The following is a 72,089-nucleotide window of genomic DNA, read 5'->3' on the forward strand; positions in this document are numbered from 1 at the left end:
AGGGCTGGTTTAGTGGTGACAAATTCCTTCAGTTTTTGTTTGTTTGGGAAGACCTTTATCTCTCCTTCTATTCTAAATGACAGACTTGCTGGATAAAGGATTCTCGGCTGCATATTTTTGCTGTCTAGCACCCTGAAAATCTCGTGCCAATTCTTTCTGGCCTGCCAAGTTTCAAAAGAGAGATCAGTCACGAGTCTTATAGGTCTCCCTTTATATGTGAGGGCACGTTTACCCCTTGCTGCTTTCAGAATTTTCTCTTTATCCTTGTATTTTGCCAGTTTCACTATGATATGTCGTGCAGAAGATCGATTCAAGTTACGTCTGAAGGGAGTTCTCTGTGCCTCTTGGATTTCAATGCCTTTTTCCTTCCCCAGTTCAGGGAAGTTCTCAGCTATTATTTCTTCAAGTACCCCTTCAGCACCTTTCCCTCTCTCTTCCTCCTCTGGAATACCAATTATGCGTATATTATTTCTTTTTAGTGTATCACTTAGTTCTCTAATTTTCCCCTCATACTCCTGGATTTTTTTATCTCTCTTTTTCTCAGCTTCCTCTTTTTCCATAACTTTATCTTCTAGTTCACCTATTCTCTCCTCTGCCTCTTCCATCCGAGCTGTGGTGGTTTGCATTTTGTTTTGCATTTCATTTAAAGCGTTTTTCAGCTCCTCGTGACTGTTCCTTAGTCCCTTGATCTCTGTAGCAAGAGATTCTCTGCTGTCCTGTATACTGTTTTCCAGCCCAGCGATTAATTTTATGACTATTATTCTAAATTCACTTTCTGTTATATTATTTAAATCCTTTTTGATCAGCTCATTAGCTGTTGTTATTTCCTGGAGATTCTTCTGAGGGGAATTCTTCCGCTTGGTCATTTTGGATAGTCCCTGGTGTGGTGAGGACCTGCAGGGCACTTCCCCTGTGCTGTGGTGTATAACTGGAGTTGGTGGGCGGGGCCGCAGTCAGTCCTGATGTCTGCCCCCAGCCCACCGCTGGGGCCACAGTCAGACTGGTGTGTGCCTTCTCTTCCCCTCTCCTAGGGGTGGGATTCACTGTGGGGTGGCGTGGCCCGTCTGGGCTACTTGCACACTGCCAGGCTTGTGATGCTGGGGATCTGGCGTATTAGCTGGGGTGGGAAGGCAAGGTGCACGGCGGGAGGGGGGGCAGGCTTAGCTCGCTTCTCCTTAGGTGATCCACTTCAGGAGGGGCCCTGTGGCAGCCGGAGGGAGTCAGATCCGCTGCCGGAGGTTTGGCTCCGCAGAAGCACAGAGTTGGGTGTTTGCGCGGAGCGAGCAATTTCCCTGGCAGGAACCGGTTCCCTTTGGGATTTTGGCTGGGAGATGGGCGGGGGAGATGGCGCTGGCGAGCGCCTTTGTTCCCCGCCAAACTGAGCTCTGTCGTCCGGGGGCTCCGCAGCTCACCCTCCCTTTGTCCTCCAGCCTTCCCGCTTTCCGAGCAGAGCTGTTAACTTATGACCTCCCAGACGCTAAGTCGCGCTTGCTGTTGGAACACAGTCCGTCAGGCCCCTCCGCTTTTGCAAGCCGGACTCGAGGGCTCTGCTTGGCTGGCGAGCCGCCCCTCCCCCCCGGCTCCCTCCCGCCAGTCCGTGGAGCGCGCACCGCCTCGCCGCCCTTCCTACCCTCTTCCGTGGGCCTCTCGTCTGCACTTGGGTCCGGTGACTCCGTTCTGCTAATCCTCTGGCGGTTTTCTGGGTTATTTAGGCAGGTGTAGGTGGAATCTAAGTGATCAGCAGGACGCGCGGTGAGCCCAGCGTCCTCCTACGCCACCATCTTCCTGCGCCTCCGCCTGTTCAATGTTTATTCATTTTTGAGAGAAAGAGAGAGACAGAGACAGAGTGTGAGCCAGGGAGGGGCAGAGAGAGAGGGAGACACAGAATCCAAAGCAGGCTCCAGGCTCTGAGCTGTCAGCACAGAGCCCAACGTGGGGCTTGAACTCATGAACTGCAAGATCATGACCTGAGCTGAAGTCTGACGCTTAACTGACTGAGCCACCTGAGCACCCCACTAAATCAGTAGTTTTGAGTCTTCATTGGCCGAACACACACCTCTTCTCTAGGACAGCATCTTATACCAAGGAGATGCACAACAGGTATTTATTGACCTGAGATAAATTTGTATTTAATTGAGCATATTTATAAAATAAAATGATAACAGGTTTGGGGGGTGATTTGAAATTGCTGGGATAGACAGAGTAAAGAGGCAGTGTCGAGCGGGTCATAGCAGGCATTTAATCAATAGAAGTAATAATAGTGATATTTACTATGTATTATGTTTTAGGAAATGTCGATTTTATTTCTAAGATCTAAAGCTTTCTAAAAATGTGATACTTATCTCATTCAGTTCATGGATGTTGTCCAAGTTATCGCTTTACTCCTGAGATATATTATGTATTAATACTGATGTTAGCCAGTACTGGACAAATCACAGTAGCCATTTTTAAAAAGCTATTTTGCCAAACCCTAAGGCCTGAAACATCTATTCAAAGGCAAATAAGATATTGCCTTGGCCCTCAACAACTCACCACTTGATAGGAAGTTCCCCATTGACCTGTTTCCTCTGTCCCACTGTCCCCCCTCTACCCAGACCTTGACCTTCGGTGGTCCTGCTCTGAGCCATTAGAGCTGCCAGCAACGCCATATAGCTCAATGTATTCCTGCTTCAAGTGTGATAGGGATGTCAGCTATGGAAAGGCACCTCAGAGCTCTGAAAGCTTTTCCCCAGATAAATACTGCTGATTTACTTGATGGTAAGTTTCAAGTACATCTTTTCATTCCACATGACCTTTAAATGCTGTAGTCCGTGTTTAGGCCTGAAGTTTATACCTACATGTGACACTTTTAGCTGGAGGACTAAACAAATGAATAACCAACAAATTTTTGAAACACAATTCAATATTGACTGGGAGACTACTGATATAGATGTTTAGCGCATTGTGTAATATCACCATGCCTGGAGAACATCCCCATAGCACCAACTTAAACTAGTGGTAATGAATCCCAACTTGCTTAGCAAGGCAAACTCCATCATCATTCTTTATGGGTAATAAACATGTAGTTAGTTATTATTGCTTAAATTAATAATTACAAAATGACCTGGATCAACTTGATCTCAACTAGCTCTTATTTTCAACAAGTTTAACATTTCCCTTTGTGTTCATGAGCATTTACTATGTACTCTCTTCTAGGCAAATGTTGGCATTTGGCCATTTCCACAGCTACATATTAAAGGAATGAATTAAAATATAGCATGCTCTCCAGCACCATATCAACAATCCTTATTTCTGCAACATTAACTCTAGAAATTTGTAACTAATTGAAAAAATCCACTGTACTGATTTTAACGGTTCTTTTAAATTGTACCATGTTCTTATATTAAACCATAATCTCATTTCCAGTAGATATGAAACACGCTGACCAATTACCTACTTCTTGGAGTGTATTTTATTTAACTCTTTCACATATACTAATGGCTTCTAATTGTTAAGGGGGCCAACACAGACTAGGAAAGAGGATCCTTAGATTCTGGCTGGCTGAAGAACTTGGTCAAATTTTTCTGGTTTGTACTCTGATTAATTTTTTTATACATAGCCAAAATAAGGGGGTATTTAAATTAAGTATCTTCCCAGATTCATGTTTCCATTAACACATGTTTCAGTCAATGAATTCTTCAATTAACTTATAGAAAAGTAGCATGTTTCATTAACATGGTGTCCAGTTTCCATTATAGTGTCACATGTAAGTTTGCCTTGGCAACCATAAATGTTACATGCAAATCTATTCATGTCTAGGCATGAAAATATTACTCCAAAAAGCTCTTTACAAATTAGAAACAAGCTTTTCTGAAGTGGCTAGAACTCTCATCTTTGTCTAGGCCTCTATTTTAGCACCTTTTGTAATGTAATTAATTGGTTCTTTGCTCATCTTTTCCATAAGTCATTGGCTTCTTCATAAGCTTGGGATGTATATTACTATCTCCCTCAGGCTAGCACAATAATTGAGACATAGAAAGAATTTGTTAAGTATTTGTCAAATGAATATATTCAACAATAATCTGAGAGCATAAAGTAAAATTACATACAAATGGTAGGCAAAGCTCTCTTCATATTACAGCTTCTGACATAAGCATACTACTTCTTGAACAAGGAAATGTCTTGTTTCCAGAATTATGTAGCTGCCCCTCCCCAAATGTTTACATAAATTATGGTTATAATTAGGAAATCTCTGACTTAAATCTGAATATGAAAGGGTAAATTTTGCATAAATTGTTGCAATTTTAACCTTTAAACAACCTTTACAAGTTGTAATTTTAATCATCCCTGAAGATGTTTAAAATTAAGTCTTTGAAAGATAGTTAATTTGAAAGTTAGTTAACTCCATAGCCATGTCTAGGTATCTTAAGAAGCACATATATATATATATATATATATATATATATATATATAAAATGAACCTTTCAGAATAAAATTTTTATATGTAAATACAACTTTCAAAGATTAAAACTATATATTAATTTATGCTATTTAGCAAATCTATGAGAAAAGTATTAAATAACATGCATATCTGCCTTATTTTTTTACTCTTCTCCAATGTTACTATTATCCCTTTCCCTTACTAGAAAATAGTTAACACTGTACATCCACAATAGTTAGAAGTCCCATTATGTCATGGTGGCTGACTTTATATAATTCCATGAATAGGAAAATCAGAACTTTTTTCCAGTTGCATATGATATGCTTATTAAGTAACCCTGAGGCTATCGTATCGTCTACAATAGGCTCCCAGTCCAGTGTATGTTGAAGGCAATCCCTTTCCTGAAACTTGCTGGCCACATAGTGCTGTGAGCTCTATAGCAGATGAGCACTGCTCCCCAAGTTTATTTCTGTTGAATTTATTTATGTTTGTTTCAACTATAATTATGTTGATAGGTATAAATCAAAATGAGACAAGTTATAATTCAAAATAATTATTATGTACTTTTATAATCAAATGACAGTGACAATAAGGATTACTATTATAGCAATAATATTATGGAAACCCTATGATAATATTGACTTTTGAGCATTTAATATGTGTCAAGCCCTAGGCTAAATGCTTTTCAAACAATATCTCATTGAATTCTCATCAAAACTATAGCCACTCAGTTATGATAGAGAAGTGGGAAAACTGACATGAATTTTAAATACAAAAACGAAATATGAGGGGCACCCAGGTGGCTCAGTCGGTTAAGGGTCCAACTCTTGATATCAGTTCAGGTCTTGATCTCAGGGTTGTGAGTTCAAGCCCCACAGTGGGCTCTGCACTGGATGTAAAGCATACTTTAAAAAAAAAATGAAATTTGAGGTGAACTAAGCTACCTCAATTTCCCATTGGAAAAAAGAATTCCTCCATCCCCTTTCCCTACCCAGTTTATAGCACATTGATGGCATAACCTGATGATTCAATCAATAATGTCTCCGTAAAACAAAATGAATAAATGGGGAACATAAGTGATTAACTTTAAGTGTCTGTGACTGATTATTCAGAGATGCAAGTAGCAATAGTCTAAGGTTGCTTTGACGATGTATTTCTAAAATCACAATTTATCTCTAATAAGCAAGAATCACAATTTTGGGATATATTTGCTCCAGTTTATCTCCACTTAGGAATAATAAATTACTTAATCCAAAAAATATGACCTATCAAGACAGCAAGAAGACAAGCCACAGACGGAGAGAAAATATTTGCAAAAGACACATCAGATAAAGAACTGCTGTCCAAAATATACAAAGCACTCTCAAAACTCTATAATAAGAAAATAAACTACCTGATTTTTTAAATGGCAAAAGACCTGCACAGCCCCCTCACCCAAGAAGATGTATAGATAGCAAATAAGGGTATGAAAAGATGCTCCACATCATATGTCATTAGGGAATTGCAAATTAAAACAACAATGAATTACCGCTATACACTTATTCGAATGGCCTGGCAGCACAAAATGCTGGCAAGGATGTGGAGCAACAACAGGAACTCTCATTCACCGCCGTGAGAGCGCAATATAGTCCAGCCTCTTTGCAAGACAGTTTGTTAGTTTCTTACAAAAGCAAAAATACTCCTGCCACATGATTCAGCAGTTTGTTCCTGGGTATTTACCAAGGACTCGGAAACTTACATCCACACAAAAGCCTACACGTGGATTTTAGAGGAGCTTTATTCATAATTACACTTATAATTCAAACTGAGATTTCTAGATGTACACAGGGATGGGCATGGTATTAACAATGTTTCTTAATCCAGGGATCCATGGCAGGTCCCTCTGGATTTAAAGTCATTAATTTCTATTATTGTCACAGTGCCCGGCCATGAGCCCTTAATCTGATTATCTCTCCTGCTATTCTAACCATATCTATTCCAGCACTGTCTTATAACAAGTGAAAATTAATTCCTAATATAAAACAATAAGAGCTAATATAGAAATTCCTTTAAATTTATTGCACCGCTAAATAAACTTCGAAATGCTTCAGTACTTGATTAATAAATCATGTTATTTCCTTTAGCGATTTTCTTTGCCTGAATTCAAATTATAGTGTATTAATCCACTATCAATAATATCAAGACAGCAGAGGTACAATTAATACCCCAATCACTCTTTAATTGGAAGGTCTCCCTCTGCACTAGAGATTTTATTATTTGCATCTCATTACAAATATTTTCCTAGGGGGCCCTAAATTCAGAGCATCACTGTAGCTAGTTTGTGATAAATCATAATACACTAGCTATGCTATGCAAATAACAGGGCACTGAATCCTTTACTAAGCAGTTAATACATACAGTGTATTATGTTATCTTAAAAAGGTTTAATACAATCAACCCATAAGAAAGGCTCTATAATTTTCCAACTATAGCAAAGTCATTTTGAAAGTAGGTTTTAAGCTGTAAATAGAACACAAGAAGAAACTAATAAGTTGTCTTAAAAAGTGCCTAGTTTGTTTCTTTGAAGGGAAAAATAACCTCTTTTAGAGGTGAATATAAAAATAGATGTGGATCACTTCCAATTAGAAAAAAGCCTAGGGCAGTAGTTCTTTCTCTTTTTATGAAGAAAGAATTATTGCCACAGAATAAATCAAAACATAAAAATAAAACAATTCTACCAAATCGGAGGATGAATGAACTTTCAAGAAGATGCCAAGAAATATGCAAGGAATTCACATTAAGCAAGTTCTATGAGCAGCACACTGTACTAAATACTTTATATACATCTTTCCATTTAATTCTTATATATTACCTATTTGAATTAGATATTATTATCTTCCAGGAAGATTAAATAACTTGTTCAGGTTATATCAGTGACCAAGCTCAGATCTGAAATTCTCATTTGCTTTAAGAGCGTCTTCAAGGGGCAGGGTGGGGTGGAGTACCTGGGTGGCTCAGTAGGTTAAGTGTCTGACTTCAGTTCAGCCCATGATCTCATGGTTCATGGGTTCAAGCTCCTCATCAGGCTCTGTGCTGACAGCTCAGAGCCTGGAGCCTGCCTTGGATTCTGTGTCTCTCTCTCCTCTGCCCCCTCCCCACTCTCACTCTGTCTCTCAAAAGTAAATAAGTGTTAAAATTTTTTTTTACAAAGAATGTCTTTAAGAATGTTTTCTCCTTCAGGGGCACCTGGGTGGCCCAGTCGGTTAAGCATCCGACTTCAACTCAGGTCATGATCTCACAGTTCGTGGGTTGGAGCCCTGCCTCAGGCTCTGTGCTGACAGCTGGGAGCCTGCACCCTACTTCCGTTTCTGTGTCTCCCTCTCTCTCTGCCCGTCCCCTGCTTGCTCTCTCTCTCTTTCAAAAATAAATAAAAACATTTAAAAAATTAAATAAAAAAGAATGTTTTCTCCTTCAGAAACAGTAAAGAGTCCTCTGACTCAAGACAGTAGAAAAAGCTTGCATCTTTACCTATATTTTTTACCTGTGTATCTATTTTATTATTAATACCTATTTCCTATCCCTCTCAAAGATCTATTTAAAAGATAATAAAAGAGGGGCGCCTGGCTGGCTCAGTTGGTTGGGCCTCTGACTTCGGCTCAGGTCATGATCTCACTGTTTGCGAGTTCAAGCCCCGCATCAAGCTCTGTGCTGACAGCTCAGAGCTTGGAGCCTGCTTCGGATTCTGTGTCTCCCTCTCCTCTGCCCCCTCCCCACTCTCACTCTGTCTCTCAAAAGTAAATAGGTGTTAATTTTTTTTTTACAAAGAATGTCTTTGAGAATGTTTTCTCCTTCAGGGGCACCTGGATGGCTCAGTCGGTTAAGCATCCGACTTCAACTCAGGTCATGATCTCACAGTTCGTGGGTTGGAGCCCTGCCTCAGGCTCTGTGCTGACAGCTGGGAGCCTGCACCCTACTTCCGTTTCTGTGTCTCCCTCTCTCTCTGCCTGTCCCCTGCTTGCTCTCTCTCTCTTTCAAAAATAAATAAAAACATTTAAAAAATTAAATAAAAAAGAATGTTTTCTCCTTCAGAAACAGTAAAGAGTCCTCTGACTCAAGACAGTAGAAAAAGCTTGCATCTTTAATTTACCTATATTTTTTACCTGTGTATCTATTTTATTATTAATACCTATTTCCTATCCCTCTCAAAGATCTATTTAAAAGATAATAAAAGAGGGGCGCCTGGCTGGCTCAGTTGGTTGGGCCTCTGACTTCGGCTCAGGTCATGATCTCACTGTTTGTGAGTTCAAGCCCTGCATCAGGCACTGTGCTGACAGCTCAGAGCCTGGAGCCTGCTTCAGATTATGTGTCTCCCTCTCTCTCTGTTCCCCCCCTGCTTGTACTCTGTCTCTCAAAAATAAATGAAGATTAAAAACATTTTAAAGATAATAAAAGAGTAGTAAAATGTCTAAACCCACAATGGGGAGAAGTTGAAGGGGCCACAGCAGGTGAGAGATCTTAGTAATTTTCTGGAAGATGGAAAGCAGGTGTTTAAATTATTGAAACACGAGGTAGAGTAGAGGAGACTGTTTAGGGATCCCACACAGAGGTGGCTATAATGAAGAAGAGAGCCAACATTCCCTCCCTAACGTCTGGAAAATGCCACCCTGATGGAGATTGGGCATGAGAATTTGAGTTGAGAAAAGGGGGTTGGAAAGCCTATATATGGAATAGTCAAAACTCTCATTCCCTTCTAGCACTCTCATCCACAAAATGTATAGCATTACACTATCAATCTTCACTTCTTTCTCCCTCACAGGAAAAAAACACACCAAAGTTCTTGTCTTAAAAAATTATGGGGAGAACTAAGGCAGGTAGTACAGGCGTTGGTGATTTAAATTACAGTCCTCCTCATTTTGGCATTGAGAGGCCCCCAGTGTAAGGTTAGGTCCTTGCCAGCTCACAGTGAAGTATAGCCTAACAGACAACACACCCTGCCATGAGCACACAACTCTGAATCAGCCTTTGGGTCAGGCTCAAATACGAATGGCAAGCGTGGATTACATAGCTCTGAGATAGAAGACACACTGAAAATTTGCCCCTAGAAGAAACAGAGGTGATTCAAGGAACAAGGATAATTTTGAAAAATTCTTTATGAATGTTAGAAATCTTCAAGAATGTGCTGTGCCCAGGACTACTGGTGTGACTCAGTTGGTTAAGCGTCTGACTCTTGATTTCAGCTTCCGTCATGTTCTCATGGTTCACGGGTTCGAGACCCACCTTGGGCTCTGAGCTGACAGTGCAGAGCCTGCTTGAAATTCTCTGTCTCCCTCTCTCTCTGCCCCTCCATGACTCAATCTCTCTTGCTATCTCTCAAAAATAAATAAATAAATATCTTTTTTTAAAAAGAATATGCTGCACCTATAAAACAAAAATAAATGCTATGGGGAAAATAAATAATGAGAGAATATGAATGGTTTTAGAAATTTTAAATGTGATTTATCAAACAATAGTGCAATAGAGGGATTGAAATATACAGTTAAGGAAGTCTCTCAGAATGGAGAAGAAATAAAACACAAAAAATATTTGTGAAAACATAAGGCATTCAGAGGATCAATTCAGGTGCTATAACACCCAAATAATAGTATTTTCAGAAGGACCAGAAAAAAGATGAAAGAGAAAGGAATTGTAGAAATAATGGAAGAAAATTTTCCTTTATTGGAAAAATATATATTTGCCAAATTAAAAGAGACATCCAAGTATGTAGCAGAATACATGAAAAAAAAATGCACCTAGACAAATCACTGTGAAATTTCAGAAAATTAAGGGTAAAGAAATGCTGTGAGGCAAGGGAAAACATGTCACTAACAAAGGAATAAAATTCAGACTGGCATTCGATTTTTCCCAAACAATATTAGTCACATGAAGACAATGGATATATTCCCCCCAAATTTCTGAGGAAAAGCTATTGGTATTCAACCTGAGAATTCTGCACCCAGATGAATTAGTAAGTATATAAATAGACAATTTGACTGATGTAAGCACTCAGAAAATATATCACCCACATAGCTTGTCTTAGGAAAGGATATAATCCAGAAAAATGAGAGAATAAACCAAGGTAGAGGAAGATAGTGGCCCAAGAAGCAGCAGTTCCAACACGTGTAAACAATGAAGGGAATTACTGGAATGATGGCTGTACAAAAGACCTACAGAAGACACATTCTGCATACCTCACAGTGTGAGATAGTCCGCTAGGAACAAAAGGAGATTCTATGAGACATTGGAAAATGAAGAGAAAATTCAAGAAAACAGAAAGGTAATGCAAAAGTCGAAGAAAAACATAAAGCTAAATAAGAAAGGAAATGTGATCAGGACACAGTACTCGGTTCTGAAGATCACAGAATTTACATGGTCTAAATAATGTAAATGGATTTTATTGATTTTTCAACTTTTAGAATAATCTTGAAGACAAAACACATAATGAAGAGACTTAATTTCGATAATAGAACAGAATGTAAATATTATCACTATTGACAATATAAGCTAAAAAATACAGATGCAGAGTACAAATTGGGGAAGAGTGGAGAGAAAGGACCTAGGGGCATTTATACTTACATCTTACAAAATGTGAGATCAAGGACACTTTCTATAGCTCATGGGAAGAGAAGTAGAGGTGCAAGTATATCATTTAGACTTAAACAAGGTGGGTGGGGGTGTAACAGAGCTGAATCCTTGTCTATGATAGCAGAGCTCGGTATATAATCTCCTCAAGTTGGCAAATCTAGGAATAGCAAGAAACACATGTTTATTATTTAGAAATATGAATATGAGACCACCAGAAGATAGGAGATGTTTAGAAACACAAATAAAACACCACCAGAAGAAATCAAACCGAAAAGTTAAAAAGAGTTGCTTCTGGGGAACAGAACTGAGGATGGAGAGGAATGAAGTGAGAAACTGTTGATTTAAAATTACATGACTGTGTATACTTTTTACTTTTTATATGTGTACATTTATATCTTAAAATTTTTTAAGCAGAGTTATACAAATTCTTTGATTAGCTAACCATCACACCACCTGTATGACTCTTAAAAAGCACTATGTGCTACACAATGAATTTTGTGCCTAGACAAGATTGTAATAGACAATTTTGTAAACAACCACAGACAATATTATAAACAACTGTACATATTAGAAATTATACTATAAACAGAGTGAGAGTAATCTTTAAAAAAAAGAAAGACTCATTAAGAGTCAAGTCAGATAGATGTAGAAGAAACATTTGTTTCTAGAACCACATTTCCTCAAATCTCTCTCTCATTTCAGTGCTATAATAGACAGTTCCATGAAAACGGGCAGTGTCCCATTTCAACCTCATTTTTGCTGCTATTCTTTGTTTTCTGCCTCAGGGCTGCTTAGGCTAACTGGTATATTCCAGAATTAAGGGGGAAGGTGCAGATACAGAGCATACTTCCCAGTGTAACCAATGAAAGACAGAAATGCAGAGTTAGATGTCTCAGTCTCCCATCCTCCAGATACAGAATTCTAAGATTTCTTTATGGTTTGTCAGAGAATTACCAGCAGAGCTGTATCCCAGCTACCCACAGTGCTAACTAAGCTAACACATACCCTTTATTGGCTTTTCCTCTGTGCCGATCTTACTTTCTTTACACACTCACTCCAGCTTCCCAGAATCAACTCTCAAATTATCTGTATCAAAGACCTTGCCTTAGGCTCTTCAGGAAACCTTCTCAAAAAGACACAAGAGGTCTAGGAATCAAGGCTGTGCTGAGTCATGTGGGTGCCCAAGTTAGGCCAATTATTTGGTACCTCTTGAAATGTAGAAAAACACTTCAATGCTTATTTACCAGAAAGCCTGGGCACAGCAAGAGAAAAAGACGTGCCAAAGATAAGAATGACCATTTTGGAATGCTAAAGCCATATGTAATTGTATTGCCATTGCATTCTTAAAATATTTCATTATCATATCATACTTAAAAATTTAAGTGCCTGTGAGATTTCTTAACAATCCTCTGTGCTATTTAGGGTTCTGTGCAGGAAACAGAAACTCGTGTTTTCAAGCAAAAAGTATTTGTTTCTGTTTTTGTTTGTTTGTTTTTGTTTGTATGTTTGTTTGTTTTATATAGAGAGAGAACATGAGCGGGGGGGGGGGGCAGAAGGAAAGAGAGAATCTTAAGCAGTGTGCATGCTCCATGATGTAGGCTCAAATCCACGACCCTGGGATCATGGCCTGAGCCAAAATCAAGAGTCAGACACTCAACTGACTGAGCCACCCAGGTGCCCCGAAGCAGAAAGGGTTTTAACAGAGGAAATTATGTGCTTACGTAATGATGTGAATCCAGAGAAGAGAAATCAAGAGACCACCATTATATTTTGTAACCCAAGGAACCATTCCTTTGACTGGGATTCAGAGTCAGGAAACTGCTTCTGCCATTGCTACCACCACTGATGACTTCACAGCTCTTCCACACTAATGAAGCTGATGATAATGTTGGAACATGGGATCCAGCTGCTATCAATGTTAAGTCCATCTGAGCTGTTTGGACTGTCTTCTCTCTCCAAAAAATTCAGTCACTCAAGTGCATTTCATCAGCATATTATAAACTAGCTCCAGAGCTCTAACATCAGGGATGTCTGCAAATGTGGATTTTAGTGCTCCAGCCCTTGCAGTGTAAGATATGGGGGAAGGGAATGAACGCCATGTACCAACAGGCAGTATTGGGCACGATCCACTGTGTAGCTACCCAGCATCCACAATCTTTTATCCACGTTTAACTTCCAAACAAGCATAAGAGCGAAACCAACATGTTCCCAATCTTGCAAAGTACAATTGGCCTGCATATAAAACAAAAATTTGCTCACTGTCTCCTAAAAGAAAAGATCCAAAGGCTAGTCACTGTACCCAACAATGTAATCTTGTTCATTTCTCTTCTTGGTCAGTTATAAACCATGTTGATATCCTCTATTTTTTTTTAAGTTTATTTACTTATTTTGAGAGAGAGAGAGAGAGAGAGATAGCAAAGGAGGGGCAGGAAGGGAGTGAGAGAGAGAAAATCCCAAGCAGGCTCTGCACTGCCAGCACGGACCCGGTCGTGGGGCTCAAACCTATGAACCATGAGATCATGACCTGAACTGAAATCAAGAGTTGGACGCCTTAGCCACCAAGGCGCCCCTTGATATCCTTTATATTAAAGAGTAAATTGTAAATTTTATCACCATTAATATGCCTTATATCAAGTATGAAGAGAAAGAGAGAGAGGGGGAAATTTTTGGCTAAGATATACAAACATATACATAAAGCAAGAAAAATATGCAAAATGATCCGAGGTCGTGTTTCTGCAAGAACTGGTCATAAAACCATAAACAGTACAGTTAACTTAATTTTTCCATGGTTCATTCCAGTTATGTTTTGCCTCAGTCATAACTTGATTTGTACAGGGTTCTTCACATGGTAGAGTAACCTGTGCCTTTACAGCTGAAAAGTTGGAGCGCTTGATATTCCTTTCTCTTGGGATCACTAAAGGCATCCAGTCAATTTTGTCACTGGTCACATGAATACTTGGAAGCACCAAAGAAGGTCTGGGTTGCAAAAATATTCCTCTTTTCCTCCATTTTGCAGCAGCAATTACCCCAGCTGGTACTGTCTTCCCTTCTTTGCCTATTTGCCCAATGGCATAAGAATCCCTAAATTCCAGGTGGTGGTTTCAACTTCAGGTTAAGTGAAATCACAACTTAGTATCCCTTAGTAAAGACTTTCCTTCTTTAGAAACTCAGCTCTTTAAACTAACACAGCACAAAGTTGAAAAAGCAAAAAAAAAAAAAAACATTTAATGTTGCATGTAAGTGTAATAGTGAAAAGATCCATTTTCAAATGTATCCCTTGTTTCCCAAACCCAAGTATTCTGGCTAAGGGGGAAATAGTACCATACATTTGTGACCGGTTCAGAGCATATACTGGTAGGAAAGCACTCCAGCTTCTCAAACTCTTGTCTTCACGCTATAGTCATAATAGTCTTCAATAGAACACTTTACTGTTTTAAAGGTCACATGCTCTGGGGAAATAGAGTCTGAGTATATGGTATGTTGGAGATAATGGGTAGACTCTCACAAACACAGTTCCTCCTGGAAACACATTTCGATGACATTTCTCAGTATCTCTTGCTCTTAAGTGCTGTAATTGAGTAAGCTCTTGCCAATGGAGTCTAAGTTGTATTTGATGACTGTCACCGCCAAACTTGGCCACTCCTTTCATAAAATCCTCTGAGCTATCTCGCTCTAACCCCATCTCTGTGACTGAATGAAGAAGGCCAGTTGAGAGAAGGAAGCTCGGGATCCCTGAATGACTGCACGGAGCAGAGCCTTCCACCTCTACAGCCCCGCTCTGATGAGTTCTACAGGCTTGTGAAATAGAATTTGTTTAATTATCAATTTATTGTATTTATTTAATACCCCTTCATCGGAGTTTGCTTATTTCAGTAGTTAGCCTATCCTGAATAATAAATGGAAATATAATTGGAATCCCATGGGTTAAGCCCATTGTCATATTTCTTTTATTATAAAATGATTTTCCAGATAAGAAGCAATGTTATGTGGTATACCATTGTGTTGAATAAAGCATTTAATAAATCCACAGATGGATGGTGTCCTGGAAAGTACATTTCAGAATGAGTGTTACTCTAGTAGGAATTAACTGATGCCATGTGCATAATGGGAAGCCACCAAGTGGCTGGCTATTCTAAGTACGGTTCCATATCCCAAGGGTTGCATTGGTCTCTGCTGTTGGCAGGTTGGGCACTCAGCAGTGGTCCTAGTCACATCAGCCTTGCTAAGAAGCCCATGCTGTTCAAGCTCTGATATAACCTCCTTCCCTGTATGCATTAGCTTCCTGTGGCTTCTGCAACAAATTATTGCATTACAATTGGTTAAGCAACAGAAATTTATTTTCTCACAGTTCTAGAGGACATAAGTCTGAAATCAAGGTGTCAGCAGGGCCATATCTCTTCTGGAGGCTCTAGAGGAGCAACCGTTCCTTGTCTCTTCCAGTTCCTAGTAGCTGCCAACATTCCTGACCTGCATCACTCCGATCTCTGCCTCCACATTCACATCACTTCTCCGTTTTGCGTATCGTATCTATTATAAGAACACTCACAATGGCATTTAGGGACCACCTAGATAATCTAGGGTTATTGCTTCACCTCAAGATCTTCAACTTAATCACACCTAAAAAGACTTTTTTGCCCCAAACCTTTATAGATTTTAGGGATAGGCCTTGATATTTTGGGGGCCACCGTTCAGCCCATTACATTGCACCTTGCTCATTTTGTTTATGAACCCGTTGAGCAAACGTGAGGTTGTTAGGAAAAGAGACTAACAAATAACCATAGAACCAGTCACTCTGTCCCTCTGTTGAGAAACTCTTCTATGGTGGGTGCCTTTGGTAAGCATTTATATGAAACACAAATAATGTCATACCCAGAGCTTCTCAGAACTTCTTGTCACCAATCCTCAATTTTATCCCTTCCAAGTTTTTGAAAGTCTGGCCAAACCATTATCAATTATCCAAAAGCCAGTTTATGTTTATAACACTGGTTATTTTTCCTTCTAGGAAAAGTGGGCAACCAGATGTACTGCCCAAAGTCCTTTCATTGGTAATATTTTCCCTCAATATATCCCTCAGGGCCACTCCTAAGTAAAGCTGTAATGCTGCCATGGTCCATTTCCAGCTTGTGTTTGCATATTATATGGAATAGTTTGTAAACCAGGATCAATTATTTTCTTTTCCAGTGTCTCAATCAGGGTTTCAGCATAAATTAAAATTTATCCCATGTGGTTTAAATAAATATCCTTTAATAAAGAATTGCTTGCAGACGTATAGGCAAGGTTAAAGGAACAAAGGATAGTGAGGTACTTAGATGCTAGCAAGAGTGTGATGTTATTATCATCCTCAGAACTGAAGAAACAAGAGAAGAAACGATGATCCTGGAGCTCAACGAGAACTAAAACTATGGTAGGGGCTATGATTATGGAAGGAAGTAGCTAGAGCTAGAGATACAACACCTAAGTAGGGAGAGAGCACAGAATGGATGTCCTAGCCACTCTATACATCTACCTGTTGATCTTCTACTCATTGCACCCAACTGGAAGTCAGCTGGCAAGGAAGACAAGGTGATTCAGTGCCTATATGGATCAATATCCTAGGACACAAAACAAGGCAAAATGAATCAGAGGTGTGCAAATACAATCAGCCAACATTTCATAGCAACTTTAAGAGGTCAAACATGTGGGTTGAGGGAGAAGTGACAATGCTTCAGGAGTGATGCAATGGTAGTCTTAGGCACTGATCTTGCCATTTACCTGTGTATTCATAACCTTCTACTTGATGAAAGAGTGCTGCTGTTCATGCCCTAGTTTATTACATGGTGGATCAGATAACACCCAATCCATGTAAGCAGCTTAGCTTACATGATAATTTGATATTCCATGGTCAGATACACAAACTTCTACTGTGGTCCAGAAGCAACCCAGGATATGTTTCTTAAAAGAGTAGTTATATGGAGAATAGGCCATGGCTTTGCTCTAAACTGTAATTCTAAATCAAGTCTTGGCAGAGGCCTCTAGAGGATTGCTTTCTGCCAGGCACTCCAAGCACCATTTGATCTATTGGATCTTAAGGCTCAAATAGCAAAATAACTTGCACTGTAGTCCATAGTAGTAACAAAGCCTTCTCTTACTCTGGCCTTATTCAGAACTGGCAGCCTTATGGGTTACTTGATAAGAGAGTCAAAGCAGTACCCTGAAATGTGCATATGTTGTTTCCAAAGCCCAGTGAGATTTACCAGTCTAAGAAATTCACTTCTTTAACAGTGATGGATGTAGCAATTGTCTTTCCCTGAGGAGGAAACGTCTCAATCTGTTATAGACCACAGGACCACTGAAGACTTTACTGATGTCATGGCCCTTGAGTTTATGGTTATTTTCCCCTCCCACCCTCTGGCGTACATGTTCCTTACCAAAGAATCTATGCCACTTGCTACCTCCTACTCACCAAATGCAGTCACATGATGGGCCAAAGCAGTGTCTTATCACATGATGAGACAAACAAGGTTCCTAGATTATTAAAGAATACTGAATAGTTAATATTGCCCTGAGGCAGGACCATGAGGGAATACAGGTGAAAGAAGCTTCTTCTGTAATATCTTTATTGGAAAGGAGAAAAAAACATTTACTAGCTTGGTTGCAGAATATCAAATGCCAAAATTACATTGATTTGCTTCAGTTATTTGAGTATATCTAGAACAGCTATTGAACTTGGAATTACATGATTAAGTTGATGATAATCCACTGTTATTCTCCAAGACTCTCCAATTTCTACTCAAGTCAAACAGGAAAGTTAAATGGGTGTCTGATAAGTAATCGTCACCCTTGAATCTTCCATGACTTTGATGTTGGCATGAACCTCTTTCACCCAGAAATGTGACACTACTTTTGGTCCACTGTTTTAAGAAGGTGGTTACATTTTTGAGCTTTGACTTGGGTCTTCATATCATACTAGCCCTATCTATGAGACAGGGAAATAATGTGGATATTTAGCTAGAAGCTAAGTATGTCTAATCTAAAAATACATTCAGGAACTGGAGAGAGTAAGTTTAGGGACCCACTGGGTCTATTGTGACAAGGACTCTGGCCCAAACTGCACTTATCACCTGGCCTCCATAAGCCTCCATTTTGATTGGTGACCACAGCAGAAATTTGTACACCTAATAATCAGCATCAGCTCAATGTACCAGTAATGCTCCCAAAGTCTGATTATTTCCCTTCCCTTTTGGTGAAAGCTAGGATGAGGATTTATAGTACATCCTTGTGATATCATCACAGAAAATTTCCTCAAAGGAACCCAACATTTCCTTCACTTAAGGACCTTTGGGTCTAGGAAGTGACTCAGGAGGGGCTGTGCTATTGTGTTGACTCAAACTGTGTTCAGTAACTTTAGAGTCAGGTATACAGATCAAGTAGGACTTTAGTAGGTTGCCTATTTTAGTCCTAAAGGCATCATAATAAATTAGCCACCATCATAGATACTCATGCTACTAAGCCATTCTATTAACCACTCTGACTTTTCTGCCCAGTACTGTAACCAAGTCCACTTCATCTCTGGCATTTAAGTACTGCCATTTGGCCTCTAGCAATGAATAATGCCTTCATTCCTACTGAAGTCAGGGAGCCCATTTCAGAGACAGCATCCCCCTTCCTTGTTATTCTGAAGGAGATGAGAATATGTCACTTGAAAATATACAACCATGACATAAAGATTCTTTTGAGCTGAAGGCAATTGAGAAAAAGCAAGCACCAGAACAGCTCTTTGTTCTCCTTCTACCTGCCTAACAGCAGGGCATAAATGTGTGAAACCGTATCAAGAGATGGAGAACAACCCTTATCACTGCAAACAGTGATGGCATTGAGATGAGTCTGCATAAACAATGTTTTTGGAATAACCCTTATCTACCATTAGTTTCCCCCATATGTTCCCTACTCACTTTCCCACAATTTATCAGACTCCCTTTCCTTGTCTAGTCACTTTTCCACAATTTACTGCCTTTTGTTAAAATGGTATACAAGTCTATAAGGCTAACTAACCACTTCTTTGAGTTTTTCACTTCTTTTCCATGAAGCTCCATGCACATAAAATTAAAAACACTAGTATCGGGGCACCTGGATGGCTCCATCGGTTAAGCTTCTGACTTCAGCTCAGGTCAACATCTCATGGTTCGTGAGGTTTGAGCCCTGCATTGCACTCTGTGCTGACAGCTCAGAGCCTGGAGCCTGCTTCGGATTCTGTGTCTCCCCCTCTCTCTCTGTCCTTCCCCCACTCGTGCTCTGTCTCTATCTCTCTCAAGAATAAATAAACATTAAAAAAAATACTAGTATCAATAGAAGTTACAAACGTTTTCCCTTATTAATTTGTCTTTTGTCAATAATTCACAAGTCTCAGTCACTAACCTAAGAAGGTGGGGGAAAAGTTTTCCTCTCTATAGTCCTCAGCTTACGGAAAACAGCCACTACAGGATTTTTTCAAAGACCTATTACCAATGTACATTTACCTACGTATTTCTCAAACATAGGGGGGGGGGGGGGTGGTCACGTGGGTTGCACATGATAAATCACCTGCAACATTCCTTATGCCTTAAGCCTTTGGATTCATTCCTTCACATTATTCCAGTGAATTTCTAACATATATCTCATTTTAGTGTAGGCCACCAGTGATTTCAGGCTTTAGTTAAAAGCTGCTTCTCACTGTTGAGCTATATCCTTAAATTAACAATGTCTGGTAAATGAACCTGTATGAATAATTTCAGTCCAATCTAAAAGTATGTTTCTTTCTACTTTACTTGGCGCTCTTTCTATTCCTACACATTTCTGCAGGTGGAAATTAGCCAAATCCTATCATTCTAAACTATCTCCTCCCAGGGTAGATTGTGAACTTTCCCCCTGAGGCATCCTGTGTTAAAATTATCTTTACAGATCTGATGGCACTGAGAGAATAAGAGGCAGCCCTAAGGAAGATCAGCATCCTCTTGGAAGGTAACTACCTTGGTTCAAGTCATTACAGGATCTCAAGCAATGAAAAACTAAGGTCATCTGACAATGGAGGAGGGACTGCTTTTCTTGGCCAGGGATATTTAATAGGATTGAGAGATTCAGGTTTGCAGTTTCATCCAAATCTATCTATGTGTCCCCATTTCAATTCTTTGGGTCCCTCCCCCTCCTGGCCCTGTTTTCAATTAATGCCACAATTTTCACTTAGAAAACTATTGCGGCTGTGAACTGAAGTTGTAATTTTGCAGCCCACTTTGGATCAACCTTTGGATCTTATTTTAAGATGTTTCAGATCTGTACCTATAAGATATAACAGGTCCTTGTAGGGCAGCCAAGAATTTAAGACACAAGCTAATTTTTTTTTTCCTATAAACTCTGCAGGGCAATCAGAGGCAACTATCTCACTTAAATCTTTATTTATATTTCTCATTTCCATCACAATACTACAATGTAGCTACCACTTATTCGGCCAATATCTTGTCTTGCAATAACTATTTCATTGTAGGTGGCCATAGGTGAAAATTCAGCTATTCACTACATGGAAAACTGTATTGCATTTTCCAGTGGTCATTAAGTTATCACTGCCTGTAAACTCAAACAGGTCAGATAACCAATTTCATATTATTATCTTTGGCAGTCTATGTCCTGATCAAATTTTGGTGAATACTAAATTAGGCAAGGTTCACTGCATGAAATAGATACCACTAGGTATTTCAAGCAGAGTGCTTTAATTCAAAGGATTAGATGCTTATAAGATTATTGGTAACTTGGAGGAATGAGTCAGGAGGCCACCCCTGGTCTTTAACTTCACATTTGTAAGACCACATCTGCCATGATCATTATCACTATTACCACTGCCTGCATTTACAAAAATGGTGTCAAGATAGTGGAACATGTAATTCAGCTGTTGCCAACACTTGTATCTGTAAGGAGCCCATTTATATAATTATGTTCTCCAGAAGGATGACATCCACCTCCCTTCTACCTTCCAAAAATTTCACGAGTGCTGCATGTTGATAAAACCTAAATTTGTGAGGGAATCTGAGAAGTGTAATTTTTAGTTCTTTAGACCGGGGGAGGGAAGGAGGGAGATGTATTGAGGGGATAGAAATGGATTCATAGAACCAATAAATATCTAGCACACTAATCTAAAGATGGTTGCTGGATTTCTCAAGTAGTATTTAGGGTAGATTCTAAGATATAAACTCAAAATCCCAAATACAATTAGAAATTAGAAATGTGTTCCCATACTCCTTTTCTTTCTGAAAAAAAGACCAGACCCCACTTTCATAAGGGCTGACAGTAATAATTCGAACATAACGAAAACACTTAAATGTTGGTGAATAAATACACCTCTGAAGCACAGCTATTTGTTCTTTTGTGACCATATGACATCTTTATTACATTTTCACTGTGAAGACTGACCTCAAAAAATATTTAAAATCTAACCGTATATGTACAACTGATATACCCTAACTACATAATATGCTTATAAAAATGTAAATGTTGTATTTGATTCCCAGATTTATTAAAAAATTAGAACACAAGCCACTTTCAAAGGTGAGGTATGAGTGTCACTAACATAATGCTACCTCCTGTGCAAGACTCGTAACCTACCACCCTCTCATTACCAAATAGCTAACTAATCATTATTCTTGAAAGACTGGTTCTTAGGATAGCTTCCTCACAGGGAGGAGAAACTCAGTTTAAATATGATACATCAGGGATGACAAAGAAGGAATTTCAATTGGATGCTTTTTCCCAACGGCAAATTCAAAGAAAAATTTTAAAACTGGGGAAAGGAGTAACCTAACTGGCTTCTCTAAAATTGCAGAAAAGGGATCCAGGGGTTCCTGGAGACTGATAGAGTATACAGAATATGCATGAGGACTGACAAATTCTCTTTACAACTCATAGTCTTGTATTTAAATTGGGAAATACCCAATAATATCCAGACCCTATCTTTTTAGAAATGGCTAGATTATTTAAACCTTCCAAGATTTTTTAGTTTTAGAATGGCTTTTAATTTGGACATATTCTCTGTGTATGTCCTGTGTAGATGTTTGATTACAATGTGACCTTCTGATAGCTGCATGAGATTATTATAATTAGGTAGATAGTTATCAAGTGATGTGTTTCAGCATGTATTTATTCTCAAAGGAGATACTACTTTAAGGACACAATCCTTTGGAGAACCTCACCTATGAGAAGGAGAAAAAGAGAAAAAGGTTCTGTTGGATTTCTATTTAAGACCAGATGGATCTTGAAGGAATAAAAGTATGAAGGAAATTTGTTCACGTGTGGACATGTAAACATGCTTTCATGTGGTAAAATGAGAAAGACAAAGAGAAAAGACCCAAGTTCTAGGCCTTTTTTTTTTTAACAGGTAGAAAAAAGCTTATTTTCTCAAAGGAAAACCTAGAGTTATAAGTGCAAAAGAATACTAAGTTGTATCTCATATCATCCTTTACAAACCTAAAACTCCTATTAACGAATCACCATCTAAAGACAGCTGTTGACCACCTTCTTCATAACTCACATACTCTTTTAGTGATATATTCTAGAATCTTAGAATCTTAGTCTTCATCTGGTAATAGTTCTATACGTCAATTATAATTTTTAACATATCCCTTTGAATCCCCTTCAGGAACATAGTTGTGTTATAGCCTCCTATTTTTAAACTTAACAGGTGTAACTTCCCTCTATAATTTAGGAGGGAAATTAGGAAATTCCAGAGAGAATTAGGAAAACTAACTTCTAATACTTACATGATCTGGAGTGTTTTAAAACAATGAATTTGTTTACACTTCTCTGCCTTTTCATAACTATTTTTCTGGTTCAGATAGCATCAGCCTAAAATACCAAAGCTTAAGCATGGGTTCTAAAATACACTATTAAGAACTTGCTTTCCAAGGTGATTTGCCAAAACTGCTTGCATGCTGAGGGGCAGGTGAACCATCTATTAGGCGGGTGTTATGTTCCTGGGGGAGTAGCTCAGAACCTCAGCTCTGCAGCCTTAGCCACCATCCAGCAGGATCCCAGTCTACGTCACGCAGGTCTGTAGTAAGCACTTGCCCTCCTACACAGTCTGTAGCCGTCTTTTTCTCGATAAGGACAGTGCCAGGAATTCAGCTGGCTGAACTTCAGGCTACAACAAGGCAAGAGCTGAGAGAGCGGGACAGTTCGGCATGCTGTCACATTCTCATCAAGGTGAGATTCAAAAGTCGGGTCCCAACTGTCAATATGTAATGCCTGGATTGTTGTATTATCAGATGGACCGGGCAGCAAAAATCACTTCCACCTCTATGTTCTCTTTCATTTCACATATGAATTGCATACATTGAATAAATCTGTAAGTTAAAATGTTCCTAATAAACTACAAACACTACATTCCATGTTCTAAAATGTGAATGTAAAAATCCATATGAAAATATTTTTGAATACCTAGGAAGCCTGTGGGGAGAAACAGAGAATGACTAAATTAATGGTGCTACAACTGAAACTAGTCATCAGTCAGTGTCCAACAGAAAAACAGAGTCAAGAGTATCACAGAAAAGAGAAAAAAGAAGAGAGGCAGTCACTGATTATACTAGGAAAATGCACTGTCACATGCCTAAGGTATTGCTAGCCACTGCAAACATTAAAAACTTCTGTTTTCTGCGTAAGAAAACATTTCTTTCGTTAGTGACAAAGTTTTACCCAGAAGAGGATGCAATCCTCCTCCCCTGATTTTAGGTATGAGGCATGCAACTCAGTGTGATGACTGAGAAATTAGGAAAGCTACCAGAACGGCTGCACATCACATCTTAAAGTCATCCTAGATAAGGAATCTTATAAAGTGTAGAAAGAGCTGAATGATCTAATGTAAGAACACAAGAGCTCCTCCACTTTATTTTTGGAACCAAAAAACCCTGCAGCATGAAAAAGTGTTAAGCTAACATTTGAAGCAACAAATGGAAGGATCATTTAGAAGAAAATGGTATGTTTTATGTCTGGATCCAAAAGCTCTTCCAAAGGCAACTAATTTTTACAGTAAAAAATGCCACAATAAAAAAAGAAGCTTTTCACCAGAAGTTTTAGGCACCCAAGTTCTAATTTCACTTCTTTTCTACATTAGTAATTGGCAGTGGAAGAGAATTCAGAATACTAACAACTGAATCAAATAAATATTTAGCAGATAATTTACGTAATAAACTGATTAACAGAAAAAAATCATTTTTTCCCACAGCAGTAGTATATTTATTGTGCTGAAATCAGGTAGCGGGGAATGAATAGGTCTGGGGAAGCAGTACAGAATGTTCACAAAGATTTACAAGTCTCCAGTCATTCCACACCAAGCAGCAAAGACAAAGGTGTTGAATCCTCTCAGGCCAAACTGTTATAAGTTTTGCAAATATTCTGTATTTCTCATGACTGCATGCCTTTGGGGGAAAAAGTGGGTAACTTTAATGCACAATAAATATGTTATAGTTTACAAAATATTCTGAAATAGTTTGTCTGCACAAACAGCATACATCCTGCACCATGCAGTTTTGACATGTTGAGATAGTTAAAATATTCATGCTTTTTTTTTTCTTTTGTCACATTTTCTCTTTCAATAATGATCCCTGGTCAACATCCCCTACCAATTCAACCTATGCAATAAGACAATGTACAAGTCTCTTTCCTAGTCTATTTCCAGTTGCTCATTTATATTACATAAAACACTTTATTTGTCAACAGCAAATTTAATTTTCTGGTTCTGACTACTCTTACTTTTATTCATTTTGTGTCTTAACACCTTATAACAATCACACACTAAATTTAATGATCTTTAGCACCAAGGAGTCAAGAATATTGCCCCAAGATGGGTATACACTTCATATCTAGTTAATAAATAAGATCTTGCAACTTTGTCACAAGGAAAATATCACTCCAAAATTAAACACATTGAAAGAGAAGGATCGTTTCACGAAAAATTGGGTGTATGCTATTTGTAAAAAACGCAAAAAAAATACTAGCGGATTCGAAAGTTATTAAAATTTACATTAGAGGACTCCTTGATTTTTTAATTAAAATTTATTTAATTTTAAATGTTCTTTCCAACATAAGAGGTAGGTATATTTCCACATATGAAAAATCGGTAACAGCCACAAATCAAAACAAGGAAAGCCTGATAAAAAATCAACATACTCTCTTCTAACAGCACATAAGTGTAACTCTTTTGTGATGTTACTAATAAAGACATGAGTTGTTTCATGTTCCAATCAGACAATAATCTTAATTTTCATAATATATTTCTGATAGTAACAAGAGTATTAAAAGGCTGCCTTTTCATCACAAAAATTGTTTCCCACAGTGATTTGTGCCGCAAGTCATGGTGACCTTTGGGTCGCTAGACAGGCTTTTACTGTAATTCTTTCTTATTTTCACCAACACCATCATCATCAAGCCTCTAAGAGTCTACAGAGATCATCAGGTTTTTAAAATTTAATTACAACCAAAAGGGTATATTCAGACTAGAGGTGGAGAGATTCGACCATTCCAGTCAGCAAATGAATCCAAATGTGCAAATTTTAAAGTATCTACAGTTCCAGCTTTGGACCAGAAAATGTTAGATAACTGATTTTCATCAGTAGGCGATAATAATTTAGCCAAAAAATTCATACTGTGTTTCTGTGATCATCAGACTGAAGAATGACTGTATATAAGATACATGAAAAATCTCATGCATTAGACAACAGATGTGAACAGAGGGAGAGCCTCCCAAGTCACATAATGATTGCTTTGGTCTGGACAACATCAAGGCTAATAAAAAAAAATGTTTAAAATAAAACTTCATAAATAAAACATCTGGATATTGTATTTAACACTTTACTCTATCTAAAGGTTACTAATACATAGAGCACATTTGTCTTTTTCTCCCCACCCCAAACCCTCATTTGCTTCTTTTTCCCTGAAATTTTATATGAAATGGGAGCTTCCTCACTGTCAACAACAGTTAAGGCCCAGTTCAATTTACTCTCCTTTTGCTTTTCCATTTTTCTGCTTTTTTCCATTTTCTATTACTAGTTGTTTCTCTGATTTGCTCACACCATTTGCTGAAATACCATTCACAGCTGTTTTTCCAGCTTTTGCTTTCTTAGGCTCTTTGTATGTCCGAACATAGAAGTTAAGAAAGAGAAATATGAAGCTGATTGCATAGGCAATGAGAGCCCAGTGCATCCATTTGGGGAAGGGGCAATCAGTGTACAGAGACAGCGCTGTGTGCCCGATGGTCACGTGGAACTGAACCTGAAAAACAAAACAAAACCACAATGCAGGATACATTTACTGCAAATAGTAAATAACTTTTTTTTTTAATTTTTTTTTTTAACGTTTATTTCTTTTTGAGACAGAGAGAGACAGAGCATGAACAGGGGAGGGGCAGAGAGAGAGGGAGACACAGAATCGGAAACAGGCTCCAGGCTCTGAGCTGTCAGCACAGAGCCCGACGCGGGGCTCGAACTCATGGACCGTGAGATCATGACCTGAGCCGAAGTCAGACGCTTAACCGACCAAGCCACCCAGGCGCCCCAATAGTAAATAACTTTTAACAACACCAGAATCCTCTGCCTGGCTAAGATAGGGTCTAATCTTGCCACACTGTTCAAAGTTTAATAGCTCTCGGGCTCCCACACCCAACTCCAGCTCCCTCTCCTTCCCTCAGGAAGGGCTTCCTGCCTTTTTGTTTTTTTTCTTTTTCTTTTCCTGACTTTTTTTGTTGTTTTTCCTGCTGGTACAAAGTACCTCCATCCAGCTGGCCCTCTCTATCCCATTCATCAGGGTTTTTGTTTTGTGTGCACTTTTTTCTTTAGAACAATTAAACCTATCTGGAATTCTTAACTTCTTGGTTGTCCATCTTTCCACTAGTATGTAACTCCAGAGGGTAAGGCTATGTGTTGCTCCCTGAGGATTCCTGAGTCCTTGGCACAGGGTCTGGATTCAATGAGTATTTGTTGGATAATGCTGAATAATGTTATTAATGAGAGGGAATATCAATGGCCTAACAGAATAAAGTAAATGGTACCGTATGCCCTTTTTGATATTTGTTTTCCTCTCACATTTTAACTAATTTCTTTCCACAAAACTGTAAGCTGGTACAAATCCTTTTAAAATTGAAACTACCAAAAGGGTTTTTTATTTCTTATAAAATAGCACACAGGTAAAACTGCATTTGAATTAACACTATCCTTTACAAACTAAGATTTTTAGTAAAATTTAGTAGATATTTGAGAATAAGTGCAAAAAGAGAGAATCACTTTCAACTTTCAAAGTTTTTAAATTTTTTTAAATGTTTATTTATTTTTGATAGACAGTGAGAGAGAGAGAGAGACAGAGTGTGAGTGGAGGAGGGGCAGATAGAGAGGGAAACACAGAATCCAAAGCAGGCTCCAGGCTCTGAGCTATTAGCACAGAGCCTGATGTGAGGCTCGAACATCACAAACCACGAGATCATGACCTGAGCTGAAGTCAGACACTCAACCGACTGAGCCACCCAGGCACCCCCAACTTTGAAAGTTTTTAAAAGAAGAAAAGCCAGGGGCGCCTGGGTGGCTCAGTTGGTTAAGCGTCCAACTTCGGCTCAGATTGTGGTCTTGCAGCTCTTGAGTTTGAGCCCCGTGTTGGGCTCTGTGCTGACAAACTGCTCAGAGCCTGGAGGCTGCTTTGGATTCTGTGTCACCCTCTCCCTCTGTCCCCCTCTCCTGCTCATGTTCTGTCTCTGTCTCTCAAAAATAAATGTTAAAAAAAAAAGAAATTTTTGAAATAAAATAAATGAATAAAAATAAAAGAAAAGCCAAAAATTAAGAAGCTTTTTAATTCAGATAAGGCAAATCAGTTTAAATTCCAATATATCAATAAATGAATGACTCTCAGTAGAAGAATTATGAATTCCACAGTGTTAACAAGGGTTAGCTTTTTATAAGATTAACTGATATGATTGACTGTTATGAGAACTTCTGGCTTGAAAATACTGTGCTCTTCACAAAATTAACATCCTATTTGGAATGGGCAATTGTGGTTTCTCTTTTAAGCACAGCACTATCTAAGTTAATTACTATATAAATATTACTAAAATAATTTATTCCATGTAAGCCCTAAATTTATATCAGACTAAAGAACTTTAAATTCTCTAGGACAAAATCCAGATTTTCAGAAGTTTTGATTTCACACTGGTTCTTAGAACCTAAGTCACCAAAAGAGTATGTATGTATATAGGTGTGATCAAGTGTGGCATCACTCAAGGAGACTGTGGTGAAGACTCCAACAAAATAGATACAAAGTTCAGACGACTTCTGTCATCTCTTCATTTTCTTGTGACCATTTACTGATGACTGAGAAAAATGAATTACACAAACTATATAAACAGCTTAAACATAAACTGGAGGAAGCCTCCTGCAGCATTTTAGTTACAAATGAATCTTTCACACCCAGCATTCCCCAAAAGTTGTGTTTCCTGTTCGGCCAGCCAACTGTTTAGCAACTTAAAGCAGAGATGAATAATATTTCCAAATGTGATTCCACTGATAAATTGTGTACATGCTATGATTACAGCAAATTATAATAAATTCCAAGGCTTGAAGAATAGCTATCAGGTTGGTGTTGGATTTCCAGTTTGATTACTGGGCTAGCGCCTCTCTCTGAATGTTTCACTGATATATCCAGATGCTGCAAGAAGTCCCACTAGGCATATGTGCTGAAAATTGTCGCCTCTAAAGGCTAGCATTTGAAAAAACCTAGCTTTGCTCTCTAAGGACTATGTGTTAGGGAATTAAGAGGAGTTCTCTTGTCCTTATTCCTTTCCTTTACCCCACCCCTTCCTTGGTTCTGTACCTTCTCCTCAACTTTCATTCTCTAAACATATGGGCTCTGTTAACAAGGACTGAAAAATGGAACAGAAAACAAAATTCAAGCAAGGGCAGGATGAAGAGAGGTAATAGTAACATTTTAAATTAGAAAAAAATCACCTGAGAAAGAAGTTACACTATTTTTCTGGTCATATATGAGTTTATGTACTTTATGGTGTACTTCGAACATTTCTCTTAGAGAGACCAGAGTTGTGTTTAGCCTTTTAAGAGCATCTTAAAAGTTAGTGGCAGTGAAAACTAGGTCTATGAACAAGAAGCTCAGAGCTAAGCAGCCTCAACTCCCACATCTAGAGCACAGAGAAAGTCGACTTTGTAACAGAAAGTTGTCAAGGATAACTTAGCCCTTTAAAATTAGTAAATTCAGGGGTGCCTGGGTGGCTCAGTCATTTAAGGTTCAACTTCAGCTCAGGTCATGATCTCACAGTTCATGAGTTCAAGCCCCGTGTTGGACTCTGTGCTGACAGCTCAGAGCTTGGAGCCTGCTTCGGATTCTGTGTCTAACCTCTCTCTGCCCCTCCCCCACTCGCACTCTGTCTCTCTCTAAAATAAATAAACATTTAAAAAAAACTGCATTTAAAATTAGTAAATTCAAACATTTTCAGTGTTTCACCACAAGAAACTTTAGAAGCATTTCACTCACCAGCTGCAACATGGTCAAGTATCTTTTCCACCAAAGATATTTCTGAATCCATGGGCCAAATGCAGTTAACCCATAGTATGAGTACATAATCACATGGATGAAGGAATTCAGCTGTGCTCCAAAAAATGCTTCAGAAAAACAGAATCACAAGGTACAGAAAACTTTAGTAGGCAATAAACCATCTGAACATAAAATAAATGAATCCACATTATTTTTTAACATTTAATCTTGGGTACAGATTAGGAATAAAAAACGGAAAACATTTCTCTTCAGATCATGCTAGGTATTTTTAAAGTTTAGACTCAGGCTTTTAGCATATTAAAAAAATGAGTGTTCTTCAAATGCAAAGGATTTTCAAAGTGGCAAGGTTCCAAATGGAGCACCCCAGTGGCTTCAGTATGCCCTAATATAGAACTACTACCTATATTATTTTTCATGCTTGGGGAAAAAAGTCATGGTACATGTAATTGTATAAGTAGATTTTTAAAGCCTCATTATTGCCTTTAGATGTGCCCATAAATATATCTACGAAAAAATCGTACTTATTTCTTACTTTCCTAACAGTTTTAAATGAAAATACAAGGTGAACTGTACTACTGTAATAACCTGTACCCTGGGTCTCCAACACAGCAATAGTCTGTTTCCAGCTCAGTGATGTAAATCATCTTCAATCTACATCTGAAAAGCTGAAGACAGATCTTGGACAAACTGTGAATCCAGATCCTCTTTAACAAGGCTATATATGACTTCCTTTGAGTAAGATCCAACAGGTTCATTTAAGGCCTGTTTTAGAGCAGGAATGGGCTCTGGGCTTGGACTGGAGACGGAACCTTCAAACTCAGGAGTTACAGTTTAGTACCCTTTGAATCAGAACAACTACAATTGCTTATCAAAATATCATTTGCCACATTTAAGATTAGTTTATGCTTATCTCTGAGACAAATCTTTAGGAATTTAAGTAGCGACAGATAAAAAGCTAAAGCTTCACTTTGTTCAAATTTCTTTAAAATGAAATTAACACAGAAATAATTAACCATGAAAGTAAGTTAAAGACCAAGTCAAATTTCCAGCTTATAATTACTTTTCCACACAACACATTTATATAACTTAATATATGCAGATATGTTCCTGAAAATGCTCACCTTGTCCCCCGGCGACCCACTTAATTCCAATCCACCACAGTGTAAACATTGTACAGTGATGATATACATGAAGGAAAGAGACTTGGTTGTTTTTCTTCCTCAGGATAAAAAATACAGTGTCCAAATACTCAACCCCTTTAGATACAAAGTACCACCACAGAGCAGCAGCTATCTGTACAAAAAAAAAAGGGGGGGGGGGGAGCATGTTATAAACACCAGAGTGACACTGTATTATATGGCTTTCTATTCATTCTTAGTCCTAAACAATCTTCATTGCACAAAATGTATGAGGCATAGAATCATTTTTGCCTAAGTAGGTGTGAAACCTAGGCATCTCTCCGTAAGGGGGGGGGGGGCGGCGGGCAGGGGAGATGAGAAAGAAAGGGTCCAAGGCTATATCTACACAGTGGCAACAGTTTAGGGAAAATTTCTAGTCTGCTACATAGCGAGATGACCTGAAGTACCAAACTGCTGAACACAGAGCCGTAAACACCTTCACACTACTGTTTTTCAATATGGTAGAGAAACAGAGATAGTTACTTTGTAAAGGTTATTTCAGATGTTCATGCTTAGCCTATATTAAACTTCAGATATTCTTGCAAGTATGTTTGGGTAGCTCCTGTCTCTGTTAGTGTCTGTCTGGCACTTTAACATGTGCAACAAAGTAAATACCTAATCATAGCATTTAGTATTAGGCAGTAAAATCTTTAAAGTAGTGAGTTGAAACAAACAAATGAACAAAAGTAACAAATATTTCCTAGGTCATAAATATAATCCTACTTACATGAATAAGTCTTTTCTTTTCCTGGGCTCTAATTAAGACACCAGATGGTGCAGAAAGATTATGTTACATGCTGAGATTAAGGATCCAAGGATCCAGTGAGAGGTGACCTCTGTAAATGTTTTAAAATATTTTGCAAGAACCCTACTATAATAGTAACCTAGACTCAACTTTTTTTATATTAAGTATTTTCTCTGATACGTATCCTATGTACCAACAACAAAGAAGACAGTACATAACTGAACTGTTTATAAATCTTTTGTGTGTCAAAGGTGACTGGAAAGTAAAATATGGGAACATTATATTATCAATGCTTTATTTTTCTGCAAATATAATAAAAACTGAGTTTATGCCTATACAGATTGTGCTATGCTTAATTTACTAAACATTACATAGTTTATAAAACATTTGTTTTCCCTCAGGCTCTTAACAAATGAATTAGACTCTCTTTATAAGTTTCTATTCTTGACTGGAACCAACAAAACTCCAAAATGTCATCTTTACACTAAACATGGAATTTTCTAAGTACTGCATTCTGGTAATCCAGAACAAATGCACTCTCCCACAGCCAAATGGGACATGATGGCCATGAAAATATTTTCAGTTATATGCTTTTAAAGAAACGCACAGCTTTACTGACACACCACAATCCTATCCACTTTTGCCACTCTACAAAAGTACATTTTCAGAGTGGAGATTATAAAATTAAACCCACTTCTACTGACGAATGGTATTTTTAATGTACTTACCCTAACTTCATGAACATTATCAGAATAATCCACACTCTGGCAAATATAGCTATATCCTGCATTATATGATCCCATGAATAACTGGAAAAAAAGGGGAATAATATTTAAAGTAAAGTTTTAGTAGATACAGAATTTTTAAAACTCTAAATACAATATGCAACCTTTCAAATTATTTTAAAAAGCAATATTGTCTAAAAAATTCAAATGCATTAAACATTTAATGTATTAGAATTTCTAAAATTTGCTGTGTGTCAAGTTACTCTCAAATTGAAATCTAAATTAAAAATCACCAGTAACTCATTGACTGAGGCTTCAAATCTATCTACTTTATAATATTAAGAGAATTTTTGATTAACTATGACTCAGATCTAAGCGTGACACTGATTTCTTGCTCCAGAGTGGTTTTTATCTAACAAATGAGGTCAAAGTATCTAACTAAGTTAAATAAAAATTGTTATGAAGTTGAGATTCTATAGGCTAAGTTGTCAAAGATTTCTTTAAAAGAGAGTACTGTTTATTTTCCTAGCCTCACCACTCCCATTCTCTGGGTTCATACAGACTTTTAATAAGGAGTCTCTTTGGAAACAAAATCCTTCTACTCTTACAACTTAAAAAATGCCTGTGTCGATCTAGCCTTTAGGATTTCTTTCCAGAATGTCAGGGAGCATTTGCTGGTGACCAGAAAAGTACATGATGATTAACAGTGTGTAACAGTTAACTGATTTTAGTTGCAACCCAAAATATAATGACATAATGTAATAGGATTTCACTTGAAATCAGTATTTTACACCTGCATATTTTAATCTGTTACCAAATCTGAAACTGCTGAATAAGAATTATAAACAACAGCAACTATTTACTATTTAATATGTGCCAACACTATCAAAAATTATTTCACTTATTTCTGACCTAGAAGGCAGGTATTATTCCCATTTTACAGATGGAGAAAATGAGTCTCAGAAAAGTTAAATAACTTTTAGTGTCAGAACAGTTAATAAGGGTTATCTTGGAATCTACTGTGTCTGCTTCAAAATTCCATTTTAAAACAACTGTTCCATACTTTCTGTATATTTCATATTTTTGTTACCCAAACATGAAAAATGTCAATAATACAAAATTTACCTTTTAGAGTAGCTAACGGTTATCTTGGGGTACAATATTACATGATGGTTTTACACATTCTAATTTCTTAATTTCCAATAACCCTGGGGAATTACAAGGTGACTTTAGTAAACCTACCTCTCTGAAGATAAAAAGGTTAAGCAAAACCATCCCAAAATTATAGACAATGAGTACTAAGCGCATCTGGAAAGGTTCTCGGTCCTTCATCCATTTTGGACCCAGCCACACGAACAAGAGATAAAAAGTACTTATACAAAGTGTAGGCCATGGAGACTGCATCAGAGGCCAGTTCTCCACACGTTTATCTACAGAAAGAACAAAGTGATATTAAATTCATTAAACAATACATTCTTTTGAAGTGAATTTCTCAGGAATTATAATATTTCAACTTAGCTTTTTTCCTAATTTGACCAAATGCAAGTCATTTTTCTCTGAGTCACAACAAAAATACATGGCATTAAAACCAAAGAAATGAGACCAATTCCTGTGAGTAGCTTTTGAAAATTATGTTTCACTCCTATGGCACACATTAAGTTTTATAGAGAACCTAGAGAACAAAGACAAGAAATCAACCTTGCTAAAAACACAGAACAATCTGGGGGTGAAAAGTTAATGAAAGACTTCATAGACAGAAAATAAATTTTTTTAAACGTTTATTTATTATTTTTGAGAGTCAGACAGAGTGCGAGTGGAGGAAGAAGAGAGAAAGAGGGAGACACAGACTCTGAAGCAGGCTCCAGGCTCCGAGCTGTCAGCACAAAGCAACGATGTGGGGCTCGAACTCACGAATCGTGGAATCATGACCTGAGCTAAAGTCAGACGCCTAACAGACTGAGCCACCCAGGCGTCCCAGAAAATAAATATTTTAAGGAGAAACTTGTCATTCATATCAAACATATGAGATTTATCAGAGCAGTTTGGAAGCTGCTCCCTCCCTACCTAAAGCAAAGCAGGAAAAAATAGCAAACTGAAGAGGTGGAGCAATGCAAGCAATTGCCTGGCATATTTTTGGACACTAAGACAAGAGTATAGTTATATTTGTGTGATTAAATTAGGGGGGACTACAGTTCTCTAATTTATTTAAATGGAAATCACCATATCCAAGATATTTCCATTATATTCAAGACATGGAATATAACCAACTTATGAGCTCTTCTCTAAAGCTATAAGCATTTACTTCACATATGTGCAAGTATTTCATTTAAAATGAGTCAATTGTCCTTAATATTCAGATATGCAACCTTGAATCAATTTTACAATAGAGCTCTGCCACAAGTAACATTTCTAAGAGAAGCATGCTAATGAAATACAGGGCTAACAAAGATTAATATTCTAATAAATTATAAAAAGATAGTGAAATTTATATTTCTAAAGGCTAACCAGTATTTTACAGGTTGTGAATCTAATGTCTAGTTTATGCTTGGTAATGCAAAACATTTCCTTGTTCCATGCTGAAGAATAGGATGTACTTTTAAAATAGCAACAACAAAAAAATCCTGTCTTTCAATCCATTCCTAAAATCTAGCCTGAATAAATTTAACTTAATTACTCATTAAAATATCCCACCATTTAAAATGTCAGTTTTACTGAGACTATATATGCAGAAGAGTTCTGGATTAGATAATTAGGTTTCAAAATAACTTACTTAAAATTAGTCTGTTTCTATACACTATTGATAGAAAATAAGATAAAAGGAAGGAAATGGAAGTAGAACAATGTTTAATAACATAGTCTCCCAAGTCAGGAAGTGACATAATAACTATGGTTTCTACGAAATAAGAGTTGTTAGAAAGATGGGCTAGTGACTTGAAAGAAAAACACATATGAAAACAAGAAAAAACAAAAACTAATTTTATTTCAGAGTTTACAGGAGAGGCTTACTATCTACTAATGGAAATTATGGTTCTGCCACTCAAATCAAAACATATTCCAGCGTTAAAAATAAACTAAAACACAAGACAGGAGAAAACAGTCCTCTTATAAAGAGGGTGGCTTAAAAGATGAGTGGCTGACTTTTGTTGAAGGCACCGTGCCACAATGGTCTTATCACTGATTGTCTGCTTTTCTTTAATATTGTCATATTATCCTGCTATGACCATATCTTTCTATGCCAAAGTCCCCCCTTAAAACATGGCATATTTATCCACTTAGATATTTATTTCCTATAGGAAAAAAACTTAATACAAATCCCTAAATCCTAGTAGCTTGTGGTGTCCTATTCCTTTCTAGAAACTGGAGGGCAGACATTGTTTTTCCAAGTGTTTGAAACAAAGAGCAAAAGGTGTCTGTTATGAGATAATCCACATAGCAAAGAAAGGAAGATAACTTCATCTGAAAGGAGATTCTAATTTCTAACATCACAGATTATATCACACTCTTATCACACACCGAATTCCTGCTGATTTCAAAGTTAAGTTCTGAACAAGTAGAAAGCAATTAGAGAAAAAGGTCCAAAAATTTTCCCCAAATCAAGAATGAATAAAAATGTTCATTCTTTTTGATATATAGTGTGGGTAGCCTGTACCATTCTCTTACTCAACAGAGAAGTTTAAAGAGAGAACTAAGAAAGACACCGAGAAGGAAGGGACACAAGTAAGAAGCTGGAGATCTGACAATATGAAACAACAGAGGCCAACATAAGAGTAAAAAGGTGGAGGGGAGTAGGTAAGAAATAACAAGAGATACTAGAAAAGGCATTTGAGACTCTATCAGTAAACAGATGGGCTGAGTTTTAATATCAGCTCTGCTACCATTTAAGGGCACCATCTGTCTTCATCCTGTTCATCTATAAAACCTATTGGAGAGAAAGGGAACTAGATTAGTATTTCCCCAACTTTAATGAGAAAAACAATCACGGGGAGGGAAAGCATAGCTTAAATGCAGGTTCTGACTCAGTAGGTCTTGGATATAGTCCACTTATTAGGAAGATTCTGCATTTTCTAGGAAGCTCCAATGGATGCTATGTCAATATTCCATGGCCCATCCTCTGAGTAGCAAGAAGCTACACAATCTCTTAGGGTTTTTTTATTTTAATTTCTGAAAGTTGTTACTTTTAAAAAATGATAATTAGGAAGAAGAATGAAACTTAAGGTGAGGAAAACTGGGTCCAAAAAATGGGCAATTTTCACTGGTCAGGGAACACATTTTGCATGCCAGAGTACCCGACATTTCTATTCCACTGCGGCACTCATCACACTGTCCTATACCTTCTTTTAAAATGCAATGTCCCTGAAGGCAGGGGCTGTGTCTTTCATTCGTGTACTGCAATGCTCATGAGGGTGCCTAAACAACATTTATTTGATACATAAATTATGAGTGGTTGATTTGTTTTTCCATTTTAGTCCTTTATTCTTGATGCCTTCAAATGAAATCCAACAGTACATATACTGATATTCCAGGTTTCTTCAGTGCCCAGCAACCCTTTCTACAGCTCCTCCCAGATCCTCCTCTATGGGACATATAACTTGAACCCAAGTCAGCACTTCAACCCAGTATTTAGGGGTAAATGTGTGCTCTCTCTCTCTGCCTCAGTGTCTTTACTTCATTGCTTTCTCCAGGGAAAAAAGGCAATGCCTCCCATTTCTATATCCAACATTGCAAGTCATGTGTTCATTTAGCAACCACTTAACAAAACCATCTTCAGACTATAAAAGTCCATAGTTCACACCGTATCTTTCTCAAAATAGCCCACCAGTTCACCAGGGTCAGAAAGCCCTCAAGAATTCCACCTGCAATACGCATTATGGAAGTTGTAGTAACTGTCAGCAATCTGAACACAGCATCACAACCCCGATCCTATGGTGATATTTGCATATCTCTCCATGTCTCTGCAGTTACTTGTGTCTTTCTAAATTTATTTGCATAAATATTTCCTTTAGTACTTCTGACAAGATGCGTATATCCAATACTTCTTTTACTTGTTCCCTTGTCCACTAAAAAGGATGAAGTGAGTCACAATAGTGTCATACAATAATATGAAAATTCACGATTACTAACAGGTCCCCCACACAAGTCTTGAGCAAGAAAAAAAAAAAAAGAAACGAAAAGAAAAGAAAGAAAAAAGATGTAGAGTTAGAACAGTAAAAGAAGATCATGAATACTAAAGCTTTTATTTATTTTATATAATCTTAAAATAATGAATTATCCAGCCTGTCATTAACTCAAATGTTTCAATAACATTTTTACATGTTGCCTCTCTTCTAAGAAAGATGTGTACATCTGCTTAGATTCTTTGTTTTTTCCAGTTCTATTGAGACATAATTGACATACTTCACTATGTAAGTATAAGGCATACAGCATGATGGTCTGATTTACATATATTGTTAAATGATTACCACAATAGGTTCAGCTAACATCTATCTTTTCATAGATAAAACAGAAAGAAAACAATAAAGGGAAAAAATGGTTTCCTTGTGATGAAAACTCCTAGGATTTACTCTCATAACAACTTCCATGTGTATCATACAGCAGTGTTTGCTACAGTCATCATGTTGTACATTACACCCCTAGTGCTTATTTATTTTATAACTGGAAGTTTGTGCCTTTTGACCACCTTCTTCTAACACCCCCTTCCCCCTTCCCTTGGTAAGGACACATCTGATCCCTTTTTCTGAGTTTTGTTTATTTGTTATAAACAGCATATTTTAAGGGTAAATTAAATCTTCTATTCATTTGAGTTACACTGAATCTAAGTGTAGATTACACACATTAGAGTAAATGATGACATATTTCCAATATGCTGTCAATATCCTAATTCTACACAGTTGTGGACAGGAATTCACACCATGAATTTATTAGGAAAAAAACAAGAGAGAAAACAATTCAACTGAAATCCTATTCCTCCTGCCACCACTGAAGTCAAACTGTCATCAAGGAATACCCAAGATTCAAATGGGTTTTATATAACATTCTTAGAAATTCTCTATTTGTACAGTTTGGGGGGAGGGGATCAATATGGCACAAATATAAACTGACTCTAGTTGACTTGTCAAATTGTCTTATTTTTATATTTTATATCTAAGTTTATTAACATGTTTATGCCTCCATGTCTTAGTGATTTTGCTCTTATTTTGAGCTTATCAACAATTTTAAGCCATTTGTGTTACATGTAAACCTTTACCTAAAGGAGGGCTGTACAATTTTAGATTTAGATATGATCTCTTTATATTAAAAATGAAATTCAGAGAAGTCAAGAGCCTCATGTAGCCTAGCAGGTATTCGAATACCACTCAGTTTTCACGTCCATTAATTTTAAGAGAGATGATTTCCATCAATTTGATACCAATACCAAATTTTGGGTACAAATGGTATGTTAAGATAGAATTGTGACTATCAATCATGTTTCTTTAAGGGAAAGAAAATAAGAGAGACCTACAAAAGTTCCCTTAGTAGAAAGAAGGACAAGAGATAGTCACACTAAGTTTCATACTTTTTTAGGTGCTACATCTAACACACCTGGTCTAGGATCATGAATGCTTTGGAAGCCATAACACAAAGAAAGGTGGGAAAAAACTAAGGATGTCCAGCCTGGAGAAAAGAAAGAGGACTCATCAAACACTAAAAGACCTAAAGAGAGCTCAGATTTATTCTCTAATTCCATAGAGTTAGAACCAATGAAAAGAAGTTTTAGGAAGCTGAATTACACCTGAATTCAGAAAATTTCTAAGAACTTGGTCTTTCTTTTTGTAAGAAGAAAGAGCTGTCTTCTTTGGCAATGAGTTCCTTATCCTAGTTTTAAATTAAATTTAAGCGAACCTAGAGCTAAGCATTGTAGCACATCAAGTTCAGGAGCAAGAGACTATTTTAACAATAAGAATTACTAAGATACATTATCTTAACTCTTTCAGACCCTTAAGAGTTAATTTTTTTCCTCAAGAAATAGTTTCCATTTAGAACATTTTGATTGTTTCATAAAGCTCATACCAAGTGAGAATGATTTATTTACAAACATTCGTTCAGTCAGTAATCATAAAATTTTATTTGTATTAAAAGGTCATGTAATAGTTACACAACTGTATGTGTCAAAACTCACACACTGTTAAATAAAAAGAGTTAGTTTTATTATGTGTAGATTATACCTTTACAAATGGGAGGTAAAATGGTCTATCTGAAGTGGAGCTTCCTTCAAACATGCTACACCAACAGGTTTTTATTCTTAACCTGATCTGTAACTTAAAATCACACAGCATGATGGATACATAGAATAGACTTTGAAGTGAGACTCTCCACCCCTTCTGAGCTAAGTGATTTGGGGAAGGTAGTCTGGTTCCTGACCTGTCAAAACTCATTTACTAGAAAAGGAGACAGACATAAAAAATCTATTGCTTTGCAGGACAATGAGCACAATATAAGAGAAGACAGTTAAGAACAGTGGTAGGACAGGGGACAAGATGGACTGCAGGGATAGACATCTGAATTGTTTCTTGAAGGAAAGAAGAGGAATTTGCCAAACAGAGAGAACGAAGGCCTTCTTACAGACAGAAACATATGTATAAAAAGCCCCAAATCAAGAAATAACACATTTATTCTGAAAACTAAGCAGGCCTGAGGTAGAGGATATTTACAAAGGAAGATGGCAGGAAATGACTGGAGACTTATGGGTCAGATCAGACCTAGGAGAGTCTTACAAGCTATGCTGAAGAGGCTAGAATCTGTCTGGTAGATAATGGAGAGATGCTTAATTGGTTAAAAATAGGGAATCACGTTTAGCTTATAAAAAATAATGGCAGAAGCAGTGGGAGATGGACTGAAGGGGAAGAGGATACATCAAGAGGCAAGGAAACCAGTTGGATCAGTGGTTCTCAAACATCTCTGTTGCCAGGCCACCCACATAAGAACCATCTGCTTGTTAAAAGTATAGATTGTTGGGCCCCACCCTAGATCTACTGAATCAAAATCTCCATGGATAGGGCCAGGACTGTGATCTCAATGTTCCTCTGGTGATTCTGGTGGGCAGTCAGACTTGGACACCACTATAATGCAAGAAATGATGGAAACCTGAATTAAGAGGGCTGCACTGGTGATGAACATAGGCAGACATGAAAGTAATCTCTACAGACGTGGTGACTGATGCAGATGTAAGAGCGAAGGGTGAAAGAAAATTCAAAAGTACTCCCAGATTTCTGGCATGGCTGGTGGCAGAAGTGGTGAAACCATGATCCTGGCCAGAGCATAAAAGGAGAGGAACAGATCTGGAAGGAGATCCAGGACAGAGCATAAAGGAAGAGAAATGAATCTGGAAGGAAATGACCAGGTGACTTTTTAAACATCCTGTGTCTGAAGTACTTGTGTGTGTCTGAAGTACCTGGGTGGACGTATCCAGTAGGCCTTGTGGCTGCAGAGAACTACCAGGGTTACAGACACATGGAAGAGTCACTGGCAATGTGACTCACTCACATCGAGTTTGAGGTCACAAGGGAAAGAGCATGTGGAATGAGAGAACAAAATGAACAAGGAATGAAGCCTGGGGAACACTTAAGGGAAGAGTGGGAGAAACGGAAGTGAAGCAACCAGAGAAAAAGGAAAGGAGAGTAAGATGTTTCCAAAAGGATGGGGTAAGCAACAGACACTTACAGATGGAGAATCAACTGTTCTTTTCTTTTCAATCAGGAAATAGTAACTACTTCACAGGTTGATGTGTGATGATTAAATGTAAAAGCTGTAGCACACATGAATACCACAATTGTTGTTCCTTCTGCTGTATCCTATTCCCTACCCATGCCACATCTTCACACAGGTGTGTCTTATTTCAGGAATAAGCTGAGTCCCTCCCATTAAAAGTCAAGTCCTGAGGTGCCTGGGTGGCTCAGTCAGTTAAGTTTCTGACTTCAGTTCAGGTCATGATCTCACAGTTTGTGAGTTTGAGTCCCGCGTCGGACTCTGTGCCGACAGCTCAGAGCCTGGAGCCTGCGTTGGATTCTGTGTCATCCTCTCTTTCTGCCCCTCCCACACCTGCACTCTGTCTCTCTCTCAAAAATAAACATTTAAAAAAAAGTTTTTTTTTTTTAAAGTCAAGTCCTGCGATGTCTTCTATGCCTTTTCTTCCTGCTCTAAAGTTCTCTAGATTGCAAATATTGACTCTCAAGTCAGCCTACCAACACTGGAATCCTAGCTCTCTAATTTACTAGGTAAATACATTGAGCAAGTCACTTAAGTCTCTCTGGCTTTATGGATGATAACAGCGTTGTTGGCAGGAATAAGATATTGCTATATGTATGGTGCCTGACACAGAATAAGAGTTCAATAAGTGTTGGCACTGTCATTATTATTGATAATAATTAAGCCACTAAATCCTCTTTTCCAAGAGAAGAGCTTAACCAAATGAAAGGGAAAATACCATCAATAATAAATTGTATAAGAGTTTAAACTGAGAAAACAGAACATTTTTATAACTTATATACTGAGAAGACAGCACATTCTATAATTTATTCAGGAGAACAAATACATAACAAGTCTAACTTTGCATTTTGAATTATTTAGAGGCTACTTAAAAGAACAAAACCTCTTTTTTAATAAAGTGTAAACCAGAGGTGCGTGGGTGGCTCAGTTGGCTAAGCCTCTGACTTCGGCTCAGGTCATGATCTCACAGTTCATGGGCTGGAGCCCCGCATCAGGATCTGTACTTATAGCTCAGAGCCTGGAGCCTCCTTCGGATTCTGTGTCTCCCTCTCTCTCTGCCCCACCCCCGCTCGTACTTTGTCTCTCTTTGCCTCTCAAAAATGAATAAATGTTAAAAATATTAAAAATGAAAGAAAGAAAAAAAAACAAAATGTAAATAAATAATATGGATTTAATTTTCATAAATAACAAAATATTCATAATCCAATAGTTTTGAAGTAATCCAAGTCCTTTATAAACCTCTACTTATACACAAACAACTGTAATTAATTCTTGTAATTGATTTTTCTTAAAGCTTCTTAGAATTCAGGTTTCTACCAATCAAAATGAACTTTATTTCCCAAGTAGTCTAAGCTAGTTATCATCTTCCAAAATAAAAAGCAGTAAAATTTTTAATTTTTAGGACATACAAATTTCTAGAATTAACAAAAGTGAGCACAAGACTAGGAAATAATTCTAGTCAGGTGATGACTTAGGAACACACATGGAACAGAGGGAGTGTGGTACAGGGACAAGGGACAGGACTTGAATTAAGAACACCTGGATCCCAGGTCTATCTATGTGCTAGCCCCATGACTTAACACCTGAAACTGTTGGAGCACACTTTCCTCTTATGTAAAATGGGGGTAATAATAAAATTACCCAAATCACAGAGTTGCTTTGAGGCTCAAATTGATAACCCTCTGTAAGAAGCCCCTCCAACATTAACTCGTTTTTTATTTTAAAAGTATTAAATATGTATTTCTTTTGAAACCTTTAAAGCACACTGTGATTACCTCTATTATACCATGCAACTGTCCGTTTAGTCTGTTTAAGCACATCCCACACAGACTGGGCAGGGGCAGTATTGTTATTTCTATAGCCATAAAGGCTTGTTAACAGTGGATGTACCCAGCAAATGGCTGAAGACTAGTGGACTGGATGAAGGCCGCAAAGTGTCTGCAAAATAAATATTATTATTATGGCTACTGCTATTGTGAGAATAGACATTCAAGACATTTCTCAACTGCCCTTTTGATTCAGTTAAAATGAGCAAGAGTTATTGATCAATATGGTTCTAAAAGGTATACAAAGTCCCTGCTGGGGTAAAAAAACAACTAAATATTCTATAAAAATCCATGCCATTGTTTGTTTTTCTTAAACATATTTTTAAAGCAATCGTTTAGGAACATTTGTAAGTCTTCTTTTTCAATATTAGTACAAAGTAGCAGATTATCAAAGAAATTAAGAGTCCTCCATTCCCTTGCTATTCCAAGTGTGGTACACCAGCAGAAAAGTATCTCCTGGGAGCTAATAGAAATGCAGCATTTCAGGGGCGCTTGAGTGGTTCAGTCGGTTAAGTGTCCAACTTCAGCTCAGGTCATGATCTCACTGTTGGTGGGTTCAAGCCCCGTGTCGGGCTCTGTGCTGACAGCTCAGAGCCTGGAGCCTGCTTTGGATTCTGTGTCTCCCTCTGTCTCTGCCCCTCCCCCACTCGCACTCTGTCTCTCTGTGTCTCTTGAAAATAAATACATGTTTAAAAAAATTTTAAAGAAATATAGCATTTCAGGCCTCATTCCTGGACTACTAAGCCAGAATGTGTATTTTAATAAGATTCGCAGGTGATTTACACATTAAAATCTAAGAAGAACTGCTCTAGTTTACTCATAAACGTGGGCCTATTTTATATTAAAATCCAGTCATAAAAGCTTGGTTTATTTATTTGTTCCTAGAGTCTACCTGAATCACTTTATTTTCCTTTTAACAACATCTACATCTGTTTAACCTGCCATAAACAAAAACACACGCCTACCAACCAACTAGAGATACTGAGTAGCTTTGGGAGTATATTCAAGACATTGAGAAGTATGTACTATATATTTTCCAAAACTATTCATCCTTCTTTAATAAGTTAGAACCAACAGCTGCGAATCAATACCATTTTTTACACCTGTATACTAACCACTAATATACAAGTAATATTGTTAAAAATCCATTTGCCTTTACTGACTACACAAAAATAATAGTCAATGTCACACCGTACACTAGAGGAACCCCAGAGGGAAACCGCAGACTTTTTCTTAATGAGGTAGTCAATGTCTTCCTCCATTAATTATAAAGGTCATGAGGGCCAGGGCCACAGTCTTTATTCCTTGATGTATCCATATAACAATGCCTAGGATACAAGTGCCCTCAAACATTTGTTAAAAAGAAAATTTTTAATGAAAAATGTAGGTAACTGTTGTCAAGAAGACTTTGAGAAGGATTTTATCTCTATGATAAGGGTAAACCAAATAACAGCATAAGGCCTTTTCTGGATTCTAGTCTAACATGTGATGCTTAATATATTCTCCAAGCCAAGTAAGGTTTTGGGTGTCAGTGAGATGGAAGAAGGCAGAACTAGAGGAGAAAGGGTCTGTATACAGCTGGATACAATGGACAGGTAACAATCCAAGATAAACTCTGGAAGTAAAACACAGATTCTGAAGGCACTGCGTGAAGGAAAGTGTAGTACGTTCCCACTGAGTCAGAGTGATGAGCAGGGAAAATTTCTGCTTTAGCCTCCCCTTACATCCTCAGGAAAAAGGGTGATGGTTTGAATTAGGAAGAGTGCCTGGATGAATGTAAGGAAAGGGCAGACCTTGCAGAATATAGAGGTGGTGCAGGCAGAGGTTCGGCTAAAAAACGATGAAGAGGTCGGCGTGTGATGGGCAGACAGGAGGGAATGGAGGTCTCCACCAGCAAGGCAAGGGTAAGCTGCAGTATCTGAGGGGACGAGGGGGCAAATGGCCTGAAAGTAGTTACAACAGGAGGGCAAAAATGTTTTCTGTAACTGAGTTGTAGAACAGTCACCAAAGAGCCTGAAAGCATGGATAAAGGAGTTAAAAAATAGAGAAAAAAGGAAAGAAGAAATTTGGTTCTAAGTCTGCCTGAGCAGAGATCATGAAAAAGGTAGAAAGTGAGACAAATGATAAAATCTCCCACAGAGAGCAGATGCACAGGGGGGGATTCAGACACTGCAAAGGAGAAAAGACAATAACACAGATGAGGTGAGTGAATCATTGTGTGTTGCAAGCTGGAAGACTGATTCCTTTGAGGTTTAACTTCAAAGGATTAGTACTAGAAGGAGACGATCCAAGGAAAGTCAGTTCACTCACTTGGGAAAAGGGAATAATAATAATTTATTCTTTTCAATAAATACAGCCCAAAGGAATATGAGGATTAAATGTGATAATACATATAAAGCATTAGACATACTGCCTGGAACTTAGTAAGCATCCAATAAATGTTTGCTATTATTAGTAGACAGTAAAACAGTATTTGTTGGATGAATAGGAAGCTTATACTGCCTTAGGAAAAAGTCGCTCATGTAGGAAGGTGAAAGGTCCCAGCTTGATTAGGTCCCAGCTCCATTACTTTCCAGCTGTTTTGCTGGTGTTGTTTTAAGAATTTAGCTTTTCAAAAAAAATGTTAATTGAGTTTTGAGAAAGATAGAGAGAGCACAAGCGGGAGAGGAGGACAGAGGATCGAAGTGGGCTCTGCACTGACATCAGTGAGCCCGATGTGGGGCTCAAACTCACAAACCACAAGATCATGACCTGAGTCAAAGTCATATGTTCAACTGCTGAGCCACCCAGGTGACCCCAAGCTGTGTAGTTTTAAGTCTGTTTCTTCATCATATAATGATTAAATAATACCTACCTTATAGGGATGCTATGAACATTAAATAAGGTGTATAAAACACATACTGCAGCATTTTACAAGTCCATAAGGGTCTTATTCTAGAAGCTCAATAAATAGCAGTAAGTTTCACTATGTGCAGATGACATCTAAATCCATGGTTGAAATATATATATATATAAATACATATACACACATATATGTATATATATATATATACACACACACACATATTTACATATACTTATGTATATATTTGACCCTCGAACATCATAGGTTTAAACCACATGAGTCCACTTCAATTCGTAAGTTATTTTCAATAAATACAGTACAGAACTGTAAATGTATCTTCCTTATGATCTTCTTAACATTTCTTTTCTCTAACTTTCTTTATAATTAAGAATACAATATATAATACATATAACACAAAGTACATTAATCAACTATTTATGTTATGGTGAGGTTTCTGGTCAATAGTAGGCTATAAGAAGTTAAGTTTTTGGGGAATCAAAGGTTATACATGGATTTTTGACTGTGCAGGGGGCAGCATTTCTTAACCCCTGAATTATTTAAGTCAGTTGTGTATTTTTCCCCCAGACCTCTTAATTGCCTAAAATCCCCCCACCTTTTGGCATTGTTTCCCTTTCCCTACAAACTGGCTCTTATGAATATGTCTTCATATATATGTATTTGATATGAAAGAATGACGCCTCACATCCTGGAAGCCAAGATAAAATGCAGCTAAGTGGTTTCCTTCTTGCTGCATTTTCACATTTTGCTTAACTTCTCAGAAAAGCAGTCATAAAACTTCCTCCCTGTGCTAATCTGGAAGTTCAAAGTCCAAACATCCCCTAGTGCCACTAATGATCTTAAGGATTTAAGGAAACTGAAATGGTATTTCCTTTTAGCAAAAAAACAAAACAAAACAAACAAAAACACTGAAAATACCATTGAAGTGTGTGTATGTTTTAATGGGAACTGTGACCATAATCTTCTCTTGCTAACAGTTCTATATGCTGAATATCCAATGGGTAATTTACTGTTGGTCCTGAATTTATTTCTTTTCACTAATTACCAATAGTTTCACACTTAGACTATGAAATTTAGCAAAAATTTTCATAATTCACTTTGAATATATTTTTTTATTTTTAAAGAGAGCACGTGTGGTAGAGGAAGAGAGAATCCCAAGCAGGCTCCATGCCTGGACCCGCCTCCTGCCTCCTGGCTGCCCCCCAACCCCCGCCATCCCACCATGACATCACAAGCTGAGCCGAAACCAAGAGTTGGATGCTCAACCAACTGAGCCACCCAGAAGCCCCTGAATATACTTTTTTATAGTTCTAGCTACTCCACCATATAGAAGTCAACTTTATCTTCTCAGGCTAAATACTTATGTTGTTTATATTTTACATATATATACAATTTAAATATATAAATCTATATAAATATCAGTTTTTAGTTTAATCTCATACAACAGCCTTACAGTACTTTTGAGTATTTCAGACGTTTTTATTTAGATTGCCTCTGGCGGTATTACAACTTTGTTCAGATTTAGTATTCTAAGTAGTGACAGTACATAGATAAGATAGATAGCAGTATAAGATCAAGTAAAGTAGGTCAGAGGTTTGATTATTGCTTTCCTGCTTGGCTAGTGTGATGGGAGACAAGAGCACTGGGCTAAGAAACAAAACATGCTATTAATACCCATTTTCGCTACAGCGTTCATCCACAAGTGATTTAACTTCTATGACTCTCAGAGACTTCTAAACATATGAAAATAATAATGCCTACCAGTCCCATCTTCCAAGGTTGTAAAGTTCTTGCTAAAATTGTAAAATAAAATACAAAGGCAAGGTTGTCTTTCTTGTTATTTGCTACTTTCTAGCCATTTGGGTACTGCTCTTTAGGCAACACCTATGCATTCCCTTTATAAAGCCATTTTATTGTAAGCTGAAAAAATAAAACAATAAAAACTTAAAGAATAAAATAGATATTTATTTTTTTTTAATTTTTTTTTTTTACGTTTATTTATTTTTGAGACAGAGAGCATGAATGGGGGAGGGTCAGAGAGAGAGGGAGACACAGAATCTGAAACAGGCTCCAGGCTCTGAGCTGTCAGCACAGAGCCCGATGCGGGGCTCGAACTCACGGACTGCGAGATCATGACCTGAGCCAAAGTCGGTCACCCAACCGACTGAGCCACCCAGGTGCCCCGAATAAAATAGATATTTAGTTTAACAACAAAATGAATTTATGTGAGGAGAGCAGAGAAATTGCAATTTTGAACATGCAAACCATGGTGAACCACAGGAAAGTCCTAAGAACAAAGGAGGAGAGCATCCTTTTTTTTTTAATTTGTTTTTTCTAACATTTATTTATTATTGAGAGACAGAGAGACACAGAGCATGAGCAGGGGAGGGGCCAAGAGCTGGAGAGACACAGAATCCAAAGCAGGCTCCAGGCTCCAAGCTGTCAGCACAGAGCCCGACGCGGGCTTGAACTCACAAACTGCAAGCTCATGACCTGAGCCGAAATCAGACTGAGCCAGCCAGGCGCCCCGAGAGCATCCTTTTAATAGAGGGGAAAAAAACAAGTTGGCAGAGGTTGTTAAGAATGGTCCATGGGGGGGCACCTGGGTGGCGCAGTCGGTTAAACGTCCGACTTCAGCCAGGTCACGATCTCGCGGTCTGAGTTCGAGCCCCGCGTCGGGCTCTGGGCTGATGGCTCAGAGCCTGGAGCCTGTTTCCGATTCTGTGTCTCCCTCTCTCTCTGCCCCTCCCCCGTTCATGCTCTGTCTCTCTCTGTCCCAAAAATAAATAAACGTTGAAAAAAAAATTAAAAAAAAAAAAAAGAATGGTCCATGGGAAGAGGGTGAGAGTTCAGGGCTGTGGCAACTTCTCATTGGCTGGGTTGCTGCTGGCCAAGGAGAAAATCTTCCTCCTGCTAGGGTATTAAAGTAAGCCTCTTCTTGTCTGTGGGAGTATATAAAGTAGGCTGTGACAAATGGTACATGCCTGAGAGTTCTCCCTTCACGACTTCCCAATTCCATTTTTAATGAGGTTTTCCTTTACACATTTTCACAGAATCAACTGTTGTACCACTGAACACTGAAGAAAGATCATTTCTACAGGTGCTATATTAATTTTATAATATATGAATTTTTTTAATTGTGGTGAAAACACATAACAAAATTGACTTAATCATTTTTAAGTGTACAGTTTAATGATATTAAGTATATTCACAGTGTTGTACAACCAATCTCCAGAACTTTCTCATCTTGCAAAACTGAAACTCTCTACCTATTAAACAACTCCCCATCTTTCCCTCCTCTTAGGCCATGGCAATCAACACTGTACTTTCTGTTTCTATGAATTAGACCACTTCAGAGAGCTTATATAAGTGGAATCATCAATATTCGTTTTTGTGACTGGCTTTTTTCACTTAGCATAATGTCTTCAGGGCTCACCCTTTTATAGCATACATCGGATTTCCTTCTCTTTTAAGGCTAAATAACATTCCCTTGTATGTACACACTACATTTTGTTTATCCATTCATTCACCAATGGACATCTTCCACCTCTTGGCTATTGTGAATAATGCTGCCATGAACATAGGTGTGCAAAACTATATGAACTTGTTTAACAATACATATCTGTGCCTTAGTTTTTGTTTAATAAATAAAAATGGAAAGAAAGCTTATTCCTTTGAATGCTCCAGTTCAAAATCATAATGCCTATCTGTGATTACACCTAACAGTGTGTAACTGATTCCTTCAGTGGATTAATGCATTTGTCTTTCAAATTCCAAGATTTGTAGTCTAATTTAAATGTAATCAAAATATATTGACAGGTATTTAAAAATGACAATATTCCATGGGAAAAAAATGACAAAATTAAGAGTTTTTAAAATTCACATTTGGTTAAGGACATATTTACAACAAAATTATTTAATTTTTTTGTTTACCCCATATACTAAGACCTACATATTTGTAGCAATTTTACAAAAATTTTAAGCCATACTTTCAAATTTTAGAAATGCTCATAAAGTGCCTATAACTGAAAATCTTTTGTCACGACATATGATAAAATTTTGCATTTTCTGTAGGAAAGAATGTAAAGTAAGATTAAGTTTAGACTATTTAAGCCATCACTTTAGGAGCTATTATGAGAATTCAATAAAGTGGCCTTAAGAGATGATACTGTTTCAACCATCTCATGGTACAGGTAGAAATATGAAACACAAAGAATCATGAACTTGCCCCAAACCACATAACAAGCCATCCTCAGAAGTCATATATTACATAATAATTGTAATGCATAATTGTATATATTGTATATAATGTACAATAAACTATTTAATGTTATTGCTATTAGCTTTGACAATATAGGCAACTCTTGATTATTCAAGAAATATCTAGATGATTAAATAGGTACAGTATAATGGCAACAAACAGTGCTATGTCAAAGCAGGTACTTAAATATCTGTATCCCTTTGTTTTTCTATTCCTTTACCTACTTCTTATGGAGCATTAAGAAAGTAAAAAAGATTAAATATGAATCTATTGTTATTTTTACTATCTTAGCAACACTAATAACAGGTTTGTTGGAAAAGATTAAAATTATTGCATAGAGTGAGGTTTTTAAATTTTTTTTTTCAACGTTTATTTATTTTTGGGACAGAGAGAGACAGAGCATGAACGGGGGAGGGGCAGAGAGAGAGGGAGACACAGAATCGGAAACAGGCTCCAGGCTCTGAGCCATCAGCCCAGAGCCTGACGCGGAGCTCGAACTCACGGAGCGCGAGATCGTGACCTGGCTGAAGTCGGACGCTTAACCGACTGCGCCACCCAGGCGCCCCGAGTGAGGTTTTTAAATTACCGATCAATGTATGTTTATAGGAAATTGCTTGACCCATTTAAAGAATTTTTTTTAATTGCATATATATCCAGAATTTAAGAGTTGGGTGAGACCTTAGAGATGACCTGATTCAACTCTCTCAATTTACCAATGAAAAAAGTTGAGATTGGAAAGAGGGACCTGTCCAAAGTCTCCCAACTAATTAGTGAAACTAAAGCATTGGTCATCTAAATCCCAGTCCAGTCCACGCTGCCCTCCTCACTTCCACGTTCATCATGATACTTCCACATAGATAGGAAGAAAGAATTACATCTGATTTCAGATCTCTCAAAAGTAACAGTTTTGTGCTAATAAATGATTTAATGGTTTGGTTCCTTCACTAAATTTAGTCAACATCAATTGAATATGGCTAATTCATGATAAAGGTCATTAAAAAAACTTTATATAATTTACTGTGGCACCAAATATTATTAGTATTTAGCAACAGAATATATCACTATTTGAAAATACGCTAGATTAAAGGGGTCATCTCTTGACACATATCAAATCAACAAATACAAGGATATTCCCTAGTGTTGGGGAGAAAAATACAAAGAGGTGAAAGGGTAAATAATAATGAAGGTTAAGATGGTTCAAGAAAATAGAGTTACAGAAGGAATGGCTCAAGGAAATGCATGAGCAATTGCTAACAGGAATGGGATCAGATGAAGGAATGAACTGCTCCAAGGGTACCAAGGCCCAGAAAGGCTTTGTGAAAGAGGGCAGTTGAGCTGGGTTCTACTGCAGTGCTCCTGGAGAGGTAGAGAGGAGAAAGGGCAGCAAAGGCAAAGGGAACAGTGTACTGAGAAACAAAGACAGACATGGGCATGATTTACTCAAGAGGGAGTTATCCAAGTTGGCTAGAGCTACAGGTCTGTGGCTAAGGAAATACTACAGGCTGACGAGGCTGAAAAGGAAACTTGGAAATCTGGTTTCGAAAGTCCATTGTATTTCCTCCCTTCTCTTTTCTAAAAGTCAAAACTCTGGTGAGTTTTAAAAATATATTAGAATTCATTCTCATTCTAAGGGAAAATAAAACAATAGCACCTTGATTTTTTTTATTTTTTTATTAAAAAAAATTTTTTTTAACGTTTATTTAATTTTGAGACAGAGAGAGACAGAGCATGAACGGGGGAGGGGCAGAGAGAGAGGGAGACACAGAATTGGAAGCAGGCTCCAGGCTCCGAGCCATCAGCGCAGAGCCCGACGCGGGCTCCAACTCACAGACCTCGAGATCGTGACCTGAGTTGAAGTCGAAAGCTTAACTGACTGAGCCACCCAGGTGCCCTAGTGCCTTGATTTTTAAAAGGAAAAATGTCCAAATCATGAAAAGGAAAAAAGAGCCATCTAAAGTGAGAAAAGAGTCTGCTCTGTTATAGAATCCTTCTCTATGTGCTTATATGTCTAATTTGAAATAATAAATGACTCAATAAACCCAAAATAATACTTAGGTTAGTAATATTAAATCACTCACTAATGACATTATCATACGACTTGAGAAAAAAAAAATCTAACAAATTCAATTTTAAAAGGATAACCAACTTTTTTGTGGCTCACAAAAGCACTGTCTGACATAATTACCTACGTAATTCGTAAAACCTCATCTACCTAAGCCAAAAAATCTAACTGTATAAAACTATCCCGACACCAGTTTTAGAATTTGCATTGTTTTACCCTCCTGTAATTTCATCTGTGATTGGATGTTCTGCTATGAGGCTGTTGGGGAATGGACAAGAGTAGCAGACATTAAAGTCTAAGAGTCTACCACCAAAACAAGAACAAAAACAAAAAAAATCCTTAAATGGTGTGGACCTTTTAGAGGCTTCAGGGAGGTTATGAGAGAGAAGGATAACTCTAGGACCTCACTGAAAACACTAGCTAAGGGAGATCTCATGTTAGGAGCTGGTGATGTCCCACATATTTATCTTTAATTAGCTGCCTGGAATTTAGAATGTCTTTTCTCAAAGAAACATCAAAAATGGTAACTAGGCTTCCAGGCTAGGCCAAACAAACAAACAAAATATACTTTAGACAATAACAAAGATTAAAGACTACACATTAACTGTGACAAATAATAAAACTAATATAAATATATTGTAACATGTTTAAAACACATGCTAGCATGTAGGCCTAGCACTCCCAGGGACAGACCTTTTACCCCAGCTTATATGAGCTGAGTTAAATGTCCCCTCTCACACACCCCCAGTTTCAGCAAATCAGGATGACTCACTGACCCTAAAACACATTCTCAGTTCCATGAATTTTTAGTCTTTGAAGCCCTTCTCCTTAGTCTACCTATACAAATACTCTCTGACAATATTCACATCAACTCCACATGGTGACAGCTGAAATATTCTAAAAATAGGGCTTGTATATTCTTCTTACAACTCAAGACCGTACTGCAGGTAAAAGAAGTAAAGATAAGAATAGTGAAGAAGGACTTTTCTGACTTTCCTAGGCACCAGCTAGGCCTAATTCTGACAGATCACAGAACCACAGATCATGCCTTCAAAGGACCCTTTGGATTCCCAAGGTGGAATAGCCATGACTTCATAAGCTGCATGGGTGCAGTGACCAAGTGTCCTCATTCTTTCTCCAGAGCCCAGAACTATGCCCACACATGGTAAGGAGAAAAGAATAAATCCTTATACAAGCCTTGCTTCCAAATTTCATCATCATCCTACAAGAGTCCTCCTTCCTCCTGTACCACTCATCCTCCTCTCCCTTCTGCCCCTCCAAAACCAAGCAGGCCCTTTATGCTCTAAGTTTAACTCCCAAGTAAACACAAATTTTGCATCAAAATATGGGCTACTATTATCTGTAAACAGAGAGCAATGCCAACCACCTCCACTCCCCGCCCCCCTCCCCACCACTACCGATACGTACTTCATGAACAATGGCTGTTTAAAAACATGCTGCCAAAAAGAAATATGGCAGTTCAGGAGACAGCTGGCCTTATTGCAGGCATGCTGGCTATTAACTCTGTCGGATATTTCTATGCTAAATTCAGTTACACAAAAGGCTACTAATAAGCATTTATTTTAATAAACAAATACAATAGATATTGTAGATAATTGGGGTATTTATAAGTTGGAGAATACTAAGATTCACCAGGTTTAAAATTTTACATACAACTTTGATTTTATATACTTTGAGCCTAGTATCCCAGTCCTAATAATTTTAATGTACTCATAAAGTAAAAGAACAGAAGGAAAAAAAGTTCAATAACATCAGAATACCTACTCCCATGCCACCAACTAGTATAAAGTTCTACAGCAGTCTATACTTTCCTGTGTAATATACACCGAGATTAACTCATTGTTCAAAATCTCTAAAAATATAATATAGGGAAGTAGAGAATTATTTTTGTTGTTTTTCCTAAAGTACAGCTTTTTCAAAGTTTCAATACTAACGTATAAAGTGTTAACAGCTGGGGCTCCTGGGTGGCTCAGTTGGTTGAGCATCAGACTTCAGCTTAGGTCATGATCTCACAGCTCATGAGTTTGAGCCCCGCATCGGGCTCCCTCTGTCTCTGTCCCTAACCCACTCACATTCTGTCTCTGTCTCTCTCAAAAATAAACAAACATTAAAAAAAATCTTCAGTGCTAACAATTATAGTAAAAGTAACATTACCTGTGTTAATACTCTATGGGTCATATTCTGTATTTGCTAGACATGTGCCTTTGAAAAGCCCAGTTTTTATACATTGCTTTGAGCACCACCGTATGTTTTATTAAATAGTACCATTTGATATAATAGCACAAAATGATATTTTTCCAGAAACCGTTTGCCCTAGGGCAAAGATCTCTTGCATCACCAAATATACTCTACAAATCTGTAACTATTCTTGTTATGACAGTCCAAAGCAGATACACTCATTTACACTTAGGTAGAAACTTCAGTGGAGAGAAATATTTAATGGACTAATAAAACGGAGATAGAAGCATGTAACTACAGTCTGGGAATGAAAGCACTCAAGGGCACAGAGCCTAGTTCGTATCTTGCTCTCTGAATAATCTGTGTCCTTTCATCACTCACCTCTATTTCTCAAGACCATCTTTTCTCTCCACCCATTTTTATTTCTCCCTCTTTCCAAACATCTGACTCATCAACTTTTATTCAGCTTCATCTAATAAGCTACTCTTCTACTTTGAAACTCCTTCACTCAGATTTTCATGAAATTATAGCAAGAGGAGATCCTTGTGGAGAGCAGTGTGAAGTTGTGAAAGAAAGGTAGCACGGAGAGCATAGGATAGGGGGTGAAAGGAAATGGGACACTATGGGGTTCAGGTCTGTCCTGCCTGCATCTAAAAAAATATTTCTCCTCACAGCAGAAAGGCAGAACAAACTATATCCCACTAAGCCTCTAAGTTGGTTTAAGAAATACCATCTACCTACAGCAGGTAGCTCATTACAGAAAGCAAGGAAGCAGTCTCAGGTTTCGTAAGTGGATAGCCGGGGCATGGGTGAATACCTTCCCTCTAACTTGCTAGTGAGAGGTCACTTGTGTTCCAGTGGCTACTCTCACTTCTCAGACTTGGTCTACAATATTATCTTATATGCCCTTCACAGGCTAGTAGCAAGTTTTCACATGAGGCAACTGCACAAAATTTCCTATCTTTTTCGTATTTTTTTACAGCAGCATCATTAGGAAGGAATTAACCAACACAGAAAAGTGTATTCTACCTTTGCACTCAGTTTTTGTTTCTGAGACTCGAGAAGTAAGAAAGCTCTGAGATAGGAAGGGAATAATAGACAGGAATGAGAACTTCTGGGTGTGGCTCTGGCTGAATTGAGATTGGAGGACCTTGACGATGTCTGTACTCTAAAGTATGCAAAGTACAATTATCTGCCAAAGCTGATGTTCAGCTCTGCACAATTGTGTAATGGGAAACCCTGATGCAATGCTTAAACAACCAAAATCAGAGATGAAGGGAAGGGTACATCTTTCCCAGCTCTCGTAGGTACAGGGTAACCTCAGTGTAACAGCACATAGAAGATTTAAAGAAAGACTCCATTAAAAACTGCCTTTTAACCATTTCCAACTGCAACGGCTAATTAAAACAGCTTATTTACCAGTGCCAAACCTGAGATTCCTAGCTGAAGAAGTTAAAGCCACAACAATGTCGAAGAATCATTTTGTCTCACACAGAAATAATTCCAGCACACATTTTTCTCTACAAAATGTATCTCACATATTGTACTGTAATCACGCTGTAACCACGGTTCCATTTACTCTGACAACAAATACAAAACTACAGGAATATATTTTCATTTCTAGGGAAAGGAGGCAGAGTCATAATGTGTAAGGTTACTCTCCTCCACTGCTGGAGATGCAGTGCCACACTGCAAAAGGACTAGAAAATTATAAATCATAAGATCATTTCTAAAATCCCGTTAGGCTAATTTTTTTGTAATTTCAAAAACTTTTAAGTGCTTTAAAACCAAAAGCAACTGAAGCAAATTAAGAAAATCAATGGCAAAAGGTAAAAATAACATAATAGCCCAACTGCTCCCACTAGAAGAGCTGCATAAATCCACCAATAGACGATCCCTGTCAAACTACAACCGCTAAGGGGAAAAAGTTTGCTAATTTAAGAAAATTGTATACATGCAGGCTGCTGGGACGACCTCTAGGTGCTGCTGTAGAGAGACCCCCTTCCTAAAGACTTATTTCTTTCCGGGTATTTTAGCCTCCCCCACCCCCTGACTGCACTGCACTGCGCAAAGCCATTATAGACAATCACTTCAAACATATTTGCTGCTGAAAAAGCCTCAGAAACTAACATCCTGCAAGGTTCAAGAGGACAAACAATGGCTTTTTACTTTTTGTTCCAAATTATAGTATAGATGGATGAGTTAGACTAAACATTAGCAGGTTTAGCAGATTATGTCAATGCAACCAGGAGGCCGAAGAGACGCAAAAAAAGACAGCTACCACTGAAGCCCTCCTCCTTCTCCCAGCCATCTCTACAAAAGGACTATTATTAGTAAATGTTAAAACCAATCCTGTGCATAAGTTAAAACTGTCAGACGAGACTGGGAGATGTGGGAGTACAGGGTGGAGTGGTTCCTGCGACGAGCTCTTAGCAGCCCAGGCTCCATCTGATATGTCAGCCCCAGCATCCGAGAAGCTGACGAGAGATGGAAGCTCGGAGGAAAACCCTGCGAGCGTCGCGGGGGGAGGGGGAGGCCTTAACGTTCGGATCAGATTAACCAGTGCCAGACCGCGGTCCCCGCGCCCCGCATCTCCTCTGATCCGCAGCATCCCAAAAGCCGCAGGGAGCGAGGGACTGCAGGGCCGGACGAAGACGGGGCAGCCAGCTGCTTTACCTGTGATGGACCAGGTCCAGCGGTAGAACTCCACGGTGTCGTTCAACGCCGTGGACACCACGTTGAGGACACTGCCCGGCTCCGAGTCCAAGAGCCCCATCGCGGCTGTAAGCGGGCGCCGGCGGCAGCGGGAGGAGAAAGCGGAGACACCGCGGGCGGGTTGACCCCGAAGGCGACGCCGACGGAGTGAGAGGCAGCCGGGGACCCCTCTAACGGCAGCGGCCCAGCTGCGTCTTCTCCTCCTCCTCGGGGCGCCGCGGAGGTAGGGATGCGGCGGCTGCGCCGACTAGCCGGGCGGAGGAGAAGGTACCGTCCAGGCTCCCAGGAGAAAGAGGAGGAGGAGATCCCGCCGTGAGCTCCAGGCGCTGCACCAGTCTGCCGCCTCGCGCCGCCGCCGCTCCAATCCCCTCGGCCCGAGTCACGTGGCCGCGCGCGCGGGGCGGAGGGGCCGCCGCCCCTCCTCCCGCCCGCGCCGCTGGGACTCTTGCGCAGGGATGCTGCGGTCGTGGGGTGGCGAGAGCCAGGTCCGCGCAGGCGCGCGCCGCCCCGCACCTCTCGCCGTGCGGGAGCCAGACACCTGGGCCCTTCTGAGCTGTCTGTCTTCCCACCGCCCACCCCGCGAGTCTCCCTAAGGCTCCTTCTCAGTCTCGGTCGTCAGGAGGAGAGTACGCCGCCTTCCCACGGGTGACCTCGCTTCCTCCCCGATACATCTTAGGAAACAAGACAGGGAAGAATGGGCGTTTTGTGAGCAAGGATGAGGTAGGCGAGGTGCTTTGGTCCTTACCTGTCATTCACTTCTATTTCCTTTAGGTTCGGTGTTTTCACCCCTACTAGCACATGCCTGTCCTGACAAGAGAAATGCACAAGTTATCCCTCTAAGTTAGTGAAGTGATATTTGTCTTCCAAGCTACACTGTGATTGGACTTTGGGGTCTACTCACTAACCAATTTACAAATAATTTGAATGAATGCTTGCATGTGTTTTGTAGACTCTTTTATTATACCTGGAATAATCAAAGCAATATAATTGTCTTAAATAAGGTCATTATGGCTTCAGACAAGAGGGAGGACGGAGAGAGCCCTTACTGTTAGAGAAGTCCTCTTGGACCTGAAGAAGTTGAGGTGAATGTAAAAGGATAATTGCTCAGGAGACAAAGGACAATCTAGGGGAAAGAAGAAAATATTAATTTTTTATTTTAAAAATTGTTTAGATGGTAAGGTGGGAGCCAACAATATAATATACCCCTGAAAAGTAGCAAGTATAATCTACATACAGTTCTTAATTTGATAGTTTCTGATGTCAACAAGACCTTTGAGAATAAACTTCTCACCTACTTGTTACTTAAACATGTCACCTACTTTTTGTTTAACCTTTTCTCCAGTTGTTGGTTTAGGATGCTCCATTTAAACCACTGAGTCAAGTGTGTGATTGCTTCTGCTCTTTGGCACTGTTAAAATAATAGGAATGCTGTTTTTTAGCATATTTGGATAATTTATTTGTTTTCCAGTTGATTTGGTTATATGTTCTTTGACTTTATTTTATCTTGGCAACATCCTAGAGGATAAGAATTATTTTTAGTTCCTCATTGAGGACCTAACCCAGTGCTATAAATAATAACTAATGAATATTTATGATGATGTCAACATTATAACATACTTATTTCAGAACATAAAGACTATTATAAGTGGCAGGAGATTTAGGGAGAGAAGAGGTAATTAAATGTAATTGATTTATTATATCAAGCAACCACAGTCTTCTTTAATGCTGTATTCTTGAAATTAACCAAATAAAATGTAATTTATCAAATATATTTACCAGATTAAAGTTTTTGGATTGAAATTATGGTTTCTCAAGTCTCAACCCCAAAGTTATGTGTATCATACAGAATTTAGTAGATATTTATATACACACAGTCAAACTGTAATACCTGAAGAGTAGATAAAGATCAGTGATCTACTCTATGTACTTTGATGATCTAGTGAAGTTCAGATCAGTTTGACCTTCACCTAGAAAATTGATTACTACTTCTATATAGTGAAATCCTGGATACTTTTTATGGAGAACAGATCCCCATCCTCACCCACATTCACACACACAAAACTTCATTCAGCATCTTAGTTGTTTAATGCAGTGTGAACTTGTTATAACAGCTTCAAGTATTTTTCTAGCCTCTCTGTAGTAGAGGCCAATTTAAGCCCCTCTATTCACTAGGGGGCGCCTGTCACATACAAGAAAATCCTAGACAAGTGATGACAAAAAGTCAGGAGTGGCACTTACACTTCCTTCACAGTACCGAGAAGAGTAGTATGTTTATTTGCATTTATGATCTGTCTAATCATACAGCAAGAAAAGTACCCTAGAACTTACCCACTCTGGAGCTCCATTACCCAGTATAGAGACTAATAGTCCAGTACATACTCAATTCGCAAAGGGAAGGAGACCTGCATGTTCATTCACCTAGAGTGACAACCATCTAACCAAGACCTTGGTGGCATCGTGACAGAACAAAATCAAATATATGCATCCATAGTATCTGCAAAATTTTGAGGCCTAGAATTATTTGTTGTGGATTGAATACAAATAAGATATAGTTATCTACAAAAAATTGAGAGGGGATATGATTATCATAAAAATTGATTTTATATAAAATAGCAAAATATTTTAACATTTCTTACAGCCCATGCAGAGTTAACAACATAAATCAAGCTGTCCATTTTTTCCCTAGTGTTTCTGCCTTTCCACATTGTCAATATCATTAGCAACCTGTGCTTTCAAAAAAAAAAGTGAACCTAAGAATCTGTTGAATCAGGAATGAAAGCATGTAGTTTGATGAAGAATCGTAGAAAGGCCTTAAATGTTACATAAGTAAATTGTAGATAATACTTACAGAAAATGGAGAAAATCCTTGGTAATAAAGTTGACCCTTGAACAACACAGGTTTGAACTATGTGGGTCTACTTATACATGGATTTTTTCTCATAAGAATCTAGGAAAAACTTTTGGAGATTTGCAACAATATGAAAAACTCACAGATGAACCACATGATCTAGAAATATCAAAAAAATAAAATTAGGTGTGTCATGAATGTGTACAATATATGTAGATACTAATCTATTTTATCATTTGCTATCATAAAATATAGCAAATCTATTATGAAAAGTTAAAACTTATCAAAACTTACCCACACAAACATTTATAGACCATACAAGGCACGATTCACAGTTGAGAGAAATGTAAACAAGTGTAAAGATACAATACTAAGTCATAACTGCATGAAATTAACTGTAGTACATACTGTACTATTGTGATAATTTCATAACCCCTTCCTGTTATTGTGGTGAGCTCAAGTGTTGCCAGTATCCACTTAAAACACTGTGTGAGGGGCACCTGTGTGGCTCAGTCAGTTGCGCATCCAACCCTTGATTTCAGCTCAGGTCATAATCCCAGGGTTGTGGGATAGAGCCCTGCATCAGGACTAAGCATGGAGCCTGCTTAAGATTCTCTCCCTCTCCCCCTCTGCTTCTCTCTCTCTCTGTCTCTCAAATAAAATTTTTTAAATACACACTGTATGATACTGATCCTCTCTGTATGAATAATATGTCTCTCCAGTACACTGGGAATCACAGTAATAAGTGATCTCTCCTGGATCTCACATAGTTTTCATCATGTTTAGTGCAATACTGTAAGCCTTGAATGGGAACCATACAAAGTGTCACTAGTGATGCTGGGAGTGCTCCCAAGAAGCAGAGAAAAGTCACGACATTACAAGAAAAAGGTGAATTGCTTGATATGTACCATAGATTGAGATCTGCAGCTGCAGATGCCTGCTGTTTCAAGACAAATGAATCTAGTGTAAGGACCGTTGTCAAAAAAATAAAAAAATAAAAAAAAATAAAAGGACAAGTCATGAAGCTGTTGCTACAGTTCTACCAGCAGGTGCAGAAACCTTGAACTTTTTGCAAACTCCCTTTTTATCTCATACTGAAAATGCAGCTTTTATGTGGGTTCTGGATTGCTATAAAAAAGGCATAATTATAGACTCTAATATTTGAAAAAAAAGTGAAGTTATTATATGACAACTTAAAGCAAAAGGAAGGTGAAGCGTGTGATGCTAGAGAATTTAATGCCAGTGAAGGATGGTTTGATAATTTTAAAAAAGAATTTGGCTACTAATGTCAAGTTAACAGGAGAAGCAACTTCTGCCAATCAAGAGGCAGCATATGAGTTCCCAGACACCATTAAGAAATCATTGAGGAGAAAGGATATCTGCCTAAACCGGTTTTTAATGCAGATAGAAGTGCCCTATTCTGGAATAAAATGCCACAAAAGACATTTATTAGAAAGAAAGAGAAGTGAGCACCAGGTTGAAGGCAAGAAGGGAAAGTCACCTGTACTGTTTTATGCAAATACGGTCAGGTTTATGATCAGGACTGCTCTTATCTATAAAGCTGCTAATCCCTTAGCCTTGAAGGGAAAAGATAAACACCAGCTGCCAGGTTTTTGGTTGTACAACAAGACAGCCTGGACAACAAGAACACTTTTTCTGGATTGGTCCCCTCAATAGTTTGTCCCTGAAGTCAGGAAGGATCTTGCCTTTGGGGATTGCCTTTTAAAGTTCTTTTGATATTGGACAATGCCTCTGGCCACCCAGAACCCCATGATTTCAACACCAAAAGTGTTAAAATGGTCTACTTGCCCCCAAACACAATGTCTCTAATTCAGCCTCTAGATTAGGGGGTCATAAGGACCTTTAAGGCTCATTACACATGGTACTCTGTGGAAAGGGTTGTTAACGCATGATGAAAGTAAGGAAGGATTACATCATGAAAGTTAAGGAAGGATGCCATCATTGTTATAGAAAAAACTGTGGAAACCATCAAGCCTGAATTTATTCTCCTCACTGAATTTATGCCTTGCAATCATTACCAATCTGATAGGCAAATATTATTTCATTGTTGCTTAATGTTTTATCATGTTAATTGTCATTTTAGCTTATTTTGAGAACCATCTATTTGCATTCTCTGGCTATTTTTTGTCTATTAGTTGTGTCTATTTTTCTTATGGATATATGTAAGATTTTATGTAACAAAATTAATAAGTTTATCTGCTATACATGTTGCCAGTATATTTTCCCAGTTTATTTGTCTTTTACTGGATTTGTTGTAATAATTTTTAACTGGGCATATTGGAGACTGGAAATAAGTTAGGCGTACCTACCACCACCTCCCCCAGAATTATGTATCAGAGGGGTGCCTGTCTGGCTCAGTTGCCAGAGTATGTGACTCTTAATCTTGAGGTCATGGGTTCAAGCCCCATGCCAGGTGTAGAAATTACTTAAATAAATAAACTTAAAACAAAGAATTATGTGACAGAATGTCTTGTGATCATTTTCAAACTGTATAGCCCCTGGAAGTTCTGATTCACACTTTTAGGAGCATATGCTGCTCCCTTCCCAAGAATCTCAAGTATAAATAGCTTGCACTGGATAATCATCATTTTTGGGTCATCCAGTATGTACAACCAGTCTTTCCTTTTTATGGTTAATGCCACTGATTCAATCTTCCTTCACACAGCCATCCGTTAAAGCCATGTAGCCACACTTCAAGTCAGCACTCAAGGATGTAGTGATAAATCTGCCAAACCATGGTATTTCTGCCAGCTCTTCCAGGCTTGATTACACTGAGAAAAGTTCTGTCACTCTCACTTGAATATTGTCTGGGTTCCCAGTTCCTTCATTTACTATATCCTAGAATACCTCCATCTTCACCAGTGATATAAACCTTGACCAAGAAATCTGATAATAAATGGAAAGTGTTAAGGATAGTTCCTCTTCACCATGCTTTTGTCTTGCCATTACTAACAGTCAGTCTGGTTTCATTGTAAGAAAAGACCAAGGGGTTCCTAAGAGGAAATTAATTAATCATTATAAAGGAAAGAAACTGTATTTCAAGGACTTAGTTTAAAATCTGACCCTTGGTTCCAGGCCAATGTTTAGCTAATTCCAGAAGCCATCTTTCATGAGCCATTCTGATATTCTGTGAATGCCTTAAGGAAAATGACTGTGTATGAATTTAAAGACATTTTCTAGTAGTTAGCTGCAATGTTTTGGGCCCAGCAGCGGTGCAGAGGGACATGCCACAAAATGAATGATTACACAAAAATGAGTAACCTCCTTCAGACCTTGGAGAAACAGCCTTGACTCTGAAGAATCCATAGACAAAACAAAAGGACATCACCAGAAGGAAAGTATTGACTTTTATAAGATCACTTTATATACCTGGCCCCCTTTTCTCCTTTTTTCTCATCAGCTCCTTCTTTCTGACCTTTGAATGTTAAGAGTTCTTTCTGGTTGTTTTATAGTCTTCTCTTTTTCTTGTAATTATACTTCCTGTCTAAATTATTTGACCCATTCTCTTGGCATTAGTTGCCATCTGTTTATAACTCCCAAAATGTGTATCTCCAGCTTAGATCCTTCTTCAGGCTCATATATCTCACAGCTTGTGTAATACTTTCTCTTTGATGTACCTTAGACATCTGAATTGCAGTGTACTAGAACCTATTCCCCGCCCCCCCATCTGTTCTTTCATATTTCTCTATTTCCACACATGCCAAAAAGCATCACTGGTACTTCATTCTCTCTTACCACCGACATCCAATCCATGACCAACTATCATTCTAGATGCAAAATTTATCTTTGACTTCTTCCACTTACCTCAGCTCTCCTATATACACTTTAACCTAAGCCTCCCTCGTCTCCTGCACCTTACTCACCTCAATCACCTCTTAACTCTCTGCATCCATTTCTTCCTTTCTGCAATTTATTCTCATAACAGTTTAAGTACTTGTTAAAAATTGTACACCAGATCATGGTGCTTCTTGCCTTAAAACCTCTTAATACTTCTACTGTTCTCAGGAAGCTTCAAGCCTCTACATATGCCTCCCTGCCCACTATTCCTCTGCCACCTCTGCCTTCACTCTACAATGAAGCAATGGAGCTATTCTTGACTTCTTTGAGTTTCTTCAAAGATCCAAGCTCCTCCTTGCCTCAAGGCTTATGCACACAAGTTTTCTGTTTCTTCGAATGTTCCTTTCACAATCTGCTATTAGAGCTAACTTCCACCTTACTATTAATATATCACCTCCATGGAGAGCTCTTCCTGATTTCCATGGCTAAGTTTTATACACCTTCATGGTATCTTGTACTTTTCTATCATACTACTTATGTCATTTAGTATTAGGTATGGATATATATTACAGAAAAACTGAAAATAAGAGTGCCTAAAATGGGGCGCCTGGGTGGCTTAGTCAGCTAAGTGTCTGACTTTGGCTCAGGTCATGATCTCATGGTTTGTGAGTTTGAGCCCCGTGTCAGGCTCTGTGCTGATAGCTCAGAGCCTGGAGCCTGCTTTGGACTCTGTGTCTCCCTCTCTCTTTGCCCCTCCCCTGCTCGTGCTCTGTCTCTCTCTCTCTCTCAAAAATAAATAAACATTAAAAAAAATTTTTTTAAGGCGTGCCTAAAACATGATAGAAGTGTTGTTGGTTTTTTTTTTTCTATGACTTACTTGAAGTCAGGAGGTAGGCTGACCAAAACTAGTAGAGAGAAAAAGATCAATAAAAGGTAATCATCTTTTATACAACTTCAAAATACATAAAGTAATTTTTACAGACTAAGGAAAAAACTAGACAAATTCAAAATCATTGTCAGGGAATTTAATACCATCTCTTATATTTGATAGAATAAATGGACAAAATATAGATTTATATTACAATGTAAATCATTTGACCTCGTTGAGGCTTATGGGATACTAAATCCAACTACTAAAGAATACACATTCTTTTTTAGTGCCCACAGAACATTCGCAAAGATCTAGAATTTTCCGGGCCATCAAATAATTCTCAACAAATTTCAAAATATTGAAATAATATACCCTATGTTCTCTGACCACAAGGGAATTAAATAAAAAATCAATAACAATACTAAAAAAATGCTAACCACTTATATATTAAGCAACATGATCTTAAATAACACATGGGTCAAAAAAATTCAAAAACGAAACTAGAAAATGCTCCAAACTGAATAATAATTAAAACATAACATACTAAAATGTGTGGGATGTAGCTAGAGCAGCTGTGAGAAGAAAAAAAAATTACTTAAAACACTTTTATTTGACAAGAAGAAAGATTTACAATCAGTGCTCTAAGCTTCTAACTTAAAGAGCTGGGAAGAAAGTAAAATCAAAGTAATTAAAAGAAATAAAATAATAAAGATAAGAGCAGAAGTAAAAGGAAACAGAAAATAGCCTGTTGAGAAAATCAGCAGAACCAACAGTAGACTCTTTGAAAAGGTTAAGAAAGTTGATAAACCCTGAGGTAAGATAATAAAAAAAAAAAAAAGAAAGAAAGAAAGGGAGAATGAAAGAAGGATATTATCACAGAACCTGCAGGCATAAAAATGATAATAATGTAATACTATGAGCAATTTTATGCTAGAAGGTTTGATAAATTGGATAAAATAGACTAGTGCCTCAGAAAATGTAGCTTATCAAAACTAAAACAAGAAGAAATGAAGAAATGTGAAGTCTGAATAGCCATAAACCGTGAAAGAAATTAAGTTTGTAATTTAAAAATGTCCCAACAAAAAGCTCCAGACCGATAACATCATTGCCAAATTCTATGAAACATTTAAGGAAGGAATAATGCCAATCTTACACATTTTTTAGAATACAAAGAAGGTAACCCTTCCCAACTTATTTTATGATGTCAATGTAACTCTTATACCAAAATCTAAAAAAGACTTGTCAAGAAATGTAAAATACAGTGTAACATTCCTCATGACCATAGATATAAAAATCCTTTTAAAATCTATCAAAACAAATTCAGCAAAATATAAAGAGGATAACACATCTTTATTTATTTATTTATTTATTTATTTATTTATTTTTATATATGTATGAAATTTATTGACAAATTGGTTTCCATACAACACCCAGTGCTCATCCCAAAAGTTGCCCTCCTCAATACCCATCACCCACCCTCCCCTCCCTCCCACCCCCCATCAACCCTCAGTTTGTTCTCAGTTTTTAACAGTCTCTTATGCTTTGGCTCTCTCCCACTCTAACCTCTTTTTTTTTTTTTTCCTTCCCCTCCCCCATGGGTTCCTGTTAAGTTTCTCAGGATCCACATAAGAGTGAAACCATATGGTATCTATCTTTCTCTGTATGGCTTATTTCACTTAGCATTACACTCTCCAGTTCCATCCACGTGGATAACACATCTTTAATGCACCAAATAACAGCATGTCAAAATACATGAGGCAAAAACTAATAGAACTGCAAGGAGAAGTTGAAAGCTCCATTATTATAGTTGGAGACTTCAACACCCCTTTTCAGTAATTGATAGGTGAAGCAGGCAGAAAATCAGTAAGGCTATAGTTGGCCTAAACAACACTATCAATCACCTGATCTGATATAAAATACTCTAACAGTGTATGTCTTCTTCTCAAGCTTATATGGAACATTCACCAAGATAGACTATATTCTAGGCCATAAACACACTTTAACAAGTTAAAAAGCATAGAAGTCATACAATATGTCCTCAGACCATAACACAATCAAACTAGAAATCAATAACAGAAAAATAACTTGAAAAACCTCAAATATTTGGAGATTAAACAGCATATTTCTAAATAACACATGGGTCAAAGAAGAGGTTTCAAGAAAAATTTTTAAATACTCTGAACTAAGTTAAAATAAAAATAAAACATTAAAACTTGTATAATGTGGCAAAAATAGTGCTTAGAGAGTTTTTATTGCATTAAATGAGTATATTAGAAAAAGAAATCTAAAATCATTAAGCTTTTAATTTAGGAAGCTGGGGATTATCAATGTGAATTTAAAGCAAGCAGAAGAAAAGAAAAATTAGAGGAGAAATTAATGAAATTGAAAATAAGAAAACAGAGGGAAAAAAACAATAAAACCAAAAGCTACATCTTTGAAAACAAAAATGTAATTGATAAAGGTCCAGTGACCTAGTGAAGCCAAATAAGATCTAAAATTCATACACCTGTAGCCAAACCAACTTTAAGGAAAAAAGGAAAGAAGACACAAATTATTGACAGAAATGAAAAAGCGGTCATTACTACTGGTTCCATGGACACTAAAAGGATAATAAATGAAGACTCTGAACAAATCTGTGTCCACAAATTTGATAGCTTAGATGAAACAGACCAATTTCTTGAAAGACACAAACTACCAAAATTCAGGGGCACCTAGTTGGCTCAGTCAGTTGAGCATCTGACTCTTGATTTCAGCTCAGGTCATGATCCCAGGGTCATAGGATTGAGCCCTGCATAAGACTCTCTCTCTCTCTCCCTCTGTCTCCCACCCCCATGTCTGTAAAATAAGAAATAAAAATAAATAAATTTAAAAATCCACCAAAATTCATACAAGGAGAAACAGAAAATGTAAATGGAACTATATCTATTATAAAATTGTAATTAGTAACTCATAACCCCAGTCCCAGATGGTTTCACTAGTAAATTCTAACAAACATTTAAGGAGAAAATGATTCTTTACAATTTCTTGTAAAAATTGTATTTGTAAAGAACAATTCTTTACAATTTCTTCCAGAAAATAGAACCAGAGGGAACACTTTCTAACTCATTCTATGAGGCCACCATTATCCCAATACCAAAAACAGATCAAGACATTATGATAAAGGAAAACCACAGATCAAAATCTCTCATCAACATAGATGTAAAAATCCTCGAGAAAATATTACCAAATTAAATCCAACAGTGTATAAAAATAATTAGACTTATTCTAAAGTGGACTTATTCTAGCTAGGCAAGGCTGGTTCAATGTTCAAAAATCAATGTAATCCACCATATCAACAAGCTACAGGAGAAATTCTTATTGATCTTATCGACTAATACATAAAAGGCATTTGACAAAATCCAACATCTATTCACATTAAAAACTCTCACTGAACAAGAAATATGAGGGATTTCCTCAACTTGATAAAGAATCTTTACAACCTATAGCTAATATCATATTTAAAAATGAAAAATTGGGCACTTTCTTTTTAAAATAATGAACAAGATGAGGATATCCCTTCTCACTACTCCTATTCAATATTGTACAGTAAGTCCTAGCTAGTGCGATAAGAAAATAAAAGGAAGTAAGTGCATACAGATTGGAAAACAGGATATAACACTGACTATATGGAAAACCCCAAAGAATAAACCACAACAAAAAACTTTTGGAACTACTAAGTGAATAGAGGAAGTTCATAGCATACAAGAATAATATACAAAAGTCAGTTGCTTTACCAGTAATGAACAATTGGAATTTGAAATCTAAAAATAGTATCACTTACAATGGTATCTAGGAAAATTAAATATTTAGGTATAAATCTAACTCAGGTATATGATCTATATACGAGATCTGTGTATGGAAACTACAAAACCCTCATGAAATAAATTTTAAAATATACAAGTAAAGGGAGAGAAATGATATTCCATGTTCACTGACTGGAAGACTAAATGTTGTTAAGATGTCAGTGCTTCCCAATCTGATCTAGATATTCAATGCAGTACCAATCAAAATCCCAGCAAACTCTTTTGTAACTGTTAATAACAAACTGATTCTGAAGTTTTTATGGAATGCAAAAGAATAGCAAACACAATACTGGAGAACACAATTGGAGAACTTATACTGCTTTCAAGGCTTCCTATCAAGCTACAGTAATCAAGATGGTGTGGTATTGAAAGAACGAACTCATAGAACAATGGAAGAAATATAAAGCCCAGAAATAGATTCACACATATATAGTCAACTGATCTTTGACAAAGGAACAAAGCCAATTCAATGAAAAAAGGATAGATTTTCAACAAATGGTACTAGAAAAATTGTACATCCATATGCAAAACAAAACAATAACAACAATAAAAACTAGACACAGACCATCTATCTTTCATCAAAATGAACTCAAATTGGATCATAGACCTAAATGTAAATGTAAAATAATAAAACTTCTAGGTGAAAAGATAGTATAATCTAGGTGACTTTTGGTGATTTTTTTAGATACAACACAAAAACACAATCTGTGAAAGAAAAAAATAGATGTCATTAAAATAAAAACTTCTGCTATGTGAAAAATTGTTTAGAGAATGAAGAAACAAACCACAGACTTGGAGAAAATATTTGCAGAACACTTATCTGACAAAGCTTTGTATTGAAAATATACAGAGTATTCTTGGGTCACCTGGGTGGCTCAGTTGGTTGAGCATCCGACTTCGGCTCAGGTCATGATCTCAGGATTCAAGAGTTCAAGCCCCGTTTTGGGCTCTGTACTGACAGCTCAGAGCCTGGACCCTGGCTTTGGCTCCCTCTCTCTCTGCTCCTCCCTCACTTGTGCTCTGTCTCTCTCTCAAAAATAAATAAACATTGAAAAAAATAAAATATACAGGCTATTCTTACAACTCAACAGTAATAAGACATATAACTCAATTTAAAAATGAGCAAGAGATCTGGACAACTCACCAAAGAAAATATACAGACGGCAAATAAACACATGAGATGCTCAATGTCATTTTCCATTAGAGAACTGTAAATTAAAACAACAATGATGGGGCACCTGGGTGACTCAGTTGTTTTAGCATCCGACTTCAGCTCAGGCCATGATTTCACAACTTGTGAGTTGGAGCCCCACATCAGGCTCTCTGCTGTCAGCACGGAGCCTGCTTTGGATTCTCTCTCTCTCACTCTCTCTCTCTCCGCCCTACCTGTTCTCAGGCGTTCTCGCTCTCAAAAATAAATAAGCATTTAAAAATAATAAATAAATAAAAAATAAATACAACAATGATATACTACATGCCTATTAGAATGGCTAAATTCCAAAAGAGCCTGACAAATCCATTTGCTGGTAAAGTTACAGAGCAATAGGAGTTTTCATTCACTGATAAGAATGCAAAAGGAAAAAAAAAAACTGGTACACCCATTTTGGAACACAGTTTAGCAGTTTCCAAACATAGTCTTATCATATAATCCACAAATCGTGCCCCTGGGTATTTGCCCAAACAATTTGAAAACTTATGTCCAACAAAATGTTTCACATTGGGATGCCTGCATGGCTCAGTCGGTTAAGTGCCCAACTTCAGCTCAGGTCATGATCTTACAATTCATGAGTTTGAGCCCCAAATCAGGTTCTGCACCAGATTCTCTGTCCCCTTTCTCTCTGCCCCTCCCCCTCCCTCTCTTTCTCTCTCTCTCTCTCTCTCTCTCTCTCTCTCTAAATAAATAGTTTTTAAAAAACTTACAAAAAGTTGCAATTGATGTATATAGTAGCTTTATTCATAATCACTAAAAACTGAAAGCAACCAGGCTGTTCTTTATTATTTTTTTTTATTTGAGAGAGAGAGAGAGAGAGAGAGCGCGCACTAGTGGGGGAAAGGGGCAGAGTGAGAAAGATACAGAGACGGAGAGAGAATCCCAAGCAGGTTCCACACTCAGTGCAGAGCCTGAAGTGGGGCTTAATCCCATGACTCTGGGATCATGACCCCAGCCAAAATCAACAGTCAGACATTTAACTGACTGAGCCACCCAGGCACCCCTCAAGCTGCTCTTTAATAGATGAATGGATACACAAATTGTGGTACATTCATACAGTGAAATATTATTCAGCAACAAAAAGAAATAGGCTATTAAGCCATGAGAGACATGGTTGAACCTAAATGAATGTTGCTAATTGAAAGAAACTAGTCAAAAGGCTATATACTATATGATTCCAATTGTTTGAAATTTCTGAAAAGGCAAAACTATAGAGACAGTAAAAAGACCTGTGGTTCCCAGGGGCCCAGGGAGATAGGAGGAGGTTGAACCTGTGTAGTACAGGACATTTAATAGGGCAACAAAACTATTTTATATGGTAGTGTAATGGTAGATAAGTAACACTATGTGTGTCTCACAATCCATAGAACTCACTCAGCAAAGTGTGAGTCTTAACATATAAAAAAAATTTTTTTAATCATTTAGAGGTTGGGGAATCCCAAGATGGAATACAGACTGTGACAAAAGAATATAATTGTTTTATAAAATGTATGCTATGACCTCACAGAATGGGGTCAGAGTAAAATTTACTGGTGTAAATAAATTTGGAAATGAATAGCATCTGTAAGACTAAAGGCAAATGGAACTGGACATAGGCAATGTACTCTAGTTGGTAAAGTAGTTTCCCACAGGAGTACAAGTCAACAATTCTGATATTGCTGTATGTGTATAGTAGGATTAAACAATTAAGTAAACACATGGCAAATGATGTGAGCTAGGTTTCACACTGTTGGAGTGGAAGTTTATAGGTAAGCTGGAGGAGGCGAGAATGATCCATGTGGTAATAGATTAGAGTTTGAGACACCAGTGTAAACTCATGTTTAGCTTAATATAGATGAAAATGGTTAAACATAGATGTATTTATCAATATGTGTATATACGCAAGTTAATATATGCATGTCTATATTTTTGCTTTGTCAACTGAGAGGGTTTAGAAGTATTGATACGTTACTAGCAACAAGCACACTTATTACCCAGATTTTGGTTTCTAATACTATTCTCCAATCAAAGTATTCAGGGATCCTTGGAAAAATGACTGATTCTAAGACTGGGGCAGGAAATGCATAAGAGGATCTCAGAACATCTTTTAGTACTAGAAATTAAAGATGTGTTCAAAGAGGAAAAAATAATTGGTGTGGGTACGGCAAAAGGACACAGGAGACAACTGGAAGAGCGCCCAATGCCCAAAGTTGAAACACTTTGAGCAAAAAAATAGATAAAGTAGTGTTTAAAATAAATATTTATGAGTACATACTGATATAAACAAATGACTGGATAAATGGGGAAGAAGAGAGAAATATCTCTTGTAGACGAATTCCAAATAATTCCTTGAGTAAGGGATACACATAGTGACTTATTTCCAAAGAGCACAATATGGAAAGGGAAGAAAAAGAGAAATTTTACAATGGATAAATCTGACAAACACTCCCTCAGCCAGGTGATCAGGGTCAACATCAACAGTGATAAGAAATGTTGAGGGGCGCCTGGGTGGCGCAGTCGGTTGGGCGTCCGACTTCAGCCAGGTCACGATCTCGCGGTCCGTGAGTTCGAGCCCCGTGTCAGGCTCTGGGCTGATGGCTCGGAGCCTGGAGCCTGTTTCCGATTCTGTGTCTCCCTCTCTCTCTGCCCCTCCCCCGTTCATGCT

At 37.8% G+C, this 72,089-nt stretch overlaps 1 protein-coding gene across 1 annotated transcript; it reads right to left on the bottom strand.

Moving 5' to 3' along the window:
* Positions 1 to 24,223: 24,223 nt before the first annotated feature.
* ELOVL4 (ELOVL fatty acid elongase 4) lies at positions 24,224 to 57,235 on the bottom strand. The gene is made up of 6 exons (XM_030315888.1): positions 56,838 to 57,235; positions 33,451 to 33,638; positions 32,212 to 32,292; positions 30,682 to 30,853; positions 29,540 to 29,667; positions 24,224 to 26,284 (listed from the first exon to the last, which is right to left on the bottom strand). The coding sequence occupies exons 1-6, from the start codon at positions 56,935 to 56,937 to the stop codon at positions 26,009 to 26,011; spliced, it is 945 nt and encodes a 314-aa protein (XP_030171748.1). The 5' UTR covers positions 56,938 to 57,235; the 3' UTR covers positions 24,224 to 26,008.
* Positions 57,236 to 72,089: the final 14,854 nt, after the last annotated feature.

Source organism: Lynx canadensis, chromosome B2 (genome assembly GCF_007474595.2).
Source record: "Lynx canadensis isolate LIC74 chromosome B2, mLynCan4.pri.v2, whole genome shotgun sequence".
In the NCBI taxonomy this organism is placed as follows: domain Eukaryota; kingdom Metazoa; phylum Chordata; class Mammalia; order Carnivora; family Felidae; genus Lynx; species Lynx canadensis.

Coding starts and splice junctions, on each gene's coding strand:
- ELOVL4 (XM_030315888.1), bottom strand. CDS start 56,937: ATGGGGCTCTTGGACTCGGAGCCGGGCAGTGTCCTCAACGTGGTGTCC. Junction 33,639..56,837: donor CTGGACCTGGTCCATCACAG/GTAAAGCAGCTG, acceptor TTCTTTCTGTAG/ATAAACGTGTGGAGAACTGG. Junction 29,668..30,681: donor GTGGGTCGCCGGGGGACAAG/GTGAGCATTTTC, acceptor GTTTTTCTGAAG/CATTTTTTGGAGCACAGCTG.